Source organism: Conger conger, chromosome 6, assembly GCF_963514075.1.
Source record: "Conger conger chromosome 6, fConCon1.1, whole genome shotgun sequence".
Taxonomy (NCBI): Eukaryota; Metazoa; Chordata; class Actinopteri; order Anguilliformes; family Congridae; genus Conger; species Conger conger.
In genome coordinates, this window is record NC_083765.1 from 26,037,217 (window position 1) to 26,109,305 (window position 72,089).

The 72,089-nt window shown below is 39.1% G+C and overlaps 1 protein-coding gene and 1 long non-coding RNA gene across 2 annotated transcripts; both read right to left on the reverse strand.

The window, feature by feature from the left end:
• Positions 1–12,920: 12,920 nt before the first annotated feature.
• On the reverse strand, positions 12,921–19,412 carry LOC133131686 (uncharacterized). The gene is made up of 5 exons (XR_009709036.1): positions 17,944–19,412; positions 17,420–17,486; positions 17,168–17,276; positions 14,609–14,672; positions 12,921–13,114 (listed from the first exon to the last, which is right to left on the reverse strand). It is a non-coding gene; the product is annotated as an uncharacterized LOC133131686 (long non-coding RNA).
• Positions 19,413–22,685: 3,273 nt separating this feature from the next.
• LOC133131700 (mucin-2-like) lies at positions 22,686–45,995 on the reverse strand. Its single transcript, XM_061247113.1, has 14 exons — positions 45,948–45,995; positions 38,972–39,034; positions 38,485–38,669; positions 37,362–37,423; positions 36,510–36,917; positions 36,218–36,271; positions 35,416–35,552; positions 32,273–35,109; positions 31,838–31,899; positions 31,383–31,531; positions 30,372–30,700; positions 25,540–25,601; positions 25,098–25,246; positions 22,686–24,788 (listed from the first exon to the last, which is right to left on the reverse strand). The coding sequence occupies exons 2-14, from the start codon at positions 39,009–39,011 to the stop codon at positions 24,685–24,687; spliced, it is 4,578 nt and encodes a 1,525-aa protein (XP_061103097.1). The 5' UTR covers positions 39,012–39,034; positions 45,948–45,995; the 3' UTR covers positions 22,686–24,684.
• Positions 45,996–72,089: the final 26,094 nt, after the last annotated feature.

Sequence of the window (72,089 nt, forward strand, 5' to 3'; positions counted from 1 at the left end):
GGGTTGTAGACAGGACGGCAGACAGAACCAGGAATCGGGAGCAGGTAACAGGAGAAACTGCTGGAGAGTATAGCAAGCAGGGCACTTAACAATCTGACAATGAATAGACGGTGTGGTGGCCCGATCAAGGATCAGTACACCACTGAAGGGGAGCGGGCTGTGCGACGGCGCCAGGAGCTGGGGAAAGTAATTTGCGGGGAATATTTCCCGTGGACGTATTTAAGGGACCGGCACCTTGGAGAGAGCCGCGCCGGAAAAGAATCATCACCAAGGTTAGCACCACCGAAACGCGTGCGGAATGCACGCCACTAACCTCTCCGAATTAACCAGGCACAGCTGCACCGAGTTGGAGGGGAGAGCAACACCCTGCAAAAGGGCGAACTCGGGAGCAGAGCGGGGCTCAAGGGCGAACGAGAGGAGACCCGCGGAGCCAGTGCCAGTGCCAGTGCCAGTGCCAGTGCAAGTGAACGTCACGTGAGCACCTCAATCCGGCTAGAAGCCAACTAACCTGTGCATTTAATTCCTAGACGCATGAAATGCACTCACATACACAGACACACAAAAAACACATTTTATTGGGCACATTTTATTGGGCACATTTTCATTTAATTTAAAATGATCTATGAACTATATTTATCTATTTATTAATCTAATTTATTATTTACATAATCTTAATCACAAATAAGGACTGAATCACAATAAACTCCTAATCAAAATTGTGTTTTTGATATGAATATGTATGGGAATAAGGCTGAAATATTTTGAGTGCCACTTTCACAAAGAGACAACTGAATGGCAGGAGACTGGAATGGGCAGGGAGGTTGCTTTGTGCAATATGCTCAAGGTCTTACTCAAAGGCCCTTGTATGACACTACCTTGACAAGTAGGTTCAGAATTGAGAGGTTCAACTTTCAACTTATTTCTACTTCAATTAATGATGCCCTCACAATATTTTTTTTAAATATACCGATCTGCTACAACATTAAAACTACCTGCTTAAACCAGTTTTTCATGATTAAAAATGCTCCAAATTGTATAAACTTGTCTATAAACACTAAATATTTAATTATATGATACATGTACCTATACACTCACTGTGCACTTTATTAGGAACTTAGTTAGGAAATGACTTTATTACATCTACTTATTCATGCAATTATCTAATCAGCCAATTGTGTGGCAGCTTTGCATTGCATGCCATCATGGGGAACATTTTGTGGAATGATTGTTAGTGGCAGCCAGGGTGGTTTAAATATCTCAGAAACAGCTGATCTCTAAGGATTTCCATGCACACTAGTTTCTAGAGTTTGCAAAGAATGGTGAAAAAAAAAAAAAAAAAAAACTTGTGAGCAACACTTCTGCAGACAGAAATGCCTTATTAATGAGAGGTGAGCGGTGAATGGCCAGACTGGTCAAAGCTGACAGGAAGGTGACAGTAACGCAAATAGCCGCACATTACGACAATTATGAAAATGGAAATCTTGTAAGCTTATTGTGTATTGTGTATTGTTTTGTTTTGTTTGTTATTTCATTATCTTGGTATTTACTGGTGTTCATAATGATGTCTAAAATATATTTTGATTCGTAATACACAAAGAAGCTCCAGGACCAGTAGAATTTAAAAAATAAAATAAAAAGAAAGACCACCCACCATATTTCAAAATGTGTGGCATCTAATCCTACATCAGTTTCATCCTTCTTTCCTCCATTGGAATTACATGGTACTGTGATTCTACAAGGGCAGTGGTGATATATTTTAGGACAACTGAGCTGCTGTCTGTTGCTCCAATAGACCAGGGATTTAATTTACCCTAATCATCTTTTCTTCAACTTCAGCCTCTATTGCTGGAAACCAAGGACAGCCCACAAACTAGTCTGCTATAGGCATTAGGAACAGCTACCCCTCCAGCAGGAGCACAGCTTACCTAAGGCCACTGGCAGGTGGACATGATCAGGGTATGAACAGCTCATTAAGGTAGGACTCTAAATCAGTAGGACAAGGGACGTGACAAAAAGAGTGAAAAAGAGAGTGTGTAACTGAAGAACTGCCAGAGGCCATGAGTGGAAGAAGCACTGGTGAATGCGCCTTCACCCAGTCTTAGTGCAGCTGTGTCTGCATTTGTGCAGTGCCTCTTGTTTCTGGGGTTGTAAACAAACCTTAAATATATTATTTGGGAGCCTCTGAAAAGGCTGTGAAAGTTGCTTTCATAAAGAATTTCCTGCATTAAAGTTCATTTTGCTTTGAATTTGTTTTTATTTTTTGATTGTAAAGACTGATTGCTTGTTAAATGTCTTTTTAATTTTCTGGTTAATTAGATTACAAAAATAAAACCCAAGTCACTTCACAACTGTCCTGTTAGCCCTTTGTCAGGCCTTCCCAGTTATGTGGGAAGCCACTGGGCAGGCTGCTGAGGATTCAATCACATATTCTCTTTGAATCAACAACCAAATAGATTATTTTCAGAGGAATGAATGAGTTTATTCATTTCTAGAAATCAATTAGGGAAGTATTTTGTTGCAATATGTATTTCAAATGTACCAATTATGTGTCTAGCTACTTTATAGTAATATATGCTCTGTAAAAAAAACTAAAAGAGGTAATCTCTGCCAAATTACATAAATACATAGAGTATATCTGAACTAATGGTACCAGCCTCGATGTTTAGACAACTGTACAACAAGAGAGAACATAACAGCAGAGAACATTTATACATGTTTTGTAGAATTTGAATTTGATTGTGTAAGGATAATTTTATTAATTGACTCTTAATTGACAATGGCCGCGTTTCCCGAATGCGTTAAGAACGTTCTTAAGCTAAGAACGTTCTTAAGGACCTTCTTAGGCCTCCCGAAAGAAGCAAATGCGTTTCCCGAAACACCTTCTTAGCCTAAGATGATCTTTCGTAAGAAGGTTTTGTAAGAAGGGTCCGGCGCGTTCTTAAGAGCCTTCTTATCTCTTAAGACCGTTCTTTATCGGGAAACCCGGCCAACTTAACAGGCTTCGTAGCGACCAAACGCTTGCAGATCCAGCCGCATCAGGCAACTGACACATGAAATTGAGCACGGCAGATTAAAGATTAAAGAGTAAAGATTCCTTTATCACTGTACATTTGCATACAAGAGAATGAGACACCGTTTCTCAACCAGCATCTGCAGTGCAAATAAAAGAGTCAAATAAACAAAACTGTGAGATCCGTTATCAAGCAAACGTATTTTATTTATTGTGAGGGCTAAAGTTAGATACTCGTGCGCAGTAACGTTACGTTCTTTAAGGCGTAAATCCTCCGTAAGTCGGCAGGCAGTAGATGGTGTAGTGGTTAATGTTACCGTTTTTCGTGTGGAAGCCTCAGGTTTAAATCAGACCTCCACCCTTTCCACAGTTATTTAACACCTTATTTCCGGTTTAAACATTTATTATTATTGTTATATTTGTGTAATTGGCCATGATTCGCACACAAAATAAATGTAGGAATTTAGAAATGTTACGGGTGTGGAGTGTAACTCCAATGATTTCTACTGGGGAGTTGTTGACCCAAAACAACATGCAGACGGAAGGTTAAAAACAACATTTAGTATACTTACTAAAACACAAGTTAAGAACAGATTAAAATGTCTCAGTGTTAAAAGAGTCCATGTCAAATCCAGCGAGCTAAGAGTCCTGTTCCGGGCTCCGCCTCCCTCCCTCGGCCTCACTCGCGGCTCCTGCGGGATGTCAGCTGTTCTCCCGGTTCTTGCACTCTTGCGACCAGGCCGTAGGCTTGCAAACCGTAGCCGGTTTCAAGCCAATTTTCTGCTGTCTGTCTCATAGGGTCTGTCTTTGCCAAAGTGCCCCATGGTTGGGGTAGTAGTACCGGCAAGAATTTCAATCCACTTTCACCCCTGATTCATACTAAAATCAAAACTTTAAAGTCAAGTAATTTATTCTCCACATCCTCTTATTTCACTCAAAGGACTTTTTGCCCCGAAAATGAGGAAATTCCTACCCTGTTACATAGCCTACGCATGGCAAATTAGAAAAGAAAAGTGTGGATTCAGCCCGCAATTAGTATTATAATCGCGTTCTGGCGCCTCATTTCCCCGCGTGTTATTCTCAGTGTTGTTTTATTGTAGGATGCCACTTGTTACATCAGAACTTCATCTGGGAGCATGTAATTATGTGGAACAATCGATTAGCCTGGCATCGATTGTTTTGAATCCAGCACTGAGGGGGTGGACAGCTCCCATTAAGAACGTTCTTTCAACCCTTCTTAAGCGCAGTCTTAAGAACGCCACTAAGAAGGTGTTCGGGAAACACTCGTAACTTAAGGATCCTTCTTAGCCGAACCCTTCTTAAGAGCGTTCTTAACTCCTTAAGAACGTTCGCTATCGGGAAACGCGACCAATGTGTGTTACCATAAAGACAATCATGTGATTAAAAATAACCTTATTACTATTAGACCACTTTCTGTATTAAGTGCTTTCTTCTTTTTCTGTCTCTCTCCCAGCCATTGACCTTAATGTCTCTGCTTCTCCTCGAAGGGGGTAGCTAGCTCTGCTTCTCCTAAAAGGGGGTAGCTAGCACATTCTGGTCTTACAGAAAGGGCGAGGTTGGAGTTTATCTGGAGATTAAATAATAATAATCCTAGGTTGTCAGCATCATGTCTTCCTTGTTTTTGTCTCCGCCCTTGTGGAAAAGTATGTATAAGAGTCTTACTATGTCTGTTTCATATCAGAGAGCCGGTAATTTCTTTTATGTTATTTCTTTGGAAGAAAATATGAAAGTTAAACGCAAGTATAGCTATTGTTGTTTTACTGGGATCTGTTTCATCAGACAATGCTCACCTGTGGCAAAGGGCATTTCTTTACATTTCAACAGTTTGGCAACGAGGATGGGATCGCTAACTTGGTTTTTCCCTATACAGAACAGTCTTAGATTCTGTGACGTGGACAGTGTACACTGCCAGGGGTTAGAGTCCCTTGACCCGAAAAACCCAGCCCATGAAGGGATTGTAAGCAATCGCCTACGGGGAAGGACGACGGGATCCAGTCCAGTTCTGAGACGTTTATGTGTGGGGTAATCAATATGCGATCAAAAAAAAAAAAACACTCAGATGAGGCCATAGTAAACTACTAAATGGTATCTCGTTTGACTAGGGGCCGACAGGTCCATCACTCAAAGAGTGATTCAAACACAGGAGCCGGTATGCTCTCACTAACACTCTGGGACTGGGTCCTAAGCGCTGAGAGTGATTAGTCGTAATACTAACACTCTGGGACTGGGTCCCAAGTGCTGAGAGTGATTAGTACTGATAGTTGTAACTATAATAATAGATAGGCCTTAAGGGGTAAATAGATATAAAAATGAACTGAGCTCTAAAGTAAATTACCTTGTCGTGTAATATGGTATCTTTTGTTGTCCGTGAGAGTGCAAGCTGAACTAAGGCCAGTGCGAAAGAGGCGTTGTGTTGCAGGTCCGTGTGTGTGTGTGTGTGCGTGTGTTAAAGTGTCGATAGCGGAGAGAAATTGTCTAGTAGATAGTGCAGAATCCAAATCCGACTGATTAGATTAGGTGCACCTTAAAATTCCTCAACACCTTAAAAAATATTTTTGTTAATTAAGTAAAAAAAACATTTTTTAAATAAAACTTGTTCATTAAAATAAATAAATAAATAAAAAGGAAAATTATTAATAATAAGGTACAGACTAGTAGTGGGGTGAGGTAATAACCATGGGCTCGAAGAGTTCAAAGAGGCAAAACCCAGAATTTGCCGGTCCTATGAAAATAATGCATGACAGTATGGGTCGGCAACCACACACCAATGTATCATTTTATACTGTAAAAATAAATGTAAATGGACACCCGACTGGGGTGTACTAGATCTGTGGAAAAAATAAACAGTATTGAGACAGAAAAGGCAGGCTAAGAGGGAAGAAGGTGATAAATCCGCAGTGGTGAAACCTGCACTAAAAATTTTTTTTTTTTAATGTCAGTGTTACCACCCACCGCGGAGCAGAGTCCTGCTCTGTGAGACCCCCACTTTCCAGCAGTGGGACTGCGGCTAGCTTGAGTCAGGCAACAGCCTCAGATTTTTCAGATTCCACAGGAAAGGTCATTTCCACCACGGGCGAACTGCACAAAATGCCCAAACCCCAGAGTGGGTCAGACCCAAGACCAGAATCTTGGCAGCCAAACTATATTACAAGGACAATGAAGATGTGCAGGGGAGGACGATGCAGGAGGACGATGCATGGAGTGGTGAGTCCGCAGGACTTTATTGTAAATATGGGGGCTGGTCATTCTGTAATAACAGCAAAATTGTAGGGATCAAAGCCCCTACCTTGAGGAAAAACTATGGTCAATCAAGATGCCGGAGGAGATAATGCGACAGAAAAGGTTACAATTCCTATACTGGTTCGGGATAACAATGCGGGTTCTATGATCATTTTAAAACATGCATTTCTATTCTCTCTTGTACGTCAGGTAATCCTGTTTGGTAGAGATTTGATGTGCGGATTAGGATTGGTTGTAGAATGTACGGTTTAGCAATTTACAGAATTGACAGTGCAGAAAACTTTGAAATGTACTTCTATGCCTGGGATCTGTACAGATGCCCAAGCACAGCTGAGGCCATGTAAATATGCCAGAGATGAAAACTGCATGTAGTCGGAGTAGAGATTTTGAATATGAGGAGAAATAGTACAGTGAAACTGTGTACTACATTGTCTTTAGTAGGTCAAGATTTTTTCAGTGTCTGTACAATTGAGCATTCAACAGTCATTTTGGGAAGCACACCCAATGTGTCTCTGTGTAAAGCCTCAGACAAAAAATGGGAGGACACAGGACCCTGGGTTATATTATGTTTGGACATCACAGACTGGCAAGAGACAGGAGAACTCACAAAATATTCTCCCACTCGGCGTGTTACTGCACACCAGTTTCCAGATTCTCTGACAGCTGTTTGCAGCATTCATGCATTGCCTTGTGACACACTCTATTTGCATGTGTCAGACCCAAAACTTAGTGCAATTCCCTCTCAATTATGGGCCACGTCCAAATATGATGTGGGGCTCATGACTGGGGCTACTCCACTTCAAGTTACCCCTAAGTCAGAGTACAGGCCATGTAAATGCAAATATCCCCTCAGCCTAGAGGCTGAGGAAGGAATTGGCCCTGTTTTTGATGTGTTGTTCAAAGCTGGTGTTGTGGTTCCCTGCCATAACTCTCTGTGCAATACTTAGATTCTGCTTTTTAAATTATTTTATTTAAAGCATGATGGATCTTGCCGTTTTGTGCAAGATTTAGGAGCTGTAAACAGCGCTGTTCAATACCGTGCTCCAGTTCTATCTAATGATTTTGTGACAAAGGTTAACTTGTAATGCCCATTGTTGAGCTTGTCCAACTTTTGCTGTTCTTGTAGCCTCCAGTCCCTCCAGCCATTTTGGTCTCCATTCAAGGAAGATATTTTGAGGGGGACCCTTGGGTAGAAAAGGTATTGAACTTCATTTTCAATGGGAAATATTGTAGTGTTTGTATATTATGCTGTTTTGTATTTTATTGTTTTTATATTACTGTTGTTTTAAGAGTGTTAGTTTTAAAACAATGTAAATTAAATGTATTTTTTATGTGTACCCTACCACCGGGAGAAGAGCAACATTAATAAGTGCCATCACTGTTTTTCAGCCATTTTAACTTGTGCTATGTTAACTTGTGACCATTTGGGCTATTTTTTCTAGAGGGGCCATGTGTAATATTGAGGGAGTGATAGGTTTATGGGCCCCAGTGTAGGCCATGGTGGGTTTTTGGTATGATTTTGTTTGATTTAGATACACTATCAACTTGATTATTTTGTTTTATGCAGTAACCCTTTAGTTTGCTGTGGATTTTGTTTGCTGTGCCCCTTAATAGGTCTTTAAGCCTTCTGCCTAGGCCCCTGTATTACTTAGGTGCCCCCGTCAGGCCTACCCCATCCTGGGCAGCCAACTCCCAAGCAGCCACTGCTCTTTAGTTATCTATATAAATCATCCACTGTTTTGTTTGTCATTTTCTCTGGTTCTGGTATTTGTATTTTGTTATTGCCTTTCATTGTTAGTGCTTCCTCCTGTGGTGATTTCTAAGCCATCCCGGTATTTGAAGAAATAAAGCTTGACATAATTCTTATATCAGCCTCTGGTTCCGATTTCTCTGAACCTGTACTTGTCTGGGGACATTGACCTTGGTAAAACATATATAGTTAATGTTTCTTGTAGGACCCATCACTCCTATAAATGAGGGTGGCATTGTCATTTATTAATTCGAGCTAAGTTGCATTTGTGTCACAGACCATTTAAAAAGAAAAAGAACTGTAAGTAGTTTAAGACTGTTGCCTATCAAATACATAATGGCCCTTACACGTAAACATAACAGCAGCAAGAGCTTCAATTAAGTAGCCAACAAGCCTTCTGCCCTTTCCAGAGTCAAATATGTAATAGTTGAAGTTACGGTAATTGTCCGAAGCATTGTGATGGCTGATTTTGCTAAACTTTCAGCTACCGTTTGGCTTGTGCCATTGCAAGTGGATTTTTTAACATTTGTTTTAAAGTAACTAGTTAGCTACATCACTAAGCTAGTGCAAAAAGAAAAGAAATGAAAGAGATGCATGCGCTTTACTTTTTATAACTTGCTACCCAGGACCATGTCAATATCATGGGTCAGCCGCAGTCGCAGTTCATATAGTGTGTTATATACACCAATCAGCCACAACATTCAATCCACCTGCATTCAAACCATTATTTTCATGATAAAAATGCTTTAAACTGTATGAACTTGTCTATAATCACTTAATATTTCATTATGATATGTGCACTTGTATAAGCAGACACTCATAAGTGAATTGCATTGAAAAGTTTCATTTTTAAATGAAAATAGAAATATTGTAAGCTCATTGGGCCGGGGGTGCATTGTTTTGTTATTGAAATATCTTGGTATGTGTTGGTGTCCATGATCACGTCTTAACAGGTGCTCCAGGACATTAAAAAAATAAATAAATAAATAAAAATACCACCTGCCATATTTAAAAATAATCCATTGGAAAAAAAAGACCACCTGCCATATTTAAAAATAATCCATTGGAAAAAAAAAAAAAAAGGATGAAAACAAGAAAGTCAGACTTATTTTCATTGTCGTCAAGTTTCTGTTGTTTTTTCCATTTACTTATGGTTAAGGCTAGGATTTGGGGAGGGAAATCTGATCCTATATCCTATGGAGCAACTTCACCCTAGAGCACAACCAGATAGCTCCATCATAAGATCATTTCAATAGTTGCTGACTACACAGGTTAGGTAAATACAATTTTGATAGGTAGCTGCATGGAGCCAGTTACTGGCTAGTTCTACCTGTCTTGCTAGCTATGATAGCTATCCATGTAATTAATGTAACAGCGGGCAGTGAAAGAGAATGAACAGAGAAGATGTCATGTCAGAGGATGTGCTAGCTGTTGATATCTGTAGGAAATGTTACATTAAGTCAATGCTGTTTTGTAAGCTTGTCAGTGACAACTAGTCTACTGCTGTTGATTTAATGTATATGCTTTACAGGAATTTATAACATAGCTAGCTAGCTAGAAGTTGCCATCGTAGCTAAATTGCCCTATTTTACATAGCGAGCCGATCGCGTGTCATTGCAAAAAAAAATGCATCGATTAAAATAAGAGTTCTTCATATTTTCATCCCTCTTCCCTATGGCTTCTGCCTGCCAGACTAGATTGGCATGAAATCTGTAAATATTGCGCGGGACTATCGTGGTGAGATTAACATGGTCAGTATTTCGCTGAAACCAGGGAATTTTCGCTTTCAATATCCAATGGATAAATATCCTTATGATAATGGGTTGCTTTATTTATTTTTATGCAGATACCGCATAGAGGAAAGCTATGTTCAGGAAAAACGCCATACAATAAGCCATAAGTGAACCAACAGCTACAGATTTAAAACACACAGGCATTCTTTGATAACTATACTACTGTAGCATTCAATTCCCTGTGGTTTTTGCATTCTTAACCCCCTGAAATGGCGACAGATTGATTGCTAGTTTAGAATCTAAACAGCGTATTGCAATATTGCTTAAACCTCAATATTACGACTAGTGGTGAATTTAGTGGTGGCATTTATCAACCAAGTAAAATACGATTTTTCACCAGTAGATGGCATCCGTGTTCGTGGGCCGAGTAGATAAAAGCCAAGGGTTTTATTTTTAATGCATATTTATAATGACCTATCGAATATTAATTGAACCTCCGGGGGTAAAAATTAAGGATATTAATCACCAAAAAACACGTTATAAGTGAAATGTTTGCTTTTGCTGAAAGCCTCAAAAGACAGGAAATTAAATGGATTATGTTACAGCCCTGTAGTTTATATTCGGTTTGTGCCGAACAAGACTCTCATTTATACCCAATTATTTGCAAAGTATTAACATGGCAGTATATTATTATATTGAGAAATTCAATCGATATCGCAAGGTTGGTGGTTAGATCCCCGGTGTAGCCACAATAAGATTGGCACAGCCCTTGAGCAAGGTCCTAAACTATGCATTGCTCCAGGGGAGGATTGTCTCCTGCTCAGTCTAATCAACTGTACCTTGCTCTGGATAAGAGTGTCTACCAAATGCCATTAATGTAATGTTATGTACTATATATCTGCTGCTGCACTTTTATCCAGAAGGACATAGTAGGCCTACAGGAATGAGATCATACAATATACACTTCATTGTGTGCTATTATACGCTATTTACCAACAGTTTTTGGGCAAGCAATGTTGAAAGAGTGATACAAGATATATGGTCCCAAAGAGGACACATTGGACATGTTGGAATAAATCATGCTTTGGAAAAGCGAAAAATAAGTATATTGCCTCTAACTTTAAAATACAAAATTGCCAATACACTTTACAGTGCACTACTGTAAACTTATTCATTCTTTGAGGGGTTTGACTCTTAAACAATCTGCCCAGTAGTGAGCACATGTTGTGTGATCTAGACTTGACATTGTACATGTTGTCAGAAATCTGTGCTGATACCTTGATGGAGAGCAGGCTGATTAATTTAATTTCCCTTCTTTAAGCAAATGAAAACATTTCGCTTAAGGCATATATTTTTTCTGATTAATATACTTATAGTTTAGACTTACATTTCCAGATATTTCTCAGAAAATGCTGAGACCTGAATTCATGAACAGTTCCAGGAGTGTTCCAATGGGAGTATAAACAAAGGATAGTTGAAAGAATGCACCCTTATTTTCCAAGCCTTGCCTTCCACTGCCTTGCAAGCTTCCCTCTAATTTAAGAGTTTTTACATTGCTGTATTGTAGGCAACTGGTCAATATGCAGCTATGACTTCTGTGTACGATATGGGTGCTATCCATGGCCCTGATGTTTCCTGCCAGCGCTCATTTGTATGAATGTGAATGATGCCGATTTGCTCTCACTCCTCAAACATGACTAGCTATAAATACTGACAGCATTTTGCTGGTCTTTTTCAGAAGGGTGAAATAGTCAATTGAGGAAATTTCCGGTACATTTACGCCTTGGGAAAGGTAATTCAGTAGTTGTCACCAAAGTATTCCTCCATTTTTCATTACTGTCATTTTTTGCAAGATCATTGCAAGTTTGTGATACTCTGTGCTAATTGCATACTAAATGTGTATGAATCCTGTAAACATACAATAATTAAAGAAACTATTTATTTCCACAGCCCTTCCATTCCCAGTCCCTCATTTCTTATATCTTTTAAAAAATGTATACTAAAAACAATACAGAATATCACACCAGCTAGCATGAGGGGCAGTTTATTCAAGTCTCTTCCTGACATATATAAAGCTGCATATTTTTTACACACACACACACACACACACACACACACACACACACACACGTAAATATCTTTAAATCAAGCTATAAAGCATAAAAGCAATTTCTTACAATGGCATTTTCATCAATATTCAATTTTCAGAAAACTTTGAACATTATACACCTTAAACATAGACACTGTCCCATATTAAACAGTTATTCAGTTTACACATTTTGTACATTACAGAATATTTAAATATGTTAAATTCAGTCCACAATACCATGCAACATTCTGAAATACAAACATTATTTCAACATCTATTGCTGACTTTTGCTCTGTAAAGCGACAATAATAAAAGTAAATAATTTATAAATAATAATAATCAGGCTTTGTATATGAGATCACAGAATCTTTCATTTTGAAAGCTAATTTAATTTAATTCAGTTCAGATTCGATTCATTTATTAGATAAAGTGATGATTTTAATGTAAATGACAACTGAAGGTATTGGGCTTCCCTACAAACAGCGACATCATAAGCCTCCCCTGCAATGAAGCCAGCTACAGGGTGGACTGGTGACGATCACCAATTTATGAAGGCTAGATTGAGGCTATGATCAGTGCTGTGAGGAATGCCAGGGCCAGAGAGAAGGTAACCGTGGGGGATTTGCCCAGCGGGGAGAATCCAGATGTCGTAACAGCCACATTTTGAACAGTCGCTGCTGGTCCTGCACTTGCTGCAGTCTGACCTGCAGGGCCAACAGTCAGTGCTGCAGTCTGACCTGCAGGGCCAACAGTCAGTGCTGCAGTTTGACCTGTGGGTCCTGCAGTCAGTGCTGCAGTCTGACCTGCAGGGCCAACAGTCAGTGCTGCAGTTTGACCTGTGGGTCCTGCAGTCAGTGCTGCAGTTTGACCTGTGGGTCCTGCAGTCAGTGCTGCAGTTTGACCTGTGGGTCCTGCAGTCAGTGCTGCAGTTTGACCTGTGGGTCCTGCAGTCAGTGCTGCAGTTTGACCTGTGGGTCCTGCAGTCAGTGCTGCAGTTTGACCTGTGGGTCCTGCAGTCAGTGCTGCAGTTTGACCTGTGGGTCCTGCAGTCAGTGCTGCAGTTTGACCTGTGGGTCCTGCAGTTTCTGGTGCAGCTGACTGGTCAAATGGTCGGGTTATAGTTGGCTTAGTTATTGGAACTGAATTTGTGTTTCCAGATACAGTTGTTGGTTGAATGATGCCATTAGTTTGGGTTACAATATCATTTGTAGTTCCAGAAGTTGGACTGGTACCAGGTTGTGTTGTAGAAACAATACCTCCTTGAGCATGCCCTAAAAAACACAAACATAAATTGCTGTTAAATAATTTTCACAGTTGATGCTTTAAAATAATGTATCACTCTGATCAATTTTATTCATAATTTCTGATAATGTACACCATTGGCCTGAGACTGGTAGAGAAAATATTTTATTTATTTATATATATATATTTGTATTACTGATATTTAATTAATTATATATTTCTGACAGTGGACAAAATTTATGGAGATATGCAAGGAGTAAAGACAAGAATACATTAAATCTCTGCGATAGAATCGTTCCCATTTTAATCCTGTTTAAATACTTAACGTGCAGTGCCACAACTATAAATTCTTTGGCCGAGGACAAAATATATTGGGAGCCCCCCTCAGGTCCCCCCCCTCAGGTCCCCCCTCAGCACACCCTTATCTACATGTGATAATAGATGACAGAACAGGTCCGTTCCAGATAGTGGACTCAATAAATCTTAAATGTGACACTGCATGGCCAAGGGGGTAACATTGCGTAGTTTTATAGATTAGTTAAAAAACCATGCCAGATTCGATTTTGGTATCAGGTCTGGTATTTGATATGAGGAGGGTATTGCATTAATTGTGTTGCAGTCATATTTCCTGTAGTGTTATTGAAGCAAGTAATAGGGCTGTGACAATGCTGACATTTAGAAAAACCTAACTTTTATTCATAATATTGTAAATAGGTGTATGAATGTAAATACAGCAGTGTGTAAACCTGAGAGTACAAGAGGTAGAAGCTTCCCCACTAGTACAGATTTTAGCATTTTTCAAATAACACAGCATTAACTACCAAAGTAAATTATATTAACCAATGTCCTATACTCAGATGATTATCATGTCATACAGTACATCGCAATATCAATTGATTTGATCAGTTATCAGTATATTAGTATATTTTTATTCGAAAGGGGATTTGTGTTTTGGCTGTGGCTCCAGTGTCATTCTAAGCATGCCAGGCACAGAACATCTTTTCAGTGAGAAAAATATCTTCCACTGTGTTTGAGCTTCTGTAACTTTGTTTTAGTAACCTCTTAACGCAACCTCTTGACATGACAGCATGCTTTTTTTGTTTTTTGCACCATTCTCTGCAAACTGCAAAAACTGTCGTGTGCGGAAATCCAAGGAGATGAACAGTATCTGAGATCAAGCCACCCTGCCTGGCACCACCAATCATTCCAAGTCACTTAGATCACATTTCTTCTCCATTCTAACATTTGGTCTGAAAAACTGTTGAACCTCTTGACATGTCTGCATGCTTTTGTGCATTTACTTGCCACATGATTGGCTTACTAAATATTTGCATTAACAAGCTGATGTACAGGTCTACTGTAACTAATAAAGTAATCACTAAGTGTAGACACCATATGCTATATGGTGTTGGCTTGTTATATTTTTGGTATATATATTAATAACTATTTCAAAGACAGATGACTGTGTTTTCATGTCTTGGGCAAGTATCTAAGTGATTATAATGTATTATGATGTGACTTACCTATCAGGAAAATGGCAAACAAATAGTGCAGGATCATCTTTCCTCTTGCTTAACCTTGGAATTTCTGAAAAAAATCAGTCACTTCATTAATATCAGTGATGCAATATTTAGTCTATTAAAAATGTAAGCATCATATTTGTGTTCTATTTTCTTGAATGTATATTAATAATTCAAAGATAAAAACCAGGTTTAATGCTGTCATTAACCCCTTAAGCAGCCCTGGGGAGTAAGGTTTTTTCCAAAGCCTTTAACCCTGCATTGCTCCAGGGGAGGATTGTCTCCTGCTTAGTCTAATCAACTGTTCATCATTCTGGATAAGAGCATCTGCCAAATACCTTTAATGTAATGTAATGAATATCGTAGTAAACATGATGGTATTATTGTAATTATGTTTTATGATCTTCTCCACTGGTTACTGTCTGAGGATAGCTGTAAGGAGATAGAGTTTGGGACAGAGAGGTAGGGGAGTGTGACAGGTGGGGAGGAAGTGCAAACACTTTTTTTTCCAGTTTTCAGTTGTATAGTTTAGTAAGCAAAATTTTACACTTCCTAAGACCCATAATATCATTTAGGTCCATGTGTCCTTTTGAAGTCTCCAAATGTCCTTTTTGGAAAACTGCCTGACATATGTAGATTAGAAAAAACAATGCAGAATGGTAATTTTGTGGTGCTATTGTCCTAGAATTTGAAAGGGGATTTGTCCAGCGTATTTCTAAGCGTGCCAGGCATGGCCACAATAATCTGTGTTTACTCAAAAACAGAACATTTTTTTAGAGAAAAAACATTCAACTTTCACTGTGTTTGAGCTACTGTAACTTTGTTTTAGTAATATTTGGAGTAATTCTGACTCTTGGAAAACAAACCCCAAAGGGTTACCTTTCAGAAGAGACCAGGATTATGCCTGTCCTCAAAAGGTTTCAGGAATAGTAACCATTTTATTTTGGGCATGTCATTTTTAAGCTTGTGTCAAGAAAAGGGGTGATAATTAAGTGGTTATTCCACAAAGTATTTAAGCCTATTTCTGAAGATTAAGTCCTTTGCTGATCTCCTGGGATTTTCACGCACAACAGTCTCTAGAGTTTGCAGAGAAGAATGCGAAAAACAGAAAACATCTAGTGAGCAGTAGTTCTGTGGGCAGAAACGCCTTGTTAATGAGAGAGGTCCAAGGAGAATAGCCAGACTGGTCAAAGCTGACAGGAAGGTGACAGTAACACAAATAATCACACATTGCAACAGTGGTATGCAGAAGAACACACTCTGAACACACAATGTGTCAATGTGTCTAATTGCAGCAGCTGCAGCAGCTTTATAAGTCTAAAAGTCTAATAAATACCTAATATTTCACTCACTGAGTGACCTTTAAAACATCAGAGAGGGATCTTTCTTTTATAAAAGCAAATACTGCATTGACACAGAAAATTGTGGGATGTTACACTGTTATTATATATTATTTTCCAATAATAGACAATTTATTGTATCATGATTTATTTAGAGAATTATTACATTACTTAAACAAATGTGAGGAATGGCAAGTTTTAGCCCATAAGTGCCTGTTAATTTGCATTGTGAGTAGAAAAGTATCATAAGTTAAATGCTGAAATATTGTCATAGTAATCTGATAATACTGTCTGATCGTGAATCATTTCATCAAGCATTCAAATTCATTTAAAATATGAGCGACAAAATTCATATGACAAAAGCTATGGTAAACCAGACAAACCATCCAGGCTTAGACTGCCAATGTCTGTTTTCTGTTTAAATCCATAATGGACCAATGTAAGGCCCTATTGCAGTGGTAAGCATCCCTGGTCCTCTGTTTCTTTTCCATCCAAGCATAATTCCAGGAGTTTGGTTGATTATTAAGAGCCTGAATGATGAACTGCTGAGTACCTCCAGCACATGTTCACCTGCATGCATTAAGCATAATAATTAATGTAGTATTGCTGTTAAAATGGAACATTGAGTGGAACATTAACCACGAACATCTCCTGTTTGCTTCAGCAAGAGGGTAACCTAGCCCTGCCCTATAAAATTACTGCATGTATCCCCACAATGTGTCCAACAGATCCTGGATATGGTCCTCTTAGAAAATTATCATCATAATCATAACAATAACTCTGGGACTGTAATGCTTTACTATTTTGATTTGTCCTGCATAGGAGATATATATACATTCAGTAAGCAATTTATTAGGTATTTATTAGACATATTCTTTAGACGTATTAACTCTTCTGCTGCCGAGGCCTATCCATTTAGAGGTTTGACACATTGTGTGTTCAGAGCATAGCAATGTTGTAATGTGTAGTTATTTGCATTAATGCCACCTTCCTGTGAAACTCGACCAGTCTGGCCTCTCTCATTAACAACTGCTGCTCACTGGATGTTTTTTGTCTTTCACACCATTCTCTGCAAACTCTAGAGACTGTTGTCTATGAAAATCCCAGGAGATCAGCACTTTCTGAGATACTCAAACCACCCTGTCTGACACCAACAATCACTCCACAGTCACTTAGATCACATTTCTTCCCCATGGCTGTCAATAACATCTAATAAACTTACCTAATTTTTGTTTTTCCAGAATTATCCAAAGCCAAAATTCAGAAGAAATATACAAACAACTTCATAGATGGTGTGCTGCTCCTTCTACAGTGGGCTTCTTCTTCATCTCCTTCAAAGAAAGAGGAATCCTGTAGTCTTATTATAGTAGTTCGGGGGGGGGGATTCTTGCATGTCCACAATTAGCATTTTTGTTGACTTGTGTAACTAGTTGTACAACTGGTGTGTAACATTAACATTTAGGGCCAAACAAACCTGTTATCTTGGCCTCTGCCCTGACCCCCATCCCTCCAAGCCAGTGGCTACTGCATTCCGGAAATCCCTGTAATGTCAAACAGCATTTTAAAATGACAATTATGGATGTGGTGCAAGCTGGACCATGATATTATATATAGAGAAAAAATAAAATCATGGTCAACTTTGTTTTCACTGAAGGCCATCATTATGTTATGTACGCTACTCCGTTATGCGTTATTTTTTCCAGAGACATAGATCTAGCCATGTGGCATGACACAGGAGGATTTTTGTTTTCCTTTCAAAGAAAATACACTTTGAGGCCCAACTGAGCAAAGGAGATAAAACATTGTGGACATTTGCATTATTAAATAGGACTGATAAATGGTCACAATGGGAAAAAAAACCCTTATGAGCTGAATTTGCGGGTTTGCAGGCCAACGTTAAACAATCTCTGCACCAAGCCAAACAAGATCAGCGTCAGGCTAAAATGGTGGAGCTAGAGGAAAGGAACAGGTAATGCAATCTTTGCATTGTTAACCTACCTGAGAATGCTTAAAGATCCGATCTAGTTGGCTTTCTCCCCAATGCCCTCAAAAATGGTTTCCCTCTCTGTCTGACAGAAATGTTTGAAATCATGAGAGCCCACCGTATCTATGGTGGCCGATCTAAAACAGTGAGCCTAGAGTCCTTTATTTTACACAAGATTAGACTAAAACTGGCATAGATCCTAATGCCTCCTGGCGAGCTATTGAAAAAAGGCTGGTACATCCCCACAGACTTCAGGATGCTATGCCACCAAGGCAGGCTAAATTGCTATCGGGCCCATAATCTCACATTTGAAAACTCCCATTGTTCATAACTATACACTGTTAACAGATTTGACATTTTTGAGTGAAATGGCTTCTGGACGTTCCAGGACTTAAAATCACAATACGACCTACATGGTATATTGTTTTATATTTACCTACATGAACACATGCGTAAGGATAGGAGAAATGGAACATGAAGACTTATGGGGTCCCCTGGGGAACAGAGCTTCTTATATGTAATACATGCCATGCTGGATAGGAGAAATGGAACAACAGCCCTTTACATATTTCTCCTTAGAGCATCTTACAAACCCATCCATCCATCCATTATCTTAACCTGCTTATCCTGAACAGGGTCGCAGGGGGGCTGGAGCCTATCCCAGCATACATTGGGCGAAAGGCAGGAATACACCCTGAACAGGTCGCCAGCCCATCTCAGGGCACACACACCATTCACTCACACACTCATACCTACAGGCAATTTTGACTCTCCAATTAGCCTAACCTGCATGTCTTTGGACCGTGGGAGGAAACCGGAGTACCCGGAGGAAACCCATGCGAACACGGGGAGAACATGCAAACTCCACACAGAGAGGCCCTGGCCGATGGGGATTCGAACCCAGGACCTCCTTGCTGTGAGTCGGCACCATCCGTGCTGCCCATCTTACAAACCCCTTGCAATCCAATTAATTTGGGATAGATATTTAGCCACTAGTAATAATAAAACTCATTGGTATACCATTTGGAGCAATCTTTCATGTGTATCAGCTCATACACTACAGCTTTCTTCACAGAACATACATAACATGTTTTAACACGTTCTGTTTTGAAACTGGGCCGGGGAATTGAACTGGCAACTGTCCGATTGACAGATGACAAGTCTAATTCTCGAGCTAATGATGCCCACATTACTTGCAATCCTGGAGAAATGTTTGCAAGAACTACATATTGTGAGCTGTTCCTGGATTCAAACCCTGAGCCGTGGTAAAAGGTGATTTAGGCTTTGGCACGAAGCAGTTTTTAGTTATTTTTGCTTTTCAGGTTCAAATTTAGAATATATATATAGAATATATAATATAATCATTGTTATATTATTATATACCATATTATAATATTGTATGTGCTGGATTATTGTCTAAATTCATAACACAAATATAATTGGGTCAAGTGTGATTCACATAATACAATACTGCTCTGAGAGGTGTTTGGTTACTGTACCCTCACTTTGTCAAAAAATGTTTTATCAAGGCATGCTTTATTCTTTGAAAAATAATGCAATTTGAAAAGGTTCTCAACTCATATTACAATCCTGCACACTTGTTTCACCAATACTTGAATGAACTACTGAATGTACAGTACTTAGCTGGCAAGTGATAAATACAACCAGGTTAAATGCTGAGGAAAAGGCCTGGGGTGAATTTATCCTTAAAAAGGCACAAATAAAATGGCTCTAATACATTTTTTCTAGAGACACAAATGATCTGAGCATTAACTAAACCCATTCAGTGATCTGCAGCGGGACATGGAATAGCACACTGGTAACCACACTCCCAAAAGTTGGTAAACCTGTTGCCTGAAGTAGATGAAGTGATTATTTTCTTTTTTTAATGTGATATTGAACAAGACACAGGTATGCATGACTGTATTATGCATTCGCATATGTATGCAGAGCCCGGTGAATTTCATCCACAGGAAAAGATATACATCGGCATGAAAAATGATTCATTTCCTTTATTATTGCATGTTTGTTGCACTGAATTGTTTCAGATTCAGACAATGTAACATTAGCCAAAGAGAACCTGCATAAGCACAAAACCAATTTTTTAATTAACTAAATAAAATAATTAAATACTTTTTCACAGCGCTGCATATCCTATCTGAGGGGCAGATCTGATGATTTTGTTTCAAGATGCCACCATGTGGCCCTCCAACCAGGTCTCAACTTGCTAGGATGCACTTAATTCAGGTTGTTAATTCTCTGGAAGTAGGAATCACATTACTGTGATCGATGGTTGTTGTGGCAATTGAAGGCGGAGCAATTTGCAAGTATGAGTGAGATTTTGTTCGCTAGCTCAACTGGACTAAATGCGAAACTTACTTGAATCATTAATGATGATATTAATAATGATAAAAATAATGGATATTTTGGTGTCCGTACATGTATGATAACATGTATCAATAGACAAATGTTGGGGTCCCATAGTGAGTGGGGGACTGGTTCATTGGAAATGGGTAAATCATCGGTAGATCCTCCCCTGATCTCATTATGTTTTGAAAGTTTTCATTTCATAAATCTGACACACAAGCCCACACAACTACTGGTAGGCAAGTTCTTCTAGTTTACCAATCGCTTTGTGGAAAGATAATGGAAAAAGTACAAGACTCAAAATTATGCTTGTGTACCATCTTCCTCCTATGTAACCTTGTAACCTTGTAACCTTAGTCAGTAATGACAATAGAAAAAAATCCCAGTCTTGGGACACGAATGGCATGCAGTCAAGCAGGAAACAATCAACTGAGCCATCACTGGAGCATATGCAGTTTGTTTGTGCATGCGTGTCAGTGGGAGTGCCAGAGACAGAAGGTGAAAAAAGAGATAACAATGAGATAAATCCTTGCCTAGCTCATATTTCACATTGTGGGTGCATGTGTGTGGGCACTTATAAAACTGAAACTGGAATCAGTGCTGAACAGGAAAAGCCTTGTCTATACCTTAATTTGTTCTCTATCCTATTGAAACTGCCCCCATACTATTGTGTATATATCTCATCCAGCTGCAATAACAAAGGTAGCCACACATGTCAAGAGAACTGAGCATATGACAAATATCAACAATGAATGGAGTCATACAAATGCATCATTTTTGTGTGTATGTTAAATATGTCAGGTTACTGTTAATGTCAACTACTGCTCATTGAATTGTGGGATTACATCTCTTTGTGTATTTGAAAAATGCTAAGAGCCTAAGGGGAAGCCTGTGGGGCAGGATGTTTTTTTCGGTTGTGGACTGACTTCCGTAGTGCTTTTTTCTAATTGCTTGTTATTTTGTAGTCCTTTTGGGTTCCACATTTCATTATACAGTGGCTATACAAATGTACATAATTGCTTTGTACTCGACAGAAAAGTATTTTGCATTGGACCCAGGTCAGTTGGTGATAGAAAATTTGTAGAGGTTTCCTCTGTGTTTAATGTGAAACTGCACCACGAACTGACTGTTTTTATTTACATATTTTTTTACCTTGATTTTCCCTGATGGGTTCTTTTTTTCTAGTTTAAACTTACAGGGCACAGACAAAGAAAATTAATGCAGAGGTTGAAACATGTTGTGTTGACTAACTGGATGACAATGGAATTTTTGTTGTGCAGTATTATGCAATCAACTGCTTCAAGTACAGTGGCAATTTCCTGCTCACAGGTGTGAATAGTCCACAAAGGCAATGCAGTTGGAAGGTGGAATTGGCTGCACTGCAAACAAATTTGACACGGACAGTAGAAAATGACAGCACATACAGTAAATCTTGGAAATCAGTGATAACAGTAAAGGTTCTGTAAAGATGAATAAAGAATATCATGTTCATGAAAAGGAAAAACACCAACATCACTAGACGCCTGACAAAAATATAAAATGAGCTATGACCGTTTGCCGTGCAGATCACTACACTATACAAATGATGTAAACTTATACTATTTTGTCCCTTAAATCCAGTTCTATCACCACCAGATTCTATTCATTTTAAATCTCCTCAAGCTTGTGGGTTTGATTTGGTTTGGCTTGAAAGTTCATTATAAACATTGTGATATCACAAAACAGCCACCTTGAGAAGATTTGTACTTGGTCAGACCAGAATTACGTGAGAAGCCCTGAGAGCAGGACTGCACAGATAGGAATCCATGATAGCAGCGAAAGGCCAGTCGTTAAGGTTCTGTACTGATAAATGAAAAATGCAGAACATTCAGGAAATGCTCAAACAGGAACTGTAAGGGGGGGAGCAGCCAGGGTGGAAACCCAGGAGCAACGCAACAGGAAACACAGGTTTAAAAGCAGGTTTAATAAAGAAAACTATAACAAAGGGACAAAATAAAAACTCCCCAATGAAACGGAAGAGAAAAAAAACTCTGGCGGCGCCAACACAAAGCAAACTGCTAGGACTGGGTGAATTCGTAGAACGAGGAAGAAAGAATAATCTCTGGGTCGTGCCAACTGAAAACACCCAAAATAACTGGGCGAACGACATGCAGGTTAGACTGATTGGAGAATCTAAATTGCCCGTGTGTATGTGTGAGTGAATGGTGTGCCCTGAGATGGGCTGGTATTCCTGCCTTTCGCCCAACGTATTATTGGCCCCCCTGCGACACTGTTCAGGATAAGCGGGTTAAGATAATGGATGGATGGATGGATAAAATAAGAATAATAATAAAGCAGAAAGATTTGTTTTGTATGTTGCTTTGGATGAAAATGTCTGCAAAATAAAATGTAATGTAATATTTCTCTTTATTTCACCTTGGAAAACAAATACCGTAAACAAATACCATATATAGAATAATTTATCTAAGTGTACAGAAAAAGGAACGTCAAATATGACAGAAATAAGACTCATGTGCTCATTCATTTTTTTTAAATTACCTTCTACCCAAGTGTATGGATACACACCTTGCATTCTCTGCCCATATTGATTACCTAGGTCATCACTGCAAATGAGAACTGACTTCTCAGTTTATCTACATTGGGCTCCAGAATTATTGGCACCCTTGATAAATATGCACAAAAAACTGTAAACTAAAAAAATAATAGTCATTGACATAAACTTTATCTTCCAACATGTGTAAAGCAGTGTGCTTTATTAATGATTCAATGGAATTAACCAAAGTCTTACATTTTTCAAATAATATTTTTTCCCCCAAAAACAGGTTCCTCAATTATTGGCACCCCTGGTTTTGTATTTTCCTATAATTTGTGATAAGGTTAGAGATTTGGAGGGATGTTAATTTCAGAGTCATTAATACCCTAGGGATACCCCCCTTCTTAAACATTTCTGTGTGGATCTTGTGTGTTTGGAGTTATTGTCCTGTTCAACCTATGATCAGGTAGAACCAAATTTCTGCGTAGATTTCCTGGTGCTTTGTTGAATTAATTGTACCATTGATCTTAAATAGTGATCCTGGACTGCTGGCAGCAAAACATCAATGACCCACCTCCATATTTGACAGTAGGTAGGTATGTCCTTGTATCAATTCCATTTTGCTGCCATGTCGATTGTGTGTATGGGAAAAATATTATTTGTTTGATTTTATTTACAATAATTGTTAAGGGTGCCAATAATTTGATTACCAAAGAAAAAACATTGAAACATGAGAGTAAATGTATGAGTGTGTGTTAAAAGTATATATTGTTCTCATACGTTTGAACATAAAATATAAAACATTTTGTTTATTATATTTATTTTTTCTCCCAATTTTATTAAGGGTGCCAATTCTGTACCTGTTTAAATAAAGGTAGTGTGTTCTGTTAGGGACTTTGTGCAAGTGAGGGCATCATTAATTGAAGTTGAAATAAGTTGAAAGTTGAAGCTCAGCTGAAGAATTTTCAACCTGTTTGTCAAGGTAGTTTTAGACTAGGGGCATGTTGCATCACCATTCTGTGAATGACTGATAAGGTGCCTTTGAGCGTATTGCCCCATGCAACATCCCTGCCCATTCCAACTTAATATTTTAACCTCATTCTCATACATACAGTCCCCTCCAAAAGTATTGGAACAGCAAGGTCAATTCAAGTTTTTGTAATACACTAAATACATTTGGGGTTAAGATAAAAAAGAGACAAGGGTTCAGAATTTCAACTTTTATTAAAAATGTATTTAATTGAGCATGCAAACAACAACTAAAAGAGGCTGCAGTAAAAGCCTATAAAAGCATCACAAAAGAAGAATGTAACAGTTTGATGATGTCAATGGGTTGCATGCTTGATGCAGTTATTGCAAGTAAGGGATATGCAACCAAATATTAAGTGCCATTTACTTTCATTTACTTAAATACTCTCTGTTCCGATACTTTTGCTCACCTAAAAATTGGGTGGTCTGATACCAAAGGTGCTGTGTTCTAAGTAGTTTAACACCTCTATGTGTAAATACCACAAAATAAAAGCTGAAATTCTGGACTATTGTGTTCATATTTTTATCTCAACCCCAAATGTATTCAGTGCATTGCAAAAACAAAGGAATTGGCCTTGCTGTTCCGATACTTTTGGAGGGGACTGTATGTATTCATGTCAAAAACCCATTTTTATTAGAAGGAGATAGAGTTTGTGCTTAAGATTATGTTATGTAAATTAGATAAATAGATACAAATAGTTAATAGTTACTTAAATCAAATGCTGCCAAATAAAATCTGTTGTGTGTGTGTGTGTGTGTGTGAGAGAGAGAGAGAGAGAGAGAGAGAGAGAGAGAGAGCATGCATTTGTGTGTATGCATGTGTATTTCATGATACACTCAGCATTTTAGCCAGCAGCAGAGAACACCAGGCCAGCAGGAAGCAGCTGAACACAGGAGGAGGAACAGGTGACACACCACTGGATGAGGGGCCTGTAGAGAAAATAAATACACTTAGCAACAGGTATTGTGGCATATGATTCACTCACTATTAACCTGCAAGATACTTGATTGAAAATTAACATTGGTGTGTGTCTACGTCTGTGTGTGTGTGTGTGTGTGTGTGTGTGTGTGTGTGTGTGTGCGTGCGCATGCATGCGTGCATATATTGCATCCATGCATGTGTGTGATCAGAGGTTCTGTTTTAGTAGTGGTACCACTCCTGTTATGTTATTATTGCCATTACTTTGTTATAATACTAATGAACGCATAATTAGTGTGAATACGAAAGAAGGCACTAACTGTTGGCAGAGATTGATGTGATATTGATAGGTATGGTCACATCCCCATTTTCCACAGCCTGAATCAGGACTCTGACCAGTTGATCAGTGTTAGGCACAGAGCCCAAATTTCTGAAGATCACTCCTCCTTCGGTAACAATCGACCCATTCCTGTAAAAGCAAAAGAACCCGACACAATAGGTTTATACATTGATTAGGAAAAAATAGCTAAGCAATTACTTTAACAAGTTTTTTATTGCTAATGCAAAAATGCAATGGTCATTCCTGTTTTTGTGCTTCCTTATTCATTTCAGATAGCACTTAGACTCTGCTGCAGTACATCAAACACATGTATATCATTGTGTCCGATATCATCATCATCATTGTTATCCTCATCCACCTCATCATCATCATCATCATCATCATCATCATCATGTGGTTTCTCATGATGAATGTTCACTCACCTGAACCTAAATACTATGAACTGAATAAAGGTAGTGAAGGCCCTCCTGAACACAGGTTCAAGCTGAAAAACAGCAGGTGAGAGACAGGTACATTGTGTTAAGACAGCCATTAGCTCAGACTTGTATTACTCAGCATTTATTCACATGAACCGATCAATACACTGTTATGTGGTTGGTTCATGTTTTTACCTCTACTCATTGTGGGGTTATTGGAATCTCAAAGTGTCATCACAAACATAAGTGCGTGCACATGTTGGAAAACGTGCAAGTGTAATGTTTCCATTGGTTGGCAGTTCCATTCAAATATATGTGCTTTTTATCATTTCATGTCTGTACATTTTATTAAATTTGATCTTAAATATGGTGCGTGGTCTTTATTTCTTTTAAATATGAAAAATTCTACAGGTCCTGGAACACCTCTGTTAAGGTAGATGTGATCATGAACACCAGTACGTACTAAGATATTTAAATAACAAAACATTACAACCACCCCCTATGATGTATTTAGAAATGTAGCCGAATGTAACAGAATTTTTTCCATTACAAATATACTCGAGTAAGAGTAAAAAGTACCATCCTGTAAAATAACTATTAGAAGTACAATTTGTTAAAAACATACTTAAGTAAATGTAACAGAGTAAATGTAACGCGTTACTACCCACCTCTGATATTGATATTGATATTGCCTCTAACTTTAATATGCAAAATTGCCAATAAACTTTACAGTGCACTACTCTAAGATTGTTTAAGATTTAAACCTCTGAAAGAATCCACAATCTGCCCAGTGGTGACCACATGTACAGGAGGCATTGTCAGGGAAGTTTGAGGTGAAATATTCTCAATTTCCAAATCCAGCAATTTTAACAATCAACACCCTTGTTTAATGTTTAGCACTCTGAATACAAACACATCAACTGTTAAAACCCTTCACTTATCAAAAATGTAAAATAAATGCATTCAATCTAATTATCACCTAAATATATCAATTATCAAATCAATTGCTGAATTCATTGATAGGCAGAGCAACCTGTTGGTTCAACAGGTATCAAAATGCAGAACTCACAAGGAAATTAAGATTATGATTTTAACATAAAAATCAACGTCTAAATCTAAAGACGAAGAAGTAACAAACAAAGACAAGTATCATTCACAAAATAAAATAATGAAACAAAGTTCCAAACCCCAGCGTGTGTCTTCCAAAACAGTCCCACAAAACTGAAATGAAAGTTCCAAAGACCAGATAGCAGATGAAAACATTGATGGAAAAATGCCAGAGCAGCCGTAAGGCAGAATCCAATATCACTATCTCAAGACCCCCTTGGGCCCAATATGTGCATGTGCCTGAGTTCTGGGGACCACATGATAAGGAAGATATAGAGGCACTGAAAAAGGTTCAAAGAAGGGCAACGAGATGGATTCCATGTATACAAGATAAGCGATAAGAGTTACGAGGAGAGACTAAGATGATTCTCAGGAAAAGGAGACTCGGGGGATTTGATTATGGCTTTTAAATTCATTAAATGCATTAACAAAGTGAATTATAGGTGATTCTTCAGGGTGAGTTTGGTTAGCAGAATGAGAGGGCACAAATAGAAATTGGCAAAGGAGAAATTCTTTACAGATATTAGGAAGTATTTTTTCACACAGCGAGTGGTCAATGAGTGGAGTAGCCAGTCAGTACATGTAGTGGAGGCTGCAGGGGCAGGATGGTCCCAAGTCTTAAACTAATAAACCCTCAGCATAATTTTTGGGGAGGGGGGGGGCAGTAATAGAGGCAGAACAGTATTCCCCAGTATTATGTATTATGTATTATGTATTAACAGTATTATGATTAAAACGGAGCAGGCTACTTCAGTCATGTGGACACGGCAAGTTTGCTAAAATAATTTACAAACGGTTTTGCCTGGGTCTCAACACCAATAATCAAAACTAGTTACCCAACGTTATTATATATGGCTGTAACAGTTTAATTATACTTAATATATTATAGTCCTATTTATCTGCATTAGTAAACAATTCAATAATTTCAAAATTCAATGTCTCACTAGACACTAAAAGTAAGTCCAAACACTTTAAACACAAATAAAAAGAACTTGCAAACAACTGTTTTGTCAGTATAATTTGCACAATCAAAAGCCCATAGTTAAAATAGTGGTTCACTACAGTGTATCTCCTTGACCATCCACCATCTGGATGCTGGTGTTTTTCTGAGGAAGAACTATGAAATTATTGTTTTTGCAGCTAGGCAATTATTTTATTATAGATAATATATTTTCAAATAACATCCCAACACTTTTGCAGATTTTTAAAGCTTGCAGTTTTATTTAGAGTAATTTGTGTAATTTTACTGTATATTTAGAATGGATGAATGGATGAGTGTAATCATTGGACAAAATAATTTATTGGAGATGTGCCATGTGTCCCACATATCAACCTTGAACCTTTCAGTGGGATCAAGATTATCCTGATTTTCAACATCAAAACCATCCTAATCTCCACCTTAAAATTTTGAAATACCCAACAACGAATCTAGATTTAAAAAATGTAGATTCGAGGAAGGATTGAATTACAAAATTGTTTACTGATGTGGTCAATTCAGCAAGTGCACAAATATTCCACCAAGCACGTTCAGTTCACTATTTGTAGTGTATTTCACAGTACCATTCGTCTCTCTATTGGCAAAAATTCAAGTCATATACACTACAAATAAAAGCATCTTACCTCATATAAATCACACTTGTAGGCTAGTTAGTTTTCTGGCATATGCTACTGTAAGGCCACTCCAAAACCAGAGGATTTTTCTCTCCTCAGTTGAATGAATGTACAGAGGGTTACTGATCTGATTTTCAGTTCACCAGATGAGATAGTCAGCAGTTCATACCATATTGCATTTAGTATGCATTTATTTTGGTGGGTGAGTAGCATGCCTGATCTAAAGCATGGCTGATCTAAATACTGAGGCGAGAGGAGTACCTGTTACGAGTAATGACATTTTTCTGAACATAAGTGCTGTACGAGCAATTGAATGAGTATCCGTGATGATCGGAGAATTGGCATATATATATATTTTTTTTTTTTCATTGGCTGTGGTATCAGTAAGGAATGTGTAACATAAATGTCTTACTGTTGTGTGATAGGCCAGCGAACTTTACTGCTTGAAATTAGACAGCGTCATGATGCTAATCCGAACGAGGGAAGGATTCCCATACACTGTTGCACTTGAAAAAAATCTACGAAACCGAAACATTCGCAATACATTGCACAGTGAACAAAAAAGACTAATCTCATTTCTGATTTAGAGTATAATTTGTCTATTAAGGCAAGCAACACTGGCAAGCCGTTTGCCATGCATGTGGCTTGCAGATCACAGTTGCTGTCTCTCCCTTGCTAACTTTCCTTTTATTTTTCTGCAATTTAAAACTTCCCAACACTTAAAAAGAAAAAAAAATTACCTAGATGGTCTACAGATATTCTTTGTAAAGGAGAAAGTCAGAAGTAACCATACAAAGCATTGGGACTAACCAAACAGCTGGGACTGAACGGATACAGATACAGATGCAGTACTCGCTCACCCCTTGTCAGTAGCCTACTGTTCCTTTGAAAATTCCACCCCCGTTCTCGCTGAATCTTAATTGCGATAGACGGCCTATGAGAACCAGCCAGATTTTATTTCATTCCCACTAACCTGCCTTTACCACTGACACGCATGCGCAAGCATACAAACAAATCATTGAGAGTGATGATTCAGTACACTCAGTTCTCTTTAAAGATTTGTTCAAAAATATTTGTTCATTCACATACAGCACTAAAGAGGATCACAGCTTTGAGTTTGGAAATACCCAAATTTCAGATTTAATCCCATCCAATAACTGAAATCCCATCAAAAAAGGTTTTGAAGTACTGGCCCCTGGTGTCTGATTTTCACTGAGAAGTCTCATACTCACCACCTAGCAGAATGCAGGTAATACACGAGAATGAACATGCACCATGACACACTGACACACTGGCCCACTTGGCACCAGGAGGTGTACTTAATAACCATTGAGCAACATCCATTTTTATTATGGATGTTAAGACGGTTGGAGCTTGTAATGCTTCTTCTGTCTGGTACCGTAATGGCGGAGCTCAAGCAGAGTGGGGGAGCAAATACTGGGTATTCACAATGCATTTATTTACTATATCCCCACATTGACCATACGAGCCAGGTCTCACGGCTTCTATTCTACATTTTCATATATGAATAGTGTCCACACGTCAAAACATCACCGTTAGAAATCATAACAAAAAAAGAGAAATATAGAATGCATAGCTGCCAACTCTCATGCTTTCGGCGTGAGACACACGCATTTGCCTGTTTTCACACGCACATGCAAATGCGTGTCTCAACCCGAAAGCGTGAGAGTTGGCAGCTATGAGAATGTGTAATAGCTGTCCTCTTTGTCGGTAGGCAAACTCTCAACTCTCCGACTTTTTCGCCAAGCGCAGGGCAGTGACGTTGCTTACGCACACACGCAACCCAAACATCAACTCTTAAAGAGACATACCACATTTTTTGACCGTTACAAGCTGTTCTAGTAGTTTCATAAATAATGAACATAAGAGCATGTTAATCCTCCTCCTCACTCACAGATGTCTTTCAGACAGTCCACCAATAGGTGACTGGCTAACTTCAAAATGTTGTAATTGTTATTATTTCAGGGGACAGCAAATTGATCCCTGGAGAAAATAACTGCATTGTTCAGGGATGCACAAACATTATACAGGCCTGTAAAATTGACCATCATTTCCAAAACCACACAACAAACAGCACAAATAGTAAGAGAATATCCCACCTGTGTTTTTGTCAGACTGTCTCTGTTCCTGAAGGCCTGTGAGGTGGGTTCAGAGAGTCCAGGTGTGAATTCTTCATCAGAAGAGAACTCCAACAGCAGAATCACCGTGCTTTCGGCTGTTGTTGTTGCTGCTGCTGTTGTAAGTCCTGGGACAGTGACTGTACTTACAGGTGCTAGAGTGCTTGTTGTATTTACAAAGGCTGAAGCTGTCATTACATTTGTAGATGCTGCCGTTGTTGTTGTTGGAATTGTAGATGCTGGATTTGTTGTGACACTTGTAGCTTCCATTTCCCTTGTAGATGCTACAGTTGGATCTGTATTTTGGACTGCTGTAATTGAAGTATATAATGAGGAAATTACCATCAAGTACACAGTATTTAAATTAAGTATTTATTAGACTTAATTTTTAGACTTATTGGTTTTCTGCTGCTGTAGCCTATCCACTTAAGAGGTTTGACACATTGTGAGGTCAGAGATGCTCTTCTGCATTCCTGTCACCTTCCTGTCAGCTTTGACCACTCTGGCCCATCTCCATTGACCTCTCTCATTAACAAGGGAAATGCGCAGAACTGCTGCTCACTGGATGTATTTTGGTTTTTTTAACCATTCTCTGCAAGATCCCAAGAGATCAGCCGTTTCTCAGATATATAAACCATCCTGTCTGGCACCAACAATCATTCCACAATCAAAGTCTAGATCACATTTCTTCCCCATTCTGAAATTTGATCTGAAAAACAGCTGAACCTGTTGACTATGTCTAAATGTTTTTATGTGCTTAGTTGCTGCCACATGAATGCTTACATATTTGCATTAACAAGCTGGTGTACAGATCTACCTAATAAAGTGCTAAGTCAGTTCATGCATAACCACTAATAATTTTACAACAACTGATGCTGCAAAGAACTCTTCCAAGAATACTAATAGTATGAACATGAAATAGGATAAAAGTATGTATGTTTTGAACACAATACAGCTTTAAGAAAGAGCAGTATATCAGAGGAAGAAACTGACGGGTGACAGAGATTGAGCTGACATTGATGGGGATGGTCACATTCCCATTTTCCACTCCCCGCTGCAATGTTGTTTGAACCTCAGTGGTGTTGGGGACAACACCAGAACTGTTGTAGACCAGCATTACATCAGTGACAATGGACCCAGGTCTGTGAAGTAAAAAAGCCCAGGTTTAATAATAATCTGAAATTTCAATTTGTTAACAAATAGTACATGCACAATTCACAATAGCTATCTGCTATAGCTTGCATTCGTAATGTGGTATTATTATCATCATTATTTTGGTTCCGTGAATAGCGCTGTCACCTCACAGCAACAACGTTGTGATCAAACCAGTGCTTGCAGGGATAGGCTATTGGAATCAGTTACTTAAAAACAATTTGTTGGGAGAACCAAAATTATTTTACAGTGCATCCCCACCACCATCCCTACGGCTTGTTAATGTTATAACCCACCTAAACCTGATCACAATCAGCCTAATGAAAAAAAGGAATGCTCTTCTGCATATAGGTTCAATCTGAAAAAAAGAAGAGAAGTAGATAAGCAGTAATGACAAAGGAAATCTTGGTTTTGTTCAAAGTCACAGGTTGAAAAATCCAATTCAGCCAATCACCAAGTTTATGAAACAGTAAACAGGTCGAAATTAAAGCTTTTTTGTCTTATTGTTCAGAATGAACATTTTTATTGCTTTTGATATTACTTACATATTTTATCATTGTTGTTTCCAATACTTTAAGTGAGCTTTCAGCAATTGAGCAATTGACTATCATCTATATTATGAAGATGTGTAATGCTGTACCATTGTGATTTGACCATTAATCCAAAAACGAAAGCATTCATTAGTACCAACTGTATAGCTATCAATTACAAGTGATGAAAGAACAGCCTACCTCGTCTCTTGTCCTTTGCGCCCTGTTCCTGAAAGCCAGGGACCGGCGGTCAAACAGTGCAACAACAAATATTTCATCAGATGAGAACACCAATAGCTGAGTTACAGTAGTCCCTGGTGCATCTGTTGGTGCTACAGTTGTTGTTGTTGTTGTTGTTGTTGGAATTGTAGATGCTGGATTTGTTGTGGCACTTGTCGATACTGCAACTTCCATTTCACTTGTAGATGCTACAGTTGTTGTTGTTGTTGGAATTGTAGATGCTGGATTTGTTGTGGAACTTGTAGATACTGCAGCTTCCATTTCACTTGTAGATGCTACAGTTGTTGTTGGAATTATAGATGCTGTACTTCTTGTGGCACTTATAGATACTGGAGCTTCCATTTCACTTGTAGAAGCTAGAGTTGTTGTTGTTGATGGAATTGTAGATGCTAGAGTTGTTGTTGTTGATGGAATTGTAGATGCTGGATTTGTTGTAGCACTTGTAGATACTGCATCTTCCATTTCACTTGTAGATTCTACAGTTGTTGTTGTTGTTGGTGGAATTGTAGATGCTAGATTTGTTGTGGCACTTGTAGACACCGGAGCTTGCATTTCACTTGTAGATGCTACAGTTGTTGTTGGAAGTGTAGATGCTGCATTTGCTGTGGCACTTGTAGATACTGCAACTTCCATTTCACTTGTAGATGCTAAAGTTGTTGTTGGAATTGTAGATGCTGGACTTCTTGTGGCACTTATAGATACTGGAGCTTCCATTTCACTTGTAGATGCTACAGTTGTTGTTGTTGTTGTTGTTGTTGGAATTGTAGATGCTGGATTTGTTGTGGTACTTGTAGATACCGGAGCTTGCATTTCACTTGTAGATGCTACAGTTGTTGTTGGAAGTGTAGATGCTGCATTTGCTGTGGCACTTGTAGATACTACAACTTCCATTTCACTTGTAGATGCTACAGTTGTTGTTGGAATTGTAGATGCTGGATTTGTTGTGGCACTTGTAGACACCGGAGTTTGCATTTCACTTGTAGATGCTACAGTTGTTGTTGGAAGTGTAGATGCTGCATTTGCTGTGGCACTTGTAGATACTGCAACTTCCATTTCACTTGTAGATGCTAAAGTTGTTGTTGGAATTGTAGATGCTGGACGTCTTGTGGCACTTATAGATACTGGAGCTTCCATTTCACTTGTAGATGCTACAGTTGTTGTTGGAATTGTAGATGCTGGATTTGTTGTGGTACTTGTAGATACCGGAGCTTGCATTTCACTTGTAGATGCTACAGTTGTTGATGGAATTGTAGATGCTAGAGTTGTTGTTGTTGTTGGAAGTGTAGATGCTGCATTTGCTGTGGCACTTGTAGATACTGCAACTTCCATTTCACTTGTAGATGCTAAAGTTGTTGTTGGAATTGTAGATGCTGGACGTCTTGTGGCACTTATAGATACTGGAGCTTCCATTTCACTTGTAGATGCTACAGTTGTTGTTGGAATTGTAGATGCTGGATTTGTTGTGGTACTTGTAGATACCGGAGCTTGCATTTCACTTGTAGATGCTACAGTTGTTGTTGGAAGTGTAGATGCTGCATTTGCTGTGGCGCTTGTAGATACTGGAGCTTCTATTTCACTTGTAGATGCTAGATTTGTTGTGGCACTTGTAGACACCGGAGCTTGCATTTCACTTGTAGATGCTACAGTTGTTGTTGGAAGTGTAGATGCTGCATTTGCTGTGGCACTTGTAGATACTGCAACTTCCATTTCACTTGTAGATGCTAAAGTTGTTGTTGGAATTGTAGATGCTGGACTTCTTGTGGCACTTATAGATACTGGAGCTTCCATTTCACTTGTAGATGCTACAGTTGTTGTTGTTGTTGTTGTTGTTGTTGTTGTTGTTGGAATTGTAGATGCTGGATTTGTTGTGGTACTTGTAGATACCGGAGCTTGCATTTCACTTGTAGATGCTACAGTTGTTGTTGGAAGTGTAGATGCTGCATTTGCTGTGGCACTTGTAGATACTGCAACTTCCATTTCACTTGTAGATGCTAAAGTTGTTGTTGGAATTGTAGATGCTGGACGTCTTGTGGCACTTATAGATACTGGAGCTTCCATTTCACTTGTAGATGCTACAGTTGTTGTTGGAATTGTAGATGCTGGATTTGTTGTGGTACTTGTAGATACCGGAGCTTGCATTTCACTTGTAGATGCTACAGTTGTTGTTGGAAGTGTAGATGCTGCATTTGCTGTGGCGCTTGTAGATACTGGAGCTTCTATTTCACTTGTAGATGCTAGAGTTGTTGTTGTTGTTGGAATTGTAGATGCTGGATTTGTTGATGCACTTGTAGATACTGGAGCTTCCATTTCACTTGTAGATGCTACAGTTGTTGTTGTTGTTGCTGTTGAAATTGTAGATGCTGGATTTGTTGTTGCACTTATAGATACTGGAGCTTCCATTTCACTTGTAGATGCTACAGTTGTTGTTGGAATTGTAGATGCTGGATTTGTTGTGGCACTTGTAGATACTGGAGCTTCCATTTCACTTGTAGATGCTAGAGTTGTTGTTGTCGGAACTATAGATGCTGGATTTGTTGTGGCGCTTGTAGATACTGGAGCTTCCATTTCACTTGTAGATGCTAGAGTTGTTGTTGTTGTTGGAATTGTAGATGCTGGATTTGTTGAGGCACTTGTCGATACTGGAGCTTCCATTTCACTTGTAAATGCCACAGTTGTTGTTGTTGTTGTTGTTGCTGGAATTGTAGATGCTGGATTTGTTGTGGCACTTGTAGGTACTGGAGCTTCCATTTCACTTGTAGATGCTACAGTTGTTGTTGTTGCATTTATTGATGCTAGAGCTGTAGTTGCATTTGTTGATGCACAAATCACAAACATCAGTCATGGCATGCAAAGTACATGCAACCAAATAAAAAACATGACTATTTAATTTGACATTATGTTAATTTTTCCCAAGCATTGACATTGGGGACAACATATAAAAAGCGCTATAATTACCACATGGTGAAACCAAAATGTATAACCTTTGAACGGTAGTGTACCTATTTTATAAAAAATCTAAAAAAAGGTAAGGTAGCGAAATGAGATGGATGAGATTTTCAAACACAATAGATATCATCATAATTCAGAGGAAAGAGGAAACTTACTGGTGACAGAAATTGAGCTGAGAACGATGGGGATGGTCACAGTCCCATTGTTTATCTCATTCTTTAGGGTTTCCTCCACCTGGATGGTGCTGGGCACACTGAAGCTGAAAACCAGGTCTGCTATGGTGGTGATGAACCTGTAACACAAAATGGACACTAAAATATACACTCAATGAGCACTTTAACCCCCCCCCAAAAAAAAAAAAAACGAAACAAACAAACACCTTTTTAGACATTCATTAGACTTATTGTTTAGACTTATTGGTCTTCTGCTGCTGTAGCATATCCAGAGCATATTAGAGGTTTGACATGTTGTGCTCTCCTGCATACCGCTGTTGTAATGCATGGTTATTTGCATTACTGAGCTTCAATTTGCCTGTGAGCTTCAATCAGTGACCATGGAATGATTGTTGGTGCCAGACAGGGTGGTTTGAGCATCTCAGAAACTGCTGATCTCCTGGGATTTTCACACATGCTAGTCTCTAGGGTTTGCATAGAATGGTGTGAAAAACAAAAAACATCCAGCAGTTCTGTGGGCAAAAATGCCTTGTTAATGAGAGAGGTCAGAGGAGAATAGCCCGACTGGTCAAAACCAAGAGGAAGGTGACAGTAATGCAAATAACCAAACAGTGGCATGCAGAAGAGCATCTCTGAACACACAACGCATCAAACCTCTAAGTGGATAGGCTACAGCAGCAAAAGACTTAATAACTCTAAAAATAAGTCCAATACATACCTAATAAAATGCTCACTTAGTGTACATTGATTCACATAATACCATGGTTTGTATCATACTGCTTACCTTTTCAAAACGTTGGTCACATTTGTCTGTGATGAGAAGAGCTGCTCTTCCTCACTGGAAGCAGACACAGGCAAGAGAGCCACATATAGTATATTACCATTATATATTCCTGCCATTTATCTACCCATCTGCTGAATGTCGTTGTTTCTTTGAAATCACACCAGACTGTCACATATACATATTTGCTGGATACATAATACTGTACTTACAGGTTGAACATCAGAATGGGATGTCCCCAGGAAGTGAATGCATGTAAATTGATGTTATACTGTATGTACTATTTTGTACTGACCCATCTCCTGATCCACTTTCTGATCCAATTCCTGATCCGTCTCCTGATCCAATTCCAGAGCCATCCCCTGATTCAATTCCAGAGCCATCTCCAGATCCAATTCCAGAGCCATCCCCTGATTCAATTCCGGAGCCATCCCCTGATTCAATTCCAGAGCCATCCCCTGATTCAATTCCGGAGCCATCTCCTGATCCATCTGCCGATCCACCCCCTGACGCTTCTCCTGATCCTTCTTCTGAACCACTACCAGAGCCATCTCCTGATTCAATTCCTGATCCATCTCCTGATTCAATTCCTGATCCATCTCCTGATTCAATTCCTGATCCATCTCCTGAATCATTCCCTGATCCGCTTCCAAATTCATCTCCTGATCCATCTTCTGATGCATTTCCTGAGTCCATATTCACACTGGAAGCAGAAATGTTAGTTGGAGATATACATATTAGTTAGTTTTTAGCTGGCACCAAAGCGATTTAATTACACTAAGCACAGACCAATCCCCCCCGGACCAATGAGGGGTAAAGGGGCTGATCTTACTGTGGCTACACTTGGGCATTTCACAAATAATTGTCACGACAAGTTTCACAGTAACCTGTAAACCACAGTAAACCACACAAGAGCAAACCTAGGACAAGAGTGGAAAGGAAAAACTCCCTGGCAGCAGATAGAAAGAAACCTTGGACCCAGAATCAAGGAGGGAGCCAAACCTCCTCTGCTTGACAAGTAACAGCTATTTGTTGATGTCATATGGCTTGATAAGACTACATTTAAGTACAAATGCATAAATGTAATTATTTTCATTGCCATCACCCCTGATAGTCATTCCTGGGGTTTTTGGATATTTTCACCTACCTAAAATGTATCCTTGTTAGCTGAAGAAAGGAAGGAAATGCATTTTCGAACACAGGTGTGAGCTGAAAAACCGAAAGCAAGAGATATGGTTAATTTAATAGTGTGGGCTCTCATCATCAAGTTCTGTAAGTCTTTAACCCTTTGAAGAGTAGGCTTTTTGCAATGTTTTTTGCATCTAAAGTCTAGAATTCCATTGCTTCAAATAATCAGCAATGAATAGAACATTCTAATCACATAGTATTTGTGAGCTTATGCCTTAAAGGGTTAAAAAATATATAGTAAAACTCAGTATTTAGCGCCACATATCTGTCATTTTCCAGGAAGTATTGTTTTTTGGGCTCACGCAAACAGATTGCTGCCTTGGTTAATTGGTATCCAGGTGCAGTCTAATTACCAAACCAATTATCTATTTAAGACTCATTGTCCCTCCACTCTGTGCTCGAGAGTTACATTGTGTTTCAGACACCGAGCTAGGTAGAGGTAGCCTGCAAGGCTGGTTTTTTCACTAGATATTTAAAGGTGTGTTACCCTGTATTTGGGTAACCATATCAGTTTTCCTTTCATTTTTTCTTTCACCTATTAAGTCAAAATAGACATGTACCAGGTTTTCGGTCCAAATTTAGTTGGCGTTTCGCCGGGGAGTTTTGTCCTGTTTTTGGTTTTCCCCTTTCTCCTCTAGAGTTTCCCTTAGATTATATAGGGGAGAACCATGAATTATATTAGTTGTTATCATATGTTCTGGTGGTAACTTGAAGATTCCCTTTTTGGTAGTGTCTGGTCCTTTGTCCCCACGCCCTTACACGTCTGCGTTTTTTTTTTTTAATCCTTCCTAGTTTTTTGTCCTAATTGATCTTTTTGTAAAACATTTTGTATTTGTCAGGATAACATGGCATGGTTGGTCAGTTTTTGAGTTATTGCAACCTAATGAAACTCTCAACTTCACAGGTCTGAACCTGCATTAAAGTTAACATACACAGACAAACAAGAGCTTGAGCATTTTTGATACATTTTTTAAATCATATTGGAGCTTGGATATTATGACACTTGCAGTTTAACAATTACTCTATGGGAAGACTCTCTATTTTCACAGATGCCTTCTGATATAATGCAGAACATAACTCACCTGTATCTTTGTCAGATTGACTCTGCCCTGGAAGGCCTGAGAGCTGGAGTTAGACAGATCACCAGTGACGTTTTCACAAGAAGAGAACTCTAACCTGAGAGAAAAAGTGCTATTTTGTGCTTCTGGTGGAGTTTCCATTGCAGGAAATGAAGTCTGTGCAGGTTCCAAGCTACATGAAGCTAAAGCTGTGGGCAATAGAGATGCTATTTTAAATCATTCTACAGTTATTTCTACTGAAGATATTACTGTTATTACTGTTATTGTAAGCTCCCAAATGGGAGGGTTTCCATTTCAGTTACAGGTTCAAGTAGAGAGGAACTGAGGGACAAGTAAAGATGGAATCATGAAAGCTGCCTCTCTTACAATGTCATTCTTTTTTCTTTTTTTACTTTCTATAGTTTTTACAGTAACATTATTGAATTAAGCAAATTGTCTTTGTGTCATTATTGGACTATAAAGCATTACATCCTCCTTTACAATTTCTTACCAATGGCAAATAGTCCTAATAATATTGTCTTCCACTGCATATTGATGTCCACTAATGCGTGACCTGAAATGAAAGAAATATATTTTTTATATTACAGCACTATTCATACACACCCAGTTCTGTGCCTGCTAAAAACCTACTCTGTTGGTCTTTAGTTATTAGGATGCCTATCAGTTGGTGGACAGAAGAACTAAGCGCAGATTTAGGGATGATTGAACAATGAATAGCAGGCTTTAATAACGACAGGCAGATCAAGGGAGGCATGGAGACGACTTAATCAAGCAAGTCGTATTGACCATTTTACATTAATTTTTTCCCTTGTTCCAGAGGAGGGAGAGTGAAGTCTGATCACCACATTATTGTTATGAACCTTATGACAACAGAATCTCCCCATGGGTGTGGCTACTGGAAATGTAATCAGAGCCTTCTGAATGATACTGTATTAACTCAGTGAGCACTTTAGGTAATTATTCGACTTATTTTTTCTACTTGTAGGGACCACGTAACTACATTTCCCATGACTCCACAAGACACTTCCACAGCAACACACCGGTGTGACATCTAGTTTCGGTTAAGCCAATACTGTAAAGACGGGAGCAATAAAACTTTCCCATTGTAAGAGCTAGGACAAGCACTGTCCAGCCTCTCTTTGCTTCTCTTTGACTCTCTTTTCCCATTCTTTCACCTCATCTGGCCTCCGGCTTCTACAACTGCATCACGCCTTGCTCACAAGACTCGGACAGAGGCCAAGTTCTCCACAGCGCACCAATAGGCCTCATGGATACACCCAGCTCACCTCGCGGGAAGTCAAAATGGCCTATCGTGAGTGGAAACTGCTGTACGCAAATCGCTACATCAGCGTACCACTAAAAAAGGACCAGCGGACATCTTTTTAGTGACCGAACAGACCAAACGACAACGCGCAGCACACGGGAACACCCCAGCTTTGCGTACCTCTCCAGGACATTGATTCACAACACCCTGCCACTTCTACAAGGACAGCAGCTCAGCATTCCTGGATTCCTGCATTTTATTAATTAAAATACTAAATTTGTGGTTAGATATTTCAGAGACTTTTTGCAGTTATACTGCTACATAACGTTAATTGGCACCATACATGGGGATTATTAGTATGAAACTTTGTATGTATCAATCCTAGCAACCTTTCGTGTAAAATCTTTACTTTATTTGCCGGCCCGTGCAAGGACCCTACATACTGCTGTAGCCTATCCACTTGGAGTTATGATGCGTTGTATGTTCAGAGATGGTCTTCTGCATACCACTGTTGTAATGTGTGGTTATCTGCGTTACTGTCACTTCCCTGTCAGCTTTGACCAGTCAGTCATACTGACGTCTCTCATTAACAAGGCATTTCAATCTGCAGAACTGCAGCTCACTGGATTCTTTTTGTTTTTTGCACCATTCTTTGTAAACTCTAGAGACTAGTGTGTGTGAAAATCCCAGGAAATCAGCCATTTATGAGATACTCAAACTATGCTGTCTGCCACCAACAATCATTCAATGGTCATTTCCCCATTCTGACAGTTGATGGGAACATTAACTGAAGCTCCTGACCCGTATCTACATGATTGTATGCATTCCACTGCTGCCACACAATTGGCTGATTAGATAAAATGTTTAGTGCATTACAGTACATTTACTTGTGTATGAAAATAACACAAAATGTATAAGTGACGTTTTCTTTCACAATTTAAAATCTGCTGGCCTACTAATTGTTTGGGATACTTTTAAAAGTGCTCTCTGGAGTCACACTATTCAATATTCATCTTATTTTTTGAATTCTTGTAGTACAAGAATAAAGCAAAATGGATGGAGCTTGGAGAAAAATCTACATATTTTCTTCGGAAACTTCAACATTGAAATTCTACTTAGAAGAATATACAAAAACTTGTAACAATGGAGGGAATCGTCATAGATTCTCCTGACAAAGTACTTGAAGAAGAGACCAAATACTTTTCCAATCTGGCTCCTCCAATTAATCTGAGTGAGGACCACTGTAAATGTTATAATAAGTTGTCATCCACTCAAGTCATGTAAAGGAATAATTAGGGAAGATCAGCTGTTAACAGTAATTCATTCATTCAAACTTGGAAAATCACCTGGCCTGGATGTAATTCCTATCAAAGTATATCAAGTTTTCTATGATGGAATAAAATAACCATTACTGGCATGTTTTACCTATGCTTATGAAATAATGTGTCAGGTACACAACAAGAGGGTCACCTTTCTTTACAACTGAATCAAATGTTGTGATGCTAAAATATTAGCCAAATGCATCGCTTACAGGATTAACATAATTATTTCCAACATTATACAAACTGATCAAACAGGTTTCAAGGTTGTAACATAAGGAAGATAATTGACACCATAGAGTATTATGATAATGCAAAGAAACCTGGCCTAATATTTATCACGATGACACAAGCTTCCTTCTTTTTGATGCACCACTCCCATGGAATGTGATATATGAATCTAGGTATAAAATGACAAATGATTTCTTTTTTTGATGTACAGAATGTTCTGCTTGGGGATCTTAAAAATATGAATCACACAGTTGTAAATGTTATTATACTTCTGTGTCAGAACGTGGGACAGAAGAACCATGCACAGGCTCAGGGATAAGAATACGGCAGGCTTCATTAATAAAGGGCAGATCCAAAACGTAATCAAGGAACAGGCAATGGTCGTAATCCAAGCAGATAGATACATGCAGGGTGATCAAAACAGCAGAGTTCAAAAACAGGAAGGCAGTCCACACAAGCGAAAGTACAAATACAAAATACAAAAAACACAGGGAGTCCAAAACCAGGCAAAGATCACAGCCAGAAAATCCAAAAACAAATGCACAGAAAAACGAACAGGGAAAATTGGTCAGAAAATACAGGCTAGAACTGGGGGACCAGAAAAAACAAGGGCAGACTCGGAAACAGGAAAAGAAGAACTAGCGAAGAGAAGAGTGTTAGGCCACATTGGGGGAGGGAAAAAAAGACAAAGCGAAGAAATAAATGAAAAGGAGTAGGAGAAAAGTAAAAAATATATACATTACATTACTGGCATTTGGCAGACGCTCTTATCCAGAGCGACGTACAGTTGATTGGACTAAGCAGGAGACAATCCCCCCCTGGAGCAATGCAGGGTTAAGGGCCTTGCTCAAGGGCCCAACGGCTGTGCGGATCTTATTGTGGCTACACCGGGATTAGAGCCACCGACCTTGCCTGTCCCAGTCATTTACCTTAACCACTACGCTACAGGCCGCCCCTATATATATTGTTGGAATATGATAAAACTGTTATTGTTAATTGTTGGGTTTTTTTTGTTGACTTTTTTTTGACAAATTGCATGTATGACACTGACTTTTCTTTCCAAATAAATATTGTACTGTATGTAAAACACTGTCCCCAAAAGTGTGGGGGGGGGATTATATATATATATATATACATATATATATATTATATATATATATATATATATATATATATATATATATATATTATATATATATATATATATTATATATATATATATATATATATATATATATATATATATATATATGTATGCCTGTGTGGACTGCCTTCCTGTTTTTGCCTGTTTGCTGACTACTCTTCTGATCACCCTGCATGTATCTATCTGCTTGGATTATGAATTATCATCAGAGATGAGCTCTGAGTAATCAATTAGAACTAAAACCAGCCTTATGTTCTTAAAGATGTACAGCATCTGTTGTTCATAAACCCGACTTATTATGGCAAATATAATAGTAAATAGCTTATAATAATTGTTGAGTAAACTGATGGCCCACCAATTATCAATCTTTTGGTTTTCAGTCTTTTTTAAGTTGAGGTATCAAACAGATTACACCCTGGTTTAGATTTTTTAGACTGGCACCAGTAAAATCAGATGTGATTCCATTATTTCCTAGTGATGTCATATTTTAAGATTAATAATGACATATATGATATCTTCTACTTCATGATGAGAATCACACATTAATTTTGTTGAATAAGGGAATTTACCCAATTACAATAATTTGAGAAAGCCATTGTGGAATCCTTGTTGAACTTAGATAAATGTAAGATCCTGTAGCACAAAAGTCAAAACAAAATTTGAGATCAGCCTCATTTATGGTGGCAAATAGTACAGAAAGAGTAAGAATGTACTGAGGCAAAGCTTTGCTGCAGATGAGAAGTCATATGCACATGAAGTGGTAGTATCAGAGACAATCAGATATAGATTGGGCCTGTCCCACCTGATACCTGACCCATAAAATATGATCGTTTTGGGAGCCAGTATCAATCCATTGGTTGCATATGAGCTCCATAATTACTTGGACAGAGATATACTGTATTTTCTTTATATTTGGCTCTGTACTACACAATTTTAAGATTTGTAATCAAACAGCATGTTTTATGCCGTGTAGAAATTACATGTTTTATACATAATCCCCCATTCTGGGTAACATAATGTCATGTTTAGTATTTATTCTGTTAAGACCATTCTCCATAAGACCCCCACCATCATGTTTCACAGATGAGGGGTGTGCTTTGGATCTTGAGCAGTTCCCTTTGGCCTCCACATGTGTCAGGTTAGGTTTGCTCCTGCTATTTCCCTTGACCGAGAACCTTGGCCCTTGGCCTCTTTTAGGCTATTCTGGGCAAGCTGCAACCTGGCCACCATGTTTTTATAACGAACTAGAGGTCTGCATCTTGCAGTGTAGCCTCTCTAGTTCTGTTTGTGAAGTCTTCTGCACAGTAGTCACTGACACTTTTGCGATAACTGAGCTCACCAGTGCTCTTGGCCTTTCTTGAATTTGATTAGCACATGATAAAGCACATCTCTGGTCCACATATTGACAAATACCGATAACAGTCTCTGAAGGCAAGCAAAAGCCTAGAATGAAGACGAGATACTGATAACTCTGTTATACCTGCCCCTAGGAAGCTATTGAACACACCTGAATGATCAGAAACAGCAATGAAACCATTTGTCCGAAGCAATATGGTACCCTGAAATGGGAGGACTATGTACAAAAAGTACTGTAATTTCTATGTGGTGAAACCAAAATGTATATACTATCAAATTCACCCTGGCTAACTTTAGACATATAAGACCATGCCTAACAACAGAGGCAGCTAACCTCTTTATGCACACAGTGGTCTTCTCCCACATAGCATACTGTTTCACAAGCTGGTCACAAGCAAGCATGACAATTCTGAAACCAATTGAGTCACTTTACAAACAGACCCTAAAAACACTTGACCAAAAGGCCAATATCTATCACCATTGCCATATCGTACAAAAGTACAATCTATTTAATTTTGATAGTTTTAAACATTTTGCAGATGCTTGTCTCATCTTTAAGGTTTTATATCGGCTTGCACCTCCCCCACCGAGTCAGTTCATAATGCAGAAGGACAGAGTGGCAGGGTAACAAGGGCAACTACCAGAGAGGAGTGTGTTGTACAATACAAACACAGCAAGTTTGGACAAACAGTCTTCTCATTCAGAGCCACCCACTACTGGAATGGTCTTCCTATTGAATTAAGAGAGTGCAATAATTACCTAACCTTAACACATAAACTTAAGAGATGGCTTAACAGCCAAACAAAGCAAAGCAAAGCAAACTTAAGCAAACCAAACTTGCAATCATGGATAATCATACTGCCTCATCTCTGGCACTGCCTCAACATACTCTCATTGTTTTTATATACAATATCTGTTACTTTTGAAAATTATTTTTGTTTTGTATTGTATTTTATTGTATTGTATTGAGTTGAATTGCACTGCTTGCTGAAGCATTGTATTGATAACATTAGGCCACTCATTTGTAACAACAACCGGCCACGGGACTACTGATGAAAATGAGGTAATTTGCTAACTACATTGATGTTGATTAATATGCACTATCCCTGGTAAATAGATAAATAAACAAACAAATAAATAAATAAAATAATACCCTGAACGTGAATTTAAAATTGTGGAGTACAGAGCCAAATCTAGAAAAGATGACTTTGTCCCAAGACATATGGAGCTCACTGCATGTGAAACATTGCCAATAGAAAAGGACAAAGTAGCTGTCCTTTGAGACAAGTCCATAAGACAATTATCATTAGACATTATCCATTGCCCCCACAACATGGCTGAATTACCTTACCTTTACAATGCCAACAAAGTGCAAAGAGGACACATTATAATTAGAGTTGTGAAATGTAATGCCACATGGATCACAGTGACTAAGAATAAATTCAATGCATTTTCATACGGACAGTTTCATGGACACAGATTAAGCTTAATCCTGGAATAAATTGTGTTTTGAAAGGAGAATCTCCATTCAGTGGTTATGGTATTCATCCATTTCTGGTGTTATGGTATTCAGTGAATTCCAACAACAGAATTTCATCACCTGTCCATAACACACATGGATAATGAATATACAGTATATTTATGCATTATCTTTAATATATTTTATGATCTGATAAGTATCTTATCTTTGTTCTTTTATCTTAGTATTCTTACTTTATTTTGTATTTTATTTACTTATTACTTATTTATTATTTTATTGCTGCATCCATCATGTTGTTTCTATTTTGTGTCCGATTCCACTGATGTCTTTTGTATGTTTTTATTTTCTGCCTACTGTAAAGCACTTTGAGCTGCCCGGTGTATGAAAAGTGCTATACAAATAAATAAAGTTTGAGTTGGAGTATATTACCTTTAATATATTAATTATGTATATGAATAATTGGAACATTATAAGTGTGTGATTCTCATTATTTAATCTAAATTTCAAAATGCTCAATAGTAACAACAAATTAATTCACAAAGTATGTCAGATATTGTTTATTACAGTTCAATGGAGTGGTAAATCATTTAGGCTACACCTATTCAAGAACAACATAAAAACAGTGCATGCTGGTCAGCAATTAACCAATTTAGTGAATACATTGTTACTCACCAGACAACTTTAGGATGATGTTCAGGTCTGTTTTGTTCAATACTGTTTGATAACTTGCAAAGCTATGTGGAGGTGTCATGCAAGGGTTTATATCGAGGAAGTAGATCTGAAAAAACACATCCACCCATGCTTATTGGAGGATGGCATTTATGTCTTGGCATTGGCTGATTAGAGGAAGAAAGCAGTTTTTTTTAAAAAATACCAATCAAATCAAGAGATCAGTCATACGAAAGATATGTAAGAAATATGAAAGAAATATGAGAAACATTCACATCAACATTTGACATCAACATCCATTGCAGGTGATTGAACTAATACTATTTTTTAGGCTGCAGGAAACCAGTAGAGAAAAAAAAAGAACAGAACAGGTTTTATCCTGTGTAAATAAAGCCATGTGATTGTCACAAAACTACAATCCTGAAATGATTTTAGACATAAGATAAGAAAGATAAAGTACAGAACAATCAAATGTAACCACAAAACCATGCCCAACAGCACTGATGCATATCAGGAACATAATACTGCCCTCAGAATACTTTCATTGTTCTTTACATTTTTTAGCTAATCAAAACACAATCTCTAGAGAAGATGGACCAGCAGCAATCACGAACCAGGGACGGTGGAACTGGGGGTGCCTCTTGCCGAATGAGTAAGCCTTGCTCTAGACTCTCTGTCACTTTCCAGGTACAAGTATTGATATCGGGACTTCCCTTGTATTGTGCCAATGTCAGGATCTGTGTTTTTCATTGTCTGGTCTGTTGTCTAAGTACTCAGCGTTTCTGTGTTTTATTACCCTCTGTGCACGCCGTAGTCACTCTGTCAGTTCATTCATTACCTTTTATTTGTTTCATCTGCGTTTCACTTCCTGATTGTTTCCCACACCTGCTATTCCCTCTTGTTACCTGTGTTATAAAAAAATCACCAGATTGTAATGTGTCCTGAACATACTCCAACGTTTATTTCTGATTGATAACCGGTACAATCTGTTTTGTTTTCGACTTCCACATTTAGCTCATCCCATCTGTCTAGTTTTGAACCGCTGTGCATCAACCTATTTTTGTTTTTCGACTCTTTGGATTCTGTTTTTGTCTGATTTGCCTGCTTATTATTGACTCTTTTCCTGTGACCACGACCCCGTTTTGTATTATCGTTGTTGCTTCTGTTTGCTGGTGTATTGACCCATTGCCTGGATGCTTAATTACGAACTGCCTATTCCCTGCTATTCCCTGGCTATCGAACCCCGCCTGTCTGACCCGCTTTCATATTAATAAAGACTCTGATCGTAAAGCTCCGCCATGGTCTCGCTTCTGGGTCTGGTGTTCTACAAACCTGATAGCCAACACAAACACATATAAACCAGCCTACAACAGTTTTATAGCAACTATAGATGTGGAAACATTTTAGTGGGTCCGACCACACCCTGGGGTTTGTTCCAGAAAGCAAATTATCTGGGATGATTGTTGGTGGCAGACAGGGTGGTTTGAGTATCTCAGAAACTGCTGATCTCCTGCTGAAACTAGTCTCTAGAGTTTGCAAAGAAAACAGTGAGCAGCAGTTCTGCAGACAGAAACGCCTTGTTAATGAAAGACAGCAGAGTAGAATGGCCAGACTGGTTAAAGCTGACAGGTAGGTGACAGTAACGCAAATAACTACACATTACAATAGTGGTATGCCGAACAGTATCTCTGATCACACAAGCTTCATAACTTTATAAGTGAATAGGCTACAGCAGTAGAAGTCTAAAACATAAGTCTAATAAATACCTAATAAAGTACTCACTACTTAATAGAGTGTATATTGAAAGAAATCGTGTAGGACACAGAATAAATATTTTGAGGGTCTTCATTGCCAGACTGTTCTCTGTTTGGAACAGCACTCATTCTATTTTTGAGAGGTTAACAGTATCTCTATAACAGAACACTTTGGAGTTACAATGTCTTATCTCCAATACTAACCCTGTAGTATTGATACAAGGAATACAGCTCAGCTGAATAACCATTTCACACTCAGTATTCTGGCTATCTACCTACACTGGGTGTACACTGCACACTTGGTTAAACAACAGAGTGAAGGCATACAAGATGGTACCACTCAGGTGTTATTGGTGTCAGGAATATGGACATGTAGCTGCAGTATGTAAATAAAGGAAGCTCAGATGTAGACTGTGTGGGAAGGACGGGGGGGTCAGAAGAAGATTTTAGGTTGTCCAATAATCAGGCTGTATGTTTTCACTGTGGGGGAAATCACAAAGTGGGTGTAAAACATTGTGAGAAAAGGAAGATGGAGAGTCAGGTGGAATGGACGCAAGCAAAGAACAAAATATCCGCAGAACCAACAAAGACAGTAAGGCGAGAGAAGGGAATTGAGAGGAATAAAGAACAGGACAAAGTTGGGACAATGGAGAAACAACAAGTGAAATAGAAACAAAAACATAAAGGATTAGAATGGTGGTGGACACAGCCAGGGAGATAACCAAGAAGTGAAAGTTCAGACACTGGGGACATAGGATAATGCTAAACATAGAATGTGGCATTAGGAGGGGAGAAATAAAAAAGAAAAAAACAAAGAATAACAATAACAATGAACAAATCAAAAAGAAATCATAGGCAATTAAACACCATGCAACCATGCAACCATGCAAAATAAATAAATGATCAAAAGAAATGAAAATAGGGTTACTGAATAGTAAATAATAAATCAAAAGTAAAACAATTAATTTTGGTGCACAGCCATTGGATTAAAGTTTCATCCAACTAACCTGTTTATAATATGGAGCATTTTCGATGTTAGCAGGCCTAATCTAACACGTGGCGGTGTTGTAATGCAAAACATGCATACTATAAACAGTTTGGCAACTTCTCCCAACTGTTTAAACACCCAGGCACGAATAGCAGCATGTGCACAAAAAGAAAAGATGTGCGTGTTTTGATGGAATGTTCCTTGTCATGGCACTAGACCGTGACATTGTTGTTGTGCCATGCGGAACTGTGGGAAAGTGGACAGTGCTTACTCTGGATTTAACTTTCAATATTGAGTTGAATGGACAAGAGATACTCTTCTACTAAACTAAGCCAGTTGTTCCTTAAACATTTCAGACTGTAGTCCAGGGCGATGAGCTGGGGCTAGGGGTTAAAACTCAATATATAATATAATATATATATATATATATATATATACACACACACACACAGTGCATCCGGAAAGTATTCACAGCGCTTCACTTTTTCCACACTTTGTTATGTTACAGCTTTATTCCAAAATTGATTAAATTCATTTTTTCCTCCAAATTCTACACACAATACCCCATAATGACGACGTGAAAAAAGTTTTTTTGAGATTTTTGCTAATTTATTAAAAATAAAAAACTAAGAAATCACATGTTCGTAAGTATTCACAGCCTTTGCCATGAAGCTCAAAATTGAGCTCAGGTGCATCCTGTTTCCACTGATGAACTTTGAGATGTTTCTACAGCTTAATTGGAGTCCACCTGTGGTAAATTCAGTTGATTGGACATGATTTGGAAAGGCACACACCTGTCTATATAAGGTCCCACAGTTGACAGTGCATGTCGGAGCACAAACCAAGCATGAAGTCAAAGGAATTCTCTGTAGACCTCCGAGACAGGATTCTCTCGAGGCACAAATCTGGGGAAGGGTACAGAAAAATGTCTGCTGCTTTGAAGGTCCCAATGAGCACAGTGGCCTCCATCATCCGTAAATGGAAGAAGTTTGGAACCACCAGGACTCTTCCTAGAGCTGCCTGCCCGTCTAAACTGAGCAATCAGGGGAGAAGGGCCTTAGTCTGGGAGGTGACTAAGAACCCAATGGTCACTCTGTCAGAGCTCCAGTGTTCCTCTGTGGAGAGAGAACCTTCCAGAAGGACAACCATCTCTGCAGCAATCCACCAATCAGGCCTGTATGGTGGAGTGGCCAGACGGAAGCCATTCCTTAGTAAAAGGCCCATGGCAGCCCGCCTGGAGTTTGTCAAAAGGCACCTGAAGGACTCTCAGACCATGAGAAACAAAATTCTCTGGTCTGATGAGACAAAGATTGAACTCTTTGGTGTGAATGCCAGGAGTCATGTTTGGAGGAAACCAGGCACCGCTCATCACCTGGCCAATACCATCCCTACAGTGGTGGCAGCATCATGCTGTGGGGATGTTTTTCAGCGGCAGGAACTGGGAGATGAGTGAGGATTGAGGGAAAGATGAATGCAGCAATGTACAGAGACATCCTGGATGAAAACCTGCTCCAGAGCGCTCTTGACCTCAGACTGGGGCGACGGTTCATCTTTCAGCAGGACAACGACCCTAAGCACACAGCCAAGATATCAAAGGAGTGGCTTCAGGACAACTCTGTGAATGTCCTTGAGCGGCGCAGCCAGAGCCCAGACTTGAATCCGGTTGAACATCTCGGGAGAGATCTGAAAATGGCTGTGCACCGACGCTCCCCATCCAACCTGATGGAGCTTGAGAGGTGCTGCAAAGAGGAATGGGCGAAACTGCCCAAAGATAGGTGTGCCAAGCTTGTGGCATCATATTCAAAAAGACTTGAGGCTGTAATTGCTGCCAAAGGTGCATCAACAAAGTATTGAGCAAAGGCTGTGAATACTTATGTACATGTGATTTCTTAGTTTTTTATTTTTTATAAATTTGCAAAAATTTTGAAAAACCCATTTTGTGTTGTCATTATGGGGTGTTGTGTGTAGAATTTTGAGGGAAAAAATGAATTTATTCCATTTTGGAATAAGGCTGTAACATAACAAAATGTGGGAAAAGTGAAGCGCTGTGAATACTTTCCGGATGCACTGTATATTACATTACATTACATTATTGGCATTTGGCAGACGCTCTTATCCAGAGCGACGTACAACAAAGTGCATACCCATAACCAGGGATAAGTGCGCTGAAAGACCCTAGAGGGAAGTACAATTTCAACTGCTACCTGTACAACAAAGGTAAGGACGAGGGCCATTTTTTTTGGGGGGGTTTTTTGAACAAAGAAACAAACAAACAGAGCAAAAGTGACAAAGTTAACTATCCAAACACTGCTTACCTAGCCAACTAAAAATACCGATACACAAAGCAAGTCACAGAGACAACAATTAAGGTTCACAGGGAGGTAGGGAGGGATGGGGAGAGGTGCTGCTTGAAGAGGTGTGTCTTCAGCTTGCGCTTGAAGGTGGGGAGAGATTCTACAGTTCTGACCTCAACGGGGAGCCAGAACAGACAGTAGTCGTGAGCGTGAGGTGGAGGTTCAGAGAGGGGGAGGTGCCAAGCGGCCTGTGGAGGCTGAACGAAGAGGTCTGGCAGGGGTGTAGGGTCTGATGATTTTTTGTAGATAAGCTGGGGAAGACCCTTTAACTGCTTGGAAGGCTAGCACCAATGTTTTGAATTTGATGCGAGCCATGACAGACAGCCAGTGGAGGGAAGTAAGCAGGGGGGAGACGTGTGAGTATTTGGGAAGGTTGAAGACCAGACAAGCTGCTGCATTCTGGATGAGTTGGAGGGGTCTGATGGCGGACGCTGGGAGGCCAGCCAAGAGGGAATTGCAGTAGTCCAGGCGGGACAGAACCATCGCTTGGACCAGGTGCTGGGTCGAGTAGGGGGTGAGAAAGGGGCGGATTCTCCGTATGTTGTATAGGAAGAACCTGCGAGACCGGGTCACCGCCGCAATGTTCTCGGAAAGGGACAGTCTGCTGTCCATCACCACGCCGAGGTTCCTTGCACTGGGTGATGGCGTGAGTGTGGTATCCCCGAGGGAAATGGAGAGATCCAGATGGGGAGAGGTCTTAACAGGGATGAATATCATTTCAGTCTTACCTGGGTTGAGCTTTAGATGGTGGTTGTCCATCCAGCTCTGGATGTCACTCAGGCAAGCAGAGATACAGGCAGAAACCTGTGTATCAGATGGTGGGAATGAGATGAAGAGTTGGGTATCTTCCGCATAGCAGTGGTAGGATAGCCCATGTGCAGTGATCACAGGGCCAAGGGAACGAGTGTAAAGAGAAAAAAGAAGCGGGCCTAGGACTGAGCCCTGGGGAACTCCTGTGGCAAGGGGCCGAGGTGTCGATACCGTACCAGCCCAGGCAACCTGGAAGGAGCGACCCGAGAGATAGGACTCAATCCAGTCCAGGGCTGTGCCACAGATGCCCGTTGCTGACAGGGCGGACAGGAGGATGGAGTGATCCACAGTGTCAAAGGCAGCAGAGAGATCTGAGGACAGAGGAGAGGGAGGCTGCACGTGCGCCACGGAGCGACTCACTGACGGAGAGGAGCGTGGTCTCTGTTGAGTGGCCCAATCTGAAGCCAGACTGATGGGGGTCCAGCAGGTTGTTGTTAGAAAAGGAGGAGAAAGTTGAGTAGAAGCAGCTCGTTCTATGGTTTTAGAAAGAAAAGGAAGAAGAGATACCGGGCGGTAATTCTGGATGATGGAGGGATCCAGGGTAGGCTTTTTTTAGCAACGGAGTGATGTGGGCCCTCTTGGAGGATGCTGGAAAACAGCCGGAAGACAGGGAGGTTCAGGTCAGATTGCCGAATCGCCAGGGAGTTTGGTTCCCTTTTTCTGTCCCTTTTTCACACAAAAATCGCCCGCTTTTTCGGGCATTCCGTGCTAGTTTGCACTTATCCTGTTTGAACGAGTTTCACGGTTTTGTTTCAGTGGGGATTTCGCCAGGGAGTCTTCTGTTTTTATATTCCTTGCTTATTTCAGTTAAAATGAGAGAGAGTGGGTGTCTCGGTGGGGTAGCCTGTAGAGCACTGACCGCATGCTCATTGCGAGCCGCGACGTCGGCGGTTCGAATCCGACCGTCCGACATTTGTTGCATGTCTTCCCCTCTCTCTCGCTCCCATTCTTCCTGTCTCTCTGTACTATATACTGTCCAATAAAGCTGAAAAAGGCCTAAAAAATATCTTTAAAAAAAAAAAAATGAGAGAGAGTACACAGTACTGTGCAGAAGTCTTGGGCACCCTAGACTTTATTATATATATTTTTTTTGTGTGTGTGTGTGTGTGTTAGTATAAAAGAACACATTTGAGATTTCCAAATATTCATAGTAACATATTACTGTAAGAAATTGACTACTTTTTACATAAATCAAGGCTGTCTGAGATCAGAAGCAAGAGCCAACCAAAGTCTGCTGAAGAACAAGTTCTCCAACATGCTTGGAACAACCTCCCTGCTGATTGTCTTATAGAACTGCAGGATAGAGAAGTGACGCAGTTTTAACGCCGAAGGGTGGTCACAAAGAAATATTGATTTGATTCAGTTTAACTATTCTGCCAAATTACTAAAATGTAATGTAAAATGTATAGTATGTTTATTTAGGACCTTTCATTGAATTATTTTAGACTTATCTGTAAGACTTTTGCACAGTACTATATATATATATATATGTGTGTGTGTGTGTGTGTACATATAATACAATGAAATATTAAGTGTTTATAGACAAGCTTATACAGTTTAAAGCATTTTTAATAATGAAAAAACTGGTTTAAGCAGGTGGTTTTTATGTTGTGGCTAATCGGTGTATATTGGCATCTCTTAATTATGGCTGTGAGATTATAATTCTCTCAAGTAGTTTTTCTTGAGCTTTGATCCCACCCGGATGCTCTGATGAAGATCTCCTGGCTAAAAGCTCAGTAATATTATTGTTAAATCTAACGTTTCAATTTTTATTTTTACATTTGCATTGGTTCCTTAAAATTCTATTAAACATATTTTAAATATTATCTTCAGGAATATATTGGCCATAGACTGTGTTCTAAGTTATAATATGAACTGAAAAGGCATGACCCACTTCAAGTGCGTATGTTTCTGGTGAGCTACACTTTAGTTGCCACCATGATTAGCCTTGTGCATGCTATAGATTATAATAGCAGTTATATATAGTTATTGTTGTACTTGGGGTATTCTAGCTGCCGACCGTGTTATGCTAGTTGGTAAGTTGATGTATTCTTCAAGGGTTCAAATTGTGTCTATGCGGTCATGCTAGACTTGGAACCGTACTTTCCTCTAGGGTTCTCAACATACTTGTCCCTGGGTTTAATTTGCACTTCATTGTACGTCGCTCTGGATAAGAGCTTCTGCTAAATGCCTGTAATGTAATATCATTATCATGCTGCATTGTGATCTATTGCATTTCCAGTTATTTATGTATTAAATAGAAATATATTTCAATTTTCTTGGTTTACATTCTAGTTTCCAATGCATTAATTACATGTATATACATTTCTGTACTGTGCTCATTTTACCATTATAAGCATATAAATATCTGGACTATCAATGTATTGAAAACCATTATTTTTTTACCCCTTCCTCCAGTAGTGTAGTGACAAACATTTACAAAATAAAGAATGATTTCAGAGCATTAAAAGGAGCATAAAATGAGAATGAAAAATATATAATGTACATATCTCACAATGGGCAAATCCATTTCTGCAGTTTCATACAAGACATGAACGAATAATAAAAAGGGTTTGTTTTTCAATGTGTGTGTGTGGGGGGGACATCCTCTAATTTCCAATGTTGTATGTTATGACGGAAGATACTCAGCCTTTTCTCTCTTCACTCAGATCTCACTTTGCTTCATGGCTTGCTTGAAGAGCATCTCATCTTGGATAAGGCAGCAGTGAGTTTTAATTTTGAAGCTACAATAAGTGGATTTTACAGAAATGGTCCATATGGATGTTTAACCCTTTTAGGAACATAGACATGTTCATCTGTAAATATTGACAATACAGGGATTTAATATTTTACATTTCCTTTGATTAAAACATTCAGCCCGTAGATTATTTTTATACAACCAACAATGCCTCATCACGTAATCTAGAATGTCCCTTGTCCAGACCCTGCGCTCTCAAAAAGGATGTGATAATATCGAACACACTTTTTGTGCGAGTACTTCAGTGTTACCTTCAACCTCACTGTGTGAGCCTGGGGTGACATGGCTCAGGTAGTAAGAGCAGTCGTCTGGCAGTTGGAGGGTTGCCGGTTTGATCCCCCGCCCAGGCTGTGTCGAAGTGTCCCTGAGCAAGGCACCTAACCCCAAAATGCTTCTGACGAGCTGGTCGGTGCCTTGCATGGCAGCTGTGTGAGTGTGTGTACGAATGGGTGAATGAGAAGCATCAATTGTACAGTGCTTTGGATAAAGGCGCTATATAAATGCCAACCATTTACCATTCAACATATTTTGTCTGAGAGTTTTGTTACAAATATACAATTCATGTGTTCCAAAGGGGGACTTATTTAACACAGTGTTGAAAGTAACAAATTGCCCTTAACTAGACAAGGAGGTGTGCTTAGAAAATGACACACCATGTCTCCCATATTTTAGCCTCCTTATGGCTCTTGCAGTGACCGGCCTGCAAGATCTGCATCTTAAGAACAACCCGGATGCCCTGCTCGCGGGCTCAGCAGACGTCAATAAAACTGTCGACTGCTCCGGATGCATGCATCCATGCATGCCCTCTTCTTCCTCCAAGAGAGCGTGATAGAAATAAACAAACGGGAGGAGTTCTCTGCTATTCAAGTTCTCAAATGACCCTGCCTGTGGCAGAAACTGCACACCTTAATAGGTGCACTACTCAGGTTCTTGCGCAAGGTGGCGTCGTCCACCTGCATAGTTCCGCCTCTCTCCTTGGGGTGGGCGGGGTGGTTGTCCTGACCTGTGAGAAAAAGGACCGTTAGCAGTTAGGGAGCAACTATACTCTCCGCCCTATCCTTCTCTCGTTGCCGTTCCCGGATACGGTTGTCAATGTGAATTGCATTGACAACCAGAGCATCAAAAGACGTGGCAATCCCTCAAAAATAACCATAAAATGGCACCTCCATACAAACAAACTTTGGAAGGGTGGCATGAAGACAGTCCTTACTGCGCACAATAAACAAAACCAATAATCTGGACTTTGCCAAACCACATTGGAATTATCACTGGAAAAGTGCTATGGTAAATGAGACCTAAGCATCAACATGTTTGGCAGGAAAAGAGGAATGTATACAAGGACAAGCACTTCATACCTATTGTCAAATATGGTGGGTCATTGATGTTTTGCTGCCAATGGCCCTAGAACAATGTCACAATAAATTGAACAAAGAACCAGGAAATTTCACCAGTAAATCTGGTTGTTGTTGCTAGGAACCTGAGACTTGGTCAGATTGTCCAGTATGACAATGACTCCGCACATCCTATGAAAACCTGTTGTGTGAACTGAAGAGGGGGAACCATAGGCACTGCATGGAGGAATAGTCAAAAATCCCTCCAAATGTGTTCTCAAACCTTCTTACAAAATTAGAATAAACGACTCATGTTTGTTATTGTGTTTCCACAAAGTATTAAACCAGGGGTGCCAATAATTATGGATAAAGTGTTTTTATTTGAAAATGGCTGATTTTAATGAATCATTAATAAAGCACACTACTTTACACATAAATTATATGTCAATAACTATTATTCTTTCGTTTACAGTATTTTATGTGCACATTTATCAAGGGTGCCAATAATTCTGGAGCGCACTGGTACTTTTATTTATTATCTTACTGTGACCTGAATGCTAGTTTTCCTCATATCCATCACGGGGAATGCTTGTTCACACTGGATTACATTCAACCCCATTTTCTTTGCCTTTGTTTCTCTATTTGAAAAATACAAAAAAGAGGAGGGGGAACCTGTATAACAGGATATTTATAGGTGACAAGGAAAGGTTATAGAGGAGCGGCTTAATGAGGTTTATTTTGGGAAGCATGCAAGGAATTTTTTATTTATACAGTTACTAAGACAGAAAACTAGGTAACTATGTCACTAGATGCCATGAATTTCTAAATATGGCCCTGGAGCACCTGTCATCGACGTCATCATGAACATCAGTACGTCCAAAGATATTTAAATAACAAAACAATGCACCCTCCCCTCCCAATGAGCTATTTGCATTTAGAAATGTAACTTTTGAATGCAATTCACTTCTGATTATCTGCTTATATAAGTACACATATCATATAATTAAATATGAAATGTTTATAGACAAGTTTATACAGTTTAAAGCATTTTTAATAATGAAAAAAACAGGTTTAAGCATGTAGTTTTAATGTTGTGGCTAATCGGCGTATATTGGCATCTCTTAATTATGGATGTGAAATTATAATTCTGTCAAGTTGTTTTGTTTGAGCTCAGATCCAACCCGAATGCTCTGATGAAGATCTTCTGGCTAAAAGCTCAGTGATATTATTGTTAAATCTAACATTTCAATTTTTTTTCTCATTTGGATAGGTTCCTTAAAATTCTATTAAACAAATGTTAAATATATTCTTCAGGAATATATTGGCCATAGTTTGTGTTCTAAGTTATAATATGAAATATGCGTATGTTTCTGGCTAGCTACACTTTAGTTGCCACCATGATTGTGCATGCTATAGATTAGCAGTTATACGTAGTTATTGTTGCTGCCAACCGTGTTATGCTAGTTGGTAAGTTGATGTATTTGTCAAGGGTTCAAATTGTATCTATGTGGTCATGCGATATTATTGAAATTATATCATAATGTCTAATTGTTATTATGAAATGAAAGACATATTATGTATATGCAGTGGGCTCCATAATTACTGGCACCCTTTATAAAATTGAAGAAAAAAGGCATATAATAAACAATACAGATAATAATCTGTTATGTTTAAATGCATGGGGAAACTATACTTTTATTTCAATACATTTACTCTCATGTTTCAATCTTTTTTGATGAAGTATTCAGTTCTTTTCTGAAAACCATATTAAATATTAAATGTTGTTAGGGGTGCCATAATTATTGTAACTAAATGAAATTTGGCAATATAATTTGACTTAATTTAGTTCATCTCAGTTGAACGGAACTCTATTGTGTCATTCTATTACTTCCAGTTTCACTAGAGAATAAAGATGAGGTAACAAGAATAAAAATGTGGTAACAAGCATTCTTCAGTGTCCTGGTGAGGACAGGAGGCAGCAGAACTGTGACATTTCTCTATCCGTGTTTTATGACCAGGATGGGAGAGTGGAGCGTTGCTCCTTTCCTCCCTGTGCTGAACAAACCAGACAGGTGAACTTCTGGTGGAGCACTCCGAATCCCGGTATTGCCACAATAAGATCCGCACAGCCGTTGGGCCCTTGAGCAAGGCCCTTAACCCTGCATTGCTCCAGGGGAGGATTGTCTCCTGCTTACTGTATGTCACTCTGGATAAGAGCATCTGCTAAATGCCATTAATGTATGCCTGTCGAAGGATACATCGATGCTGTCTTCAAAATCTGTCAAATGAAGGCAACTTTTCTTAAAGGCAACACTTTGGATGCTTCCCTGCTTAAGAATACTGCCTAAGAAGGCCTATTTTGCTATTTTCTTCAGTAACTAATCAGGAGTTTGATAGGATGGGAACAGGTTTAAATATTTTTTCAAACTGCGTAGACGTGATGTTAAGCAGGGTGCATATTGCTGTACTAACACCAATGACGGTCAGAGTCTTATGCTATCACCGAAGCAGAAGCAGTCTGCAAGAATTTTGTAGAGGAATTTGTGCTAATGTTCAGGATTCCTCACATAATTCATAGTGATCAAGGCAGAACCTTTGAATCCAATCTATTCAAGATACATTTTAATAATGAGCTGTTTTCAATGATAGGAATGGATTTACAATGGTCTTGTAACAATGTTTTAACACAAAAATCTTACCTATTGTACATTTAATTCCAATGGCTTGGCTCAGCTTTTTGAGAAAAAATCTAGGTATCTCTAGGGGGTGCCCTTATATGAATTGCTGAACTAATCATTGGAAAGCTGGCCTGTCAGTTTTCTTCATAAGTATTTATTTGGGGGCTGTGTGTTTTGATAATTTGAAAGTGTTTTTATAGTAGCTTTAACTCCTTTCGAACCCCTTCCACATAACAAGAGAAATGTTATTTTCCACAATATGGAACCTGAGTGGGTTTGTCAACATTTTCTTCATTAATCTTAAATTCTGTTATTAAATTCGCACAGTTCCAAATTTAACAGGGCAGTTCCAAAACGTAATCCACAAAGAGGGAATGGTCTTGATACAAGCAGACAGGTACAAAAACCACAAAGTCCAAACAAGCGAAGGTAGAAGTACAAAAAACAAAAACCAGGCAGAGATCAAAACCAGAAAATCCAAAAGCAGAACAGAACTAAAACAGGGCACAGGTACGGGGTAGCATAGTGGTTAAAGTACATGACTGGGACCCACGTTGCCACAATAAGATCCGCACAGCAGTTGAGCAAGGCCCTTAACCCTGCATTGCTCGAGGGGAGGATTGTCTCCTGCTTAGTCTAAATCAAGTCGCTTTGGATAAAAGCATCAGCCAAATGACATGGAATGTAATGGAATGTAATGCAATGTAATAATGGGTAGAAGAAGCTCAAACGAGGGTAGGGAACAGAAAGATGAACTAGAAACAAGAAACTGAAAAGGACAGGTTTAAATTCACTATTAACAAGCACTCAATGAGAAACAGGTGGAATCAATGACAGGAGACAGGAAGGAAGGACATATAAGTACCGGGGAGGCGGAGACACAAAATGGGACTGAAACAAATGCATGAAGGTGAATGGAGACGGAAACAGACTATGGTGGAACGATGAAATGGAATGTACATGGATACTGCACTGTTGCAATGTCTGACACATATTTGTTCTAAAATTATATATCTACTTTAGTGTCCTCAGTGAAATGTATTTGATGACGTGTTTTGTTCTCGTCATAACAATCTTTTGGAATCTATTTTGTTTTTGTTGGCATGGGCCCAAAACAAAAGTGCTCCATCTACAAGCAGAAAAACACCTTTATTAAAAGTTTAAAAGTATTTAAAAGCATGTAAATCACATGGTCATCATTGTCGGTTTCAACTGATTCCCCCTGAAAAATGATCATATTTCTTTGAAAGGATAGTTTGGATTAAACAGACTTTTGCCTTGATTTTTTAGTTTTTCGTATTGATGTTTTTGGAATTGTTCTTGAATGGATATTCTTGGATGAACTGGAAAACCAGTTATATAGCCATTTTTTTATAAATGCAGATGGAGAACCTTGGTTTTTTGTTTTGGAATCCATGCCTATATGCCCTTACATGTTTTTACATGTTTGGCAGTGGACATAAGTATTTGTTTTGTATTTCTGTGCCCAGCAACTAAAAGCACCAAGTAGGGCTTCTTTCCATTTCTCTGCAATACATTTTCATTCTCAAACCTTAGAACCTTATCACACCCGACAATGTGAACTACTATACTATAGGTCCTATAGTAAACAGAGGTCAGATTCTTTTTTAAATCTATCAAGTTCATGCATGTTTTTAAAAGTTTTTTATTTACATATTTATTGATTGTTTGAAGGGAAACAAAGTTTGAATACTCACGTACAAGCTTTAGTGGACATTGCTGTTTCACTCTGTGTCAGAGTTGTTCAGCAGGGCAGGACCTGGCTCAGCGGTAGATGTCATGACATTTACATTTATATTTTTGTCATTTAGCAGACGCTTTTAATCCAAAGCGACTTACAAGTGCATAGGTTCTTCCACAAGTTAAAGCATCACATCCATAGCTAGTAAAATACACATGAAGTGTTGTTCTAAACAAGTGTTTTTTATTTTTGGGGGGGTTAGACAAGAGGTATAGGGATATCAGAAAGGGGGCTGGGGGAAATCAGGAGGGAAGACTAAGGTACAGTTTGAAAAGATGTGTTTTTAGTCTGCGTCGAAATAGGGGGAGGGATTTTGCTGTCCTGACAGTGGTAGGCAAGTCATTCCACCACTGAGGAACCAGAGCAGAAAACAGGCATGAACGTGCAGCTTTACCACCAGGTGCTCGTAGAGAGGGAACCATAAGGTGACCAGAGCTGGCAGAAAAGAGTGGTCTAGCTGGGGAGTAGGGAGTGATTAAGGTCCCCTTAGCAGCCTGAAATGCCAACACTAGGGCCTTGAATCAGATGCGTGCGGCAATAGGAAGCCAGTGGAGGCCAATGAGGAGTGGGGTGACATGAGCCTACCTGGGCTGACAGATGATCAGGCGGGCTGCAGCATTCTGGACCAGCTGGAGGGGCTTGATGGCACAAGCTGGGAGACCGGGATTCATGAAAGAAATGAAGACAATGTATACACATTCGAGGTTGTTCATACACAAAATAATTTAGGAAAGTTGTGTATAACCCTATTACTGTAGCTCTAAGTTGAAGGCATTTAATTTGTGAAGAAATTGCCAGTCGACAACCAGTGTGCAAAAATGTGCATAAATATAACTTTCATACATCATTATTTTGAAATAAAATATTCAGAGCATTAAAACAGTAGAAATATGCATTTCAGCAAATGTAAGTGTGATAGCTGCTGTTGGGCCAAATTGTGACAGATTGTTGCTGTTGTTATTGTTATTGTTGTTGTTGTTATTTATGAATGAATAATAGTAATAAAATAATAATAAATTAATAAAATTATAATAATAATAATTAATTAATCATTGGTATTAGTAGTATAGATAACAGTATTGGTTTGCAATCATACTAATGAGGCAGAAAATCAGTCATAAGAAACAGTTAACTACTTGAAAAGTCTGTATCAGAAATACTAATGCAGCACAATCCATCAATTTTATAAGCTATATATAAAATGAGAGGCATGTGTCATATTTCAAATGAATAATCAAATGCAATATAGCCATTAAAACAATCCAGATACTCCAAAATGCACATTTCCCTGATCATCTCTCACCAAGAGTGAAATATACACATACATTTACACGGGTATTATTGAATGTCTCCATCTAGTGGCTACATGGAAATATATGCACGTCCACTCCCCAAATGTGTTGTTTTTACATACCTTTTATTACTAAAGGTTTTTGATGCATCTATTTGGTACGTTTCTGTGAACAAAGCTGTTATCAGTACAGTTAACACTGCTGTTTAAACATTTGATTATTTTTTCAAATAGAGGGTTTTCAGCATACAAAACTAATCTGATGTTATATAATATATAATATATGATCTAATCAATAGATGATATGTGTATAGTTTAAATACAACTATTTGTTCTTTTTAAATCTGTTTCAGAACTATATACAGTACAATACAGGTATGTTTTGCATAATGAAAGCATTTACTGCCATTGATTTTAAGCACAATTAATTGAAATTGAACTCTGAACACTAAATTTTATTTTGATAGCACAATTTATTCTGTATTTCTCTGAGGTAGGATTTGAGAGGTAGAGTCATGTGTATTATTCATCAGAAGGATAGTATACATGGGAGTTTTCTTTTCCTAGTTCCAAAAGATTGCTCAGGAAATAAAGTGAATTAAAGGTGACTGTAAATATCCCCCCCCTTCTGATACCCCTATCCCTGTCTAACCCCCCCCCCCCCCCCCAAAAAAAAAAAAAAAAAAAAAAAAAATTGCACTTATGATGACGACTATATGTTTAGAACAGCAGTCCAGGTGTATTTCTCTAGTTCTGGATGTGATGCTTTGACTTGTGGTAGAACCTATGCACTTGTAAGTCGCTTTGGATTAAAAGCGTCTGCCAAATGACTAAAATGTAAAAAATGTAAATGTAATGTATACAATGAGCAACAACAAACGTAGGTGGCCCGGATGGTGCAGTGGGTAGCACTGCCGCCTCACAGCAAGGAGGTCCTGGGTTTGAATCCCCGTCAGCCGGGGCCTCTCTGTGCGAAGTTTGCATGTTCTCCCTGTGTCTGTGTGGGTTTCCTCCGGGTACTCCGGTTTCCTCCCACAGTCCAAAGACATGCATGTTAGGCTGATTGGAGAGTCTAAATTGCCCGTAGGTCTGAGTGTGTGAGTGAATGGTGTGTGTGCCCTGCGATGGACCTGTCCAGGGTGTATTCCTGCCTTTCGCCCAATGTATGCCGGGATAGGCTCCAGCCCCCCTGCGACCCTGTTCAGGATAAGCGGGTTCAGATAATGGATGGATAGATGGATGGATGGATGGATGGAGGGAACAACAAACATATCTTACAATACACAATATTGTAAAATACTTTGAAATACATTGGACAAATGTAAATCATCTGCTCATTAAAAAGATTATGCTCTTATTCATACCAATTTTTGTTCCTTTTATCATAGTTTGGAATGTAAAGTTTTAGTTTGAAGTCAAACACAACAACATCTATCATGACCCATAACTTCTGCCTACTTAGATTTTCTGCCATTTAGAATTTGACAAATCTGCATGAAACGTGGTATATGTAATCTCTGGTCCAATATCTAAAAATGTTATGTGGGAATTGCATAGTCAAAGATGGCCGAAGGAAGGACCAATACATTTTTGTGGGTGTGGCCAACTTTACTTTTGTGAGTGGTTTGTTCAATCCTAACAAAGTGGGTTGTGGAAGCCCTCCAAATATGGCATCACTGGGCCCATAGCTGGCACTATAACAATAAAAAATGAATCTCTTGAACCATTTGACTAATCTTGAACCATTTGACTTATCGTGTTGAAGTGTTATGTACTCCATCAGCTAATCATTTTACATTTACATTACATTTTAGTCGTTTAGCAGACACTTTTAATCCTAAGCGATTTACAAGTACAAAGGTTCTTCCAGAAGTTAAAGCATCACATCCATAAGTAGTAAAATGCATATGAAGGGCTGTTCTAAACATATAGTCATCATCCATCCATCCATTATCTTAACCCACTTATCCTGAACAGGGTCGCAGGGAGGCTGGAGAAGCCTCAATCAGCCTAACCTGCATGTTTTTGGACTGTGGGAGGAAACCAGAGTACCCAGAGGAAACCCACGCAGACACGGGGAGAACATGCAAACTCCACACAGACAGGCCCCAGCCAACGGGGATTTGAACCCAGGGCCTCGCAAGGTCCAGCCGTGTGTAGGTGTAGAGCCCTACGATGGTCACTACGGCTCGAATCCGCCCTTTGGCCAACCATGACATAAATAATGGAAACTATTTCCTTGTAGAATTGTCCCATAATCATGTTTGTTGTGTCATTAGATCTCCAGCTCCATTTCACTACGGATAGGAAATCCTTTCTGCCATCATTCTACTAAATATCTCAAATACAATTAAGGTATTTGGCTTTGTCCCCCACTGTTCACTCTGAACAATATGGGATATGCAATTTGTTTTAAGTATTGTTTTTAATGGCTGTTATTGTAACTCTGTGAATGTTTTTTAAATTTTTTAATTTTATTGTTTCAAATTGTTAAAATTAGGGATATGTTATGGCCCTCTGCTCTGTGCTACTTATTCTGGCGTTACTTCACAATTGGGAGCACCTGTGACCAGATATTGAAATGTGCCTGACTCTTGTCTGAAGGAGGGAACTCTCTTCCCACGTACCTGTTTTTTCTTTTTGGGTTTGCATCAGACAACATTGCTTCAACATACTTTTCACACATCCACTCACACTACTGATGCAACTGACTTTCACACTACACATTTTTGTTAACTGGTAATTTCAAATAAATTTGACCTTGTTTTTTAAATGCGTCAAGTGCGCTCCCTCTTTGTCACGGCCACTGAGCCAGGTCGTGACAGATAATGAAGTACATAATTTAATATCTTCTAATCCTGACAAACTTTACATTCAAATTAATAATATCAAGCAGGAAATAAAAGGAAAGGCAGGCAGCTGGTTGGATGTTGGGTAAAAGTTTTTATGGCAACTGAAGGAGAACAATATTTACAACTTGTCTACTATCCATGCACACAGATACCGACAATTGCCAAAATATCCACTCACTGAGAACATTATTAGGAACACCTGTACACCTACTTAGTCATGCGATTACCTAATCATGGCAGCAGTTCAATGCATAAAATCATGCAGATATGGGTCAGGAGCTCCAGTTCATGTTCATATCAACCAATAGTGATTTTGACTGGCATGATTGTTGGTGCCAGGTACGAGTATTTCTGTAACTGATCTCCTGAGATTTTCATCGACAACAGTCTCTTGAGTTTACTCAGAATGGTGCGAAAAACAAACAAACATTCAGTGATCGGCAGTTCTGCAGACGGAAATGGCTTGAGGATGAGTGAGGTAATGGAGAAGGGCCAGACTGGTCTAAGCTGACAGGAAGGTGACAGTAATGCAAATAACTGCACATAACATCAGTGAACAGATCTCTGAACACACAATGCGTCAAACCTCTAAGTGGATAGACTACAGCAGCAGAAGACCTAATACGTCTAATAAATACCTAATAAAGTGAGTGTATATTGTCAAATAGAAGATGCAAAATATGTAACTGAGGTGAAGGGTATAGCTTATTAAAGTACAGAACCATATAAACATATTTACACTGACACAATGAGGCAACATAAAAGTAGTACAGTAGTATGTATGTGAAAATAGCAGTGTATAACAATATGTGGAAAGTTCTACATTAGATGTAGAACTGACATTTCATCACTACTGACATTAGATCAATTATTGCAATTTATTACATACACAAAAAAAGATTACAATGTTATATACAGTGCCATCTGTGATGTTTAGGACAAAGACATTTTTTTATTTGGCTCCGTTCTCCACAATTTTTGATTTGTAATCAAAAATGCATATTCTTAGCAAATATTGAAGGGCATGTTTACAGACTTTGGTTTCACCATATTGAAATTACAGTGTGTTTTATATATAGTAACAATAAACATCATATTTTTCTAGGCTTTTTCTTGCCTTTGGTTTGTATTATTGTCATTAAACATGAGGTCCAGAGTTGTTCCAATGAATGTCAAGGAAGCCATTATGAGACTGAAAAATTAAAATAAAAAGTCTGTAATGTCTGTTTTGTTATGCCAAACCTTAGGTGTAACAAAATGAACTGTTTGGAACAGCATTAAGGAGAGAGAACATGTAATGGGGCATAGGGCATGGCAAGCCAAGTAAGACCTCTACAGCTGTGTCCAACCGATCAGAAACACCCTTCAGGAGCCAGGCGTGGATGTGTCAGAGACTACTGTCCACAGAAGCCCACAGTCATGTCTCAGTGGGTCACAGACTTCAACCAGTCATGCATACAGAAAATATGCAGTAAACATGACTGTAATTTACATCATATAAATATGTCCCAAACATTATGGTGCCCTGAAATGGGGGATTATGTATAAAGTGCTGACATGTCTACATGGTGAAACCAGAATGCATAAAAATACCCTTTAATAAAATATGAGAACTTGCACTTTGAATCGTTTGTTTATGAATATAAAATTGTGGTGTACTGAGCTAAATTAATGTTTTTGTCCCAAGCATTACGGAGGGCATTGCATATTACAATTCTTATGAACATATAAACACAACAACAGCAACAAAAATATCAATGAATAACTATATATTGTTGTTTGTAACAATATTAGCATGGTGCATAGGTATTAAAGGAGACTGGGCTTGGGACTGGGGCAGTTGGAATAGCCAGGGCAGGAGGGAAGGTGAAGGCTGGGTCTCCTGAAGTACTGGTATTGTTCCGATTTTGCCAAGGACTTCACAGACCTCTTCGGAAGTACATCGGCAGCCTACCTGGGAGAAAATATACACGCCTCCACATGCTGATCACCTGGAGATATCAAAGTAACATTAGTTACGAAATGTATGAAAGTAACCAAGAGACCTGTACTAATTATACTGTGTGCCTAATTATACTGTAATGCCTGGCATTACAGTCATTATTGTACTAAACAAAGAAAAAACAAAATAAGTATATGTATTTACTGTACATTCATATAATTTAAGGTAACATGGGTGTAAATATTGTATAATATAATAATTGTGGAAACTGCTCTATTATTTAAGTACTTAGCTGGGCAACTACATAATATGGGCGAGTTAACAACAACAACAACAACAATAATAATAATATCCACCCATTATCTGAACCCGCTTATCCTGATCAGGGTCACAGGGGGGCTGGAGCCTATCCCAGCAAACATTGGGCGAAAGGCAGGAATACACCCTGGACAGGTCGCCAGTCCATCACAGGGCACACACACCATTCACTCACACACTCAGACCTATGGGCAATTTAGACTCTCCAATCAGCCTAACCTGCATGTCTGGACTGTGGGAGGAAACCGGAGTACCCGGAGGAAACCCACGCAGACACGGGGAGAACATGCAAACTCCGCACAGGGAGGCCCCGGCCGACGGGGATTCGAACCCAGGACCTCCTTGCTGTGAGGCGGCAGTGCTACCCACTGCACCATCCGTGCCGCCAATAATAAAAATATATTAATGGAAAATAAAGGAACATATACCAAGATGTCTGAATGACAGTAAGTTAGGCCTATGTCAATAAACAATTGGCAGTGAAATAAGAGCAACAATAATACATTTTATGTCTAAACCTTCACGAATCAAACGTGTATACAAATTGTCAATACTATTAATGACGGTGATATTTTAAAACCGTAATGTGATAGCATGTTAATGTAGCTGGCTACGACGTTGAGAAACAGACATGCAGAGACATTATCCCGTTTACCTGTAATTTTCCCACATAAAAAAACGAACAATTGGAACATTCAAAATAACAATAATACATCGGGAATACCTCAACAACATAAATATCATTCGAGGACCCGTTAATAGTAAAATAATTTTCTAGATAAGACCTACCAAAAGGAGCCCATGGAAATGATTCGCGCCAGGCGATTTCGAATAGTTAAGGAATCCGCGCTGTAAGGACGTCATTCGTTTATCTCGGAACAGCGCCGCGATATCAACGTGCGGCCAAGAATATATCGCATCCGAAGTGATAAGAACTTCCGTTGAAAATGAATGGGAAAAGATAAGGAAAGTTAAGCTTAACTATCCGCGGCTTCCGCTCGCAACTGTGAGGCAGCAGTGCTACCCACTGCACCATAGTCATCATAAGTTTTTTTTTATTATTATTTTTTTTTTATGAAACATCAGCTTCCATTTGACAGACTTAGCAATGACGGATCATCATGAATCTTGGTGGGTAAATTAACCTCTACACTTGCTATGACTGTAAAATTATAATACAAATTAGAATCAGTCAGCCATTAGGGGGCGCAAATATGCAGGTTTCAAAGAATATCATTAACTCTGATTAGTAGAAAATTATAAACCATACATTGTTTGATGTAGGTCCTCCAGCCGAACAACTTTTCTTCAATAAGCATCATTGCCAGCCATTTAGATTTTCCACTATATTGACTTATTTGCAAAACCTACTTTTATTTATTTATTAACCTTTATTTATACAGGGTAAGTTGACTGACACACAGGCTATTTTGCAGCAACACCATTGAATTCCGTGGTCCTGAAAAAGTATTATGGAAGTACATTTTTAAGTTTTGTGCACGCACTTTTTGTTTATCATTGATTGGTATTTGTAAGCATGAACAAGTGGATACAAAAAAAAGCTGAGTCTACTCGTGTTGGATAAATCTGGCAGAATCTATTAGTTTGAACCTGGTTTTTCTTTGTTTTTCTGTACATTGGCTGTTTTGGATTTCCTGGTTGATCTTTGCTTGGTTTTGGACTCACTGTGTTTCTGGATTTCATATTTTGTACTTTTGCCTGTTTTCATCTGCCGACCTGGTTTTGGATCTCTGCCTGTTTTTCGGTTTATGCACTGCTTACCCTATACTGCCTGGATTATGACCTTTGCTTGTCTCTCGATTACATCTACCCCTTGTTTATAAAGCCTGCCGTATTCTTCTTATCCCTGAGTTTGCGCATGGTTCTTCTGTCCCATATGCTGACGGAGGACAAGTTGATTGACATCACCTAGAAATTTTGGAACAATCAAATATAGTACCATTAAGATATTAATGGTACAATTGGTAATTTCGGACTCCGAACGGTCAAGAGAGGAATTGCAACAATAAACAATCTCAGACCACAACACTGTTTAAGCTTCCCACAGTCTGAATAGAACGCGTAATATAAAGCATTATTATACAGACAGTGGTCTCGTGCACTGTTTTGCCGTCTTTTCGGAGTGTTCTCGTAAGAGAGTGTTTGCTGAACAGGTGACTTTATGAGATTTTGACTTTGGTGTTGTAAGAGTAATTTAATTTCTTAATTGATTCTTAATTGACAATGTGTGTTAACATAAAGACAATCACATGATTACAAATAACCTTTTTGTGATAATCCTTATTACTATTAGACCACTTTCTGAATTAAGTGCTTACTATGAGTCTTTCTCTGTCTCTCTCCAGCAGACCGACAGCCTTTGACCTTAATGTTTCTGCTTCTCAGCTAGCACATTCTGGTCTTAAAGCAAGGTCAACAAGGGGTATTCAGAAGACAAAATACTGATAAATGTTCGTGGCTAGCTTCATGTCTTTTTGTTTTAGTAAAGCCCCCCATTCTGGAAAAGTGAGTAAAAGAGTCTTACTGTGTCTGATGCAAATCAGAAAGCCGGTAAGCTTTCTCACTTTCTGTCATTTCTTAGCAAATAAATACGAAAGTTAAACTCAAGTTTAGCTATCTTTGTTTTTACTGGGATCTGTTTCATCAGACGATGCTCACCTGTGAAATGTTAAAAAGGGCATTTTTCCCTCGCAGTTTGGCGACGAGGATGGGATCGCTAATGTGGTTCTTCCCTGTACAGAACAGTCTCGGAGTCTGTGACGCAGACAGACAGTGTACACTGCCAGGGGTTAGAGTCCCTTGAACCGAAAAACCCACCCCACGAAGGGATTGTAAGCAATCGCCTATGGGGAAGGATGATGGTATCCGGTCCAGTTCTGAAACATTTATGTACGCGATCCTAAAAAAAGAAAACTCAGGTGAGGCCATAGTAAATCACTAAAAGGTACCTCGTTCAAGTATAGCTAGCATTGTTTTTACTGGGATCTGTTTCATCAGAGCTTCAGTGATTGCTTGTCTGGAGTGCAATTTGGGCAGCTACATGAATAATCTGAATAAACCCCCAGGCTCTGTTTTTAAACAGAGTGATGGCCTGACAAATGTACACTTTGAAACCCAAATTTAAGGACTATAAACACAGGCAGAGGGTGCGTCAACAGGTCAGTGAGCCTTTTTCAATGATAAGAAGGGATAACACAAAACATGTCCCTCCCCCATTTGGTCAAACTTGAGAGTTGGGCAGTGGCTATTCTTCTGACGAGGAATTACACACACTGACACATCTTTTGGTTTTTCCCATTTTTGGTTTTGGCACTTGCTGCTGTGATGTCAGGCAGCAGTTCCACAGGTGATTTAGGTTGGCCTCCTAATTGATGTGGGAGAGAACGTAAACACCAACTGAGATTGGTTTTGGTGAGGACACTCAGACATATGGCTTAGAGGAAAAGTTCATTCTTTGCACGTCGTAGCTATTTACCAGTAAGCACAACTTCTGTCATAATCACCTACCTGTTAATGGGTAAAAGAGTAAGTTACAACAGAAAGCAATAAGCAGATTAGTTAAGGCAATGGCACATAACAAAACACCTGCCAGTTCATTCATTCCCTATCATTCGTTTCACCTGTGTTTCATTTCCTGTTTCCCCACACCTTGCCTTCTCTGCAAGAAATATGGTAATATCAGTGTCCTTTTCATGGCAAGGTTCCAGAGAAAATGTTTTCTAAAGGCACTCTGGACCACCTCATGTACAAGCTTCTCTGACCAGTAACCGTATTGCAGTTGTTAAGTATTGGCCTTCTTCCCATCCGTGCACAATCAACAACAGTAAAGAACCTACTACATGCATGTTATTAAAGTGACTGAAAAGCATTTTAGCTAATGGCATTATGTTTGCAGCGGTGTATTAATTGCTAGGCTTGCCTAAAACAACACAGCATTTTTTATTTTATTTTATGAAACCGCACCATTTTGGGCAAAAACTGGTTGAATTATTTTATTATGTCATTGGCATTCCATGTGTCATTTTTGGGTCTGCAAAGTTTTATTTTGGAAATAGGTTAGAAACAATAATGTAGAATGCTAATTTTTGGTGATATTGTCAACAAATTTGAATGGGGATTTGTCCAGTGTTGTGGCTCCATTGTGTCTCTAATCGCATCAGCCTCAGTATCAGAGGGAACCCGGCAACACAGGATTACATTACATTACATTACATTATTGGCATTTGGCAGACGCTCTTTTCCAGAGCGACGTACAACAAAGTGCATACCCATAACCAGGGATAAGTTCGCTGAAAGACCCTAGAGGTAAGTACAATTTCAACTGCTACCTGTACAACAAAGATAAGGACAAGGGCCATTTTTTATTTTTTTTTTATTTATTTTTTTATTTTTTTTTTGAACAAACAACCAAACAGAGCAAAAGTCACCAAAGTTAACTATCCAAACACTGCTTACCTAGCCAACTAAAATACCGATACACAAGTCACAGAGACAACAATTAAGGTTCACAGGGAGGTAGGGAGGGATGGGGAGAGGTGCTGTTTGAAGAGGTGTGTCTTCAGCTTGCGCTTGAAGGTGGGGAGAGATTCTATAGTTCTGACCTCAACGGGGAGTTCGTTCCACCACCGTGGAGCCAGAACAGACAGTAGTCGTGAGCGTGAGGTGGAGGTTCTGAGAGGGGGAGGTGCCAAGCGGCCTGTGGAGGCTGAACGAAGAGGTCTGGCAGGGGTGTAGGGTCTGATGATTTTTTGCAGATAAGCTGGGGAAGACCCTTTAACTGCTTGGAAGGCTAGCACCAATGTTTTGAATTTGATGCGAGCCATGACAGGCAGCCAGTGGAGGGAAGTAAGCAGGGGGGTGACATGTGAGTATTTGGGAAGGTTGAAGACCAGACGAGCTGCTGCATTCTGGATGAGTTGGAGGGGTCTGATGGCGGACGCTGGGAGGCCAGCCAAGAGGGAATTGCAGTAGTCCAGGCGGGACAGAACCATCGCTTGGACCAGGAGCTGGGTCGAGTAGGGGGTGAGAAAGGGGCGGATTCTCCGTATGTTGTATAGGAAGAACCTGCAAGACCGGGTCACCGCCGCAATGTTCTCGGAAAGGGACAGTTTGCTGTCCATCACCACGCCGAGGTTCCTTGCACTGGGTGACGGCGTGAGTGTGGTATCCCCGAGGGAAATGGAGAGATCCAGATGGGGAGAGGTATTAGCAGGATGCAGGATGCAAGGACAGATGGAGAGTTTATTAAATGAACAGGAACACAAAGACAGAGAGACTGGATCAGGA

Coding starts and splice junctions, on each gene's coding strand:
- LOC133131700 (XM_061247113.1), bottom strand. CDS start 39,011: ATGCAGTGGAAGACAATATTATTAGGACTATTTGCCATTG. Junction 36,918..37,361: donor CTAACAAGGATACATTTTAG/GTAGGTGAAAAT, acceptor TTCTGCTTCCAG/TGTGAATATGGACTCAGGAA. Junction 31,900..32,272: donor CGCAAAGGACAAGAGACGAG/GTAGGCTGTTCT, acceptor TCTTTTTTTCAG/ATTGAACCTATATGCAGAAG.